The sequence below is a fragment of the Puntigrus tetrazona genome, unplaced genomic scaffold (genome assembly GCF_018831695.1).
Source record: "Puntigrus tetrazona isolate hp1 unplaced genomic scaffold, ASM1883169v1 S000000608, whole genome shotgun sequence".
Lineage (NCBI taxonomy): Eukaryota > Metazoa > Chordata > Actinopteri > Cypriniformes > Cyprinidae > Puntigrus > Puntigrus tetrazona.
In genome coordinates, this window is record NW_025048238.1 from 109434 (window position 1) to 169660 (window position 60227).

At 38.8% G+C, this 60227-nt stretch overlaps 3 protein-coding genes across 5 annotated transcripts; 1 reads left to right on the plus strand and 2 right to left on the minus strand.

Moving 5' to 3' along the window:
- Positions 1-14288: 14288 nt before the first annotated feature.
- Positions 14289-39544, minus strand: LOC122334662 (cyclin-dependent kinase 19-like). The gene is given in 15 exon segments (XM_043232675.1): positions 14289-14906; positions 15238-15453; positions 18194-18272; positions 19196-19262; positions 19265-19292; positions 19618-19690; positions 20164-20233; positions 21802-21945; positions 22022-22068; positions 22070-22154; positions 23012-23066; positions 26821-26961; positions 28153-28263; positions 35852-35927; positions 38844-39544. Coding segments are annotated over 15 exon segments (1434 nt in total). The 5' UTR covers positions 38972-39544; the 3' UTR covers positions 14289-14792.
- Positions 39545-39647: 103 nt separating this feature from the next.
- amd1 (adenosylmethionine decarboxylase 1) lies at positions 39648-50213 on the plus strand. Of its 2 annotated transcripts, XM_043232674.1 has the most exons (10): positions 39648-39756; positions 39840-39966; positions 43302-43388; positions 45367-45493; positions 45717-45819; positions 46134-46176; positions 46303-46447; positions 46597-46689; positions 46774-46929; positions 47876-50213. In XM_043232674.1, exons 2-10 carry the CDS (start codon positions 39857-39859, stop codon positions 48014-48016), a joined length of 1005 nt encoding a protein of 334 aa, XP_043088609.1. In that variant the 5' UTR covers positions 39648-39756; positions 39840-39856; the 3' UTR covers positions 48017-50213. The 2 variants fall into 2 exon arrangements, with proteins under 2 accessions (XP_043088609.1, XP_043088608.1); XM_043232673.1 differs by having other exon boundaries at positions 39661-39966.
- A 1894-nt stretch (positions 50214-52107) lies between these two features.
- Positions 52108-58214, minus strand: ppil4 (peptidylprolyl isomerase (cyclophilin)-like 4). Of its 2 annotated transcripts, none has more exons than XM_043232672.1 (13): positions 58087-58214; positions 57714-57781; positions 57478-57542; positions 57284-57401; positions 57057-57199; positions 56581-56677; positions 56119-56235; positions 55917-56041; positions 54586-54652; positions 53961-54072; positions 53684-53780; positions 53366-53480; positions 52108-52542 (listed from the first exon to the last, which is right to left on the minus strand). In XM_043232672.1, exons 1-13 carry the CDS (start codon positions 58154-58156, stop codon positions 52363-52365), a joined length of 1374 nt encoding a protein of 457 aa, XP_043088607.1. In that variant the 5' UTR covers positions 58157-58214; the 3' UTR covers positions 52108-52362. The 2 variants fall into 2 exon arrangements, with proteins under 2 accessions (XP_043088607.1, XP_043088606.1); XM_043232671.1 differs by having other exon boundaries at positions 52108-52586.
- Between the last annotated feature and the right edge of the window lie 2013 nt (positions 58215-60227).

Sequence of the window (60227 nt, forward strand, 5' to 3'; positions counted from 1 at the left end):
AGGTTGAGGAGAGACAAACCACAAGATCTGCTGTTTGCCGTTTTCTGTTCCAGCTGCATGTCAGCTGGGCAGGTTATACCGACACTTATTCGCAGGTTTAGCCAACTTTACAATGTCAAGATAGCGGTCCGCTTTGGCGCTGGGGAATACACTTCAGAGCCGCATCTTCACTTACACGCGAATAAATGTGTTCCTCATAGACCTTGCCGGGTTCCCTGGACAAGCCATCAATGTCCCATTTCAAACAAAGACACAGTGGATCCTGAAAAGCACACAGAAACAGAAGATGGACTGTAAGTCTTTGGATTGTCAACACAGAGTTGAAGTTAAAAGTTGATGTAATTTCCCAACAACAAAATGAGGGCTAGAAAATGTTGGGAGGCTAGTAAATTCTAAGAAAAGTCTATAGCATCAATAAAGAGAAAATAAGACAGAGCAGAAATGACATGTTGCCAAGCTGTAATGAACACCTTGGGCAAATCGACATTGGATCAGGAGACACTGTGTCCGTGCCTTCTTTCTGACTTGATCGACGGTGACACTGAACCGGACCCGAACCAGACACTGGAGAGAGCAGAACTGCATCATGGGCCTCAACTGGGAGCATCTTCTTCCTCCTCAGAGAGGTGACTGGGAGGTCTGTAGAGATCTGGTCCTGCTCTTCTCGCAGAACGAGCTGGGATTGTTCTAGATGCGTGCTCTGCTTTTAGGAGGCTGACTCTGTCCTGGTCACAGGGGAAGAGCTGCTTCACAGCCCATACATGCTCTCCGCCGGAAGAGTGCACGGACCGCTTTTCTTCCTTCCTTTCTTAGCTTTTTCTGAAACACATGAAGAGCAAAACCATTAGAAACATCCCTTGACCACAGATTACTGCAGAACTACTAATTAAAACAGGAAACAGCACAACAAACGTCAGCTGTCAAATTATTAAGTCTTATTGTTCACCGGTAATATTTAATACACATTATTACACACTGTTTTATAAATGTACTACAGCACGAGATGGTAGATAATTGGCACCCTTGCACAAGTTGTATAAAGTCAACAGAAAATGGTGTCAATAGAATCCATTGCTATTTGCTCTAGTGTAAAACTGAATCAATAGCTAAGAAAATATGCTACACTGCAAAAATAACCCCTATTGCATTACACTGCGGAAACAGATGCTGCCACTCAATTATTGACAGACAGAAATGTCAATAAGTAAAGTGAACAATGGCTCACTCTGACTGGATTCAGAGCAGATGAATCTGAACAGGCAAGCTCTCGATGATCCTGAGGAAATGCACATACAGCGGCAGCTCCAGATCGGCATTACCTGCCTCGGCAGACACAGCAGCTCAGGAACAGCAGTGATCCACGGCAGCTGACTGACCTGGGACAGGCGCTCCCCATGATCGTGCAAGCTCCAGATGAGTCCGCCTGAGCTGAGAGACTCTCCACTGGTCCGGCCCGCTGAAGAACCGCTCGGCCTACAGCTTCTTTGCACAGCTTCCTGAAGACGACTCTCTCGCTTTTCCTTCTTCCCTTTGATAGCTGTGCCTGGAATGGCTGAAGAGAAACAGAAAAATATTAGAAACAAACATTCTCTAACCATTACAGATCAGAAACAGATTACTTTACATTGACAGTGAACTGATTCAAGCTGAAAATAGTACAGCTCTGGGTCGAGACATAGAAAATCTGCAGTTATGTGTAAAGGCCGTGGTTTACCTCTTATCGTGATTTTTAGTTGTGTTCAGAGTCTACTAACAGCGACCTTTTAAGTGTTTAACTGCTTCAAGAACTAGTAAGAAATGTCATGTAGCTTTCCACCTGCTAAACTATTTTATGAATAAATTTGCATTGCTAACAAAAAGTTTTCTGTTCAGTTTGCTCTGTTTACCCCATTGTTTTAATATTTATTGGCTCTATGAATTCTGGGGTTGCTATTAAACTGTTATAGATAGCCCATAGTGTATGACAAAATATTCTCTGAGCTGTTTGGTCTTCTGAGCAGCGAGCATAAGTTCATATTTTGAAAGCAAAGTCAAAAACTGAAAGCCATGACTGAGTCAGACCGAGAAAGTAAAATGTCACACTACTTACTGCTGGTATGTCCATTCAGCTAATAAAAACATCGTAATCGTTTAAATCGGCTCACTTTTGAAACTCATGTTTCAAGCCTGTATGCCTTTAGCAGAGGCTTGCCTCAGTTGTAGATGCATCAGGAACAGTGTGAATATTCTTGCGCGACTGTCTGTAACCGAATCTGAATATTTAAGCGGAGTGGAACTGGGGCCGCGCTCTAACCGCCATCAACCAGACACGCCGCTCGTCGCTAGAAGCGTAGCCGGGTCTTCTATACGCTACGCAGACGCCACACAGCTTTCTTTCCATGGCTTTTTTTTTTTTTTTTTTCAGAAGTCACGTGTTGCTTTTTTTTTTTTTTAGCTCGCTTTCCACTCTCTGCCTTATATGGGAAGCCCCGCTTCCTCGCCACTGAATAAAAAAAAAAAGAAAAAGTTATTGGCATTTTTTATCTCACACCACTTTTTTCTCAGAAATACGTAGATATAAAACAGAATTGGCCTTTTTCTCTTTTTTTTTATTTGCGACACTTTCTTTCTGGCAAAGCACTACGAGATGTGACTCTACAGGACACGGTGATCCTTACTTTATCACAAACAGCTTATCATAAAACAGAGCACACCACAATTACACTCTCTCTTAAAAAAATTAAACCATTATGTAAAGGTACAAATGTATTTTGGTATGGGCTTTTTAATGTTATGCACAAGATTAGATGTTTCCAGGAGGCAAATTAAAAATCTGATGTGTCTAGAAAATACTGAAATGTGTAAAACATGACATGATTGATGTTTGAAGGAACAAAACCCATTTAACACAAAGCAGATAGAATTGTTTAATTAAAAGGAAATGGGAAATACAGGGTTTTTTAGGGAATAAGTGATCATTCTGATATTTCAATCAATCATTTTTATTTTTATATAGCGCTTTAACAACACAGGTTGCATCAAACACAGTAAGCAGTATAGCAGAAGAATACAATGACAGGGATGTATAATGACGAGGAACACTTTCTGCTAATGCAGAGACTTGCCCTGTAATCAATTCGACGATAATCCCCTAGAAGTTAAGTGTCCCCAACAAAGCAAGCCAGAGGAACCATAAACCCCATCCATACAGTAGAATGGAGAAAACCTTGGGAAAAACTAGATCTCCTAGCTGGGGCCCGCTTTCCTCTGAACGGACGCCAGCACTTAACTCCCAGTTCAATTAAACGCAGCTGTGTCAGATAGCGTAAATGACTTAGCGTGAGGAGTGAGTGTGTGTGTGTGTGTGTGTGTGTGTGTGTGTGTGTGTGTGTGTGTGTGTGTGTGTGTGTGTGTGTGTGTGTGTGTGTGTGTGTGAGTGCATCAGGATCTGGTGATCTATCCACAGAGCGATCTAGGTGTTCTGGTCTCTGATGAACATAATTCCTGTGCTGACCATCTAGTCTGATACAAACTGTGAACAGATTAAGAAAGAAACAGGACTAATATTAGCGTAGATGCCATTCAAGCTGGGGAACACATCTGTTAGAGGGGTGAAATGCAAAGGCGAGGGAAGAAGGGGGAGAAGGGGAGAAGAGAAAAAGGCGCGAAAAAGAGGAAAATTAGAGGAAAGTGCCTAACTTTGTGCGCGCTAAAGCAATGGTTTTGTATGTTTGTTTGCACAAATTGCTTTAAAAAAACGTTTTCCTGTTGTTTATCTATTTGTGAGGAGAACGTTGATCACGAGGTACCTGGTTCAATCCTCATTGCTGCCAGGAATAAAAGTCACATTTAATGTGCTACAAATTTTCTGAAATTGCCAATAAACCTTTTTATTAATTTTTTATGTTGCACTGGTCGCATTAATAAAGCTCCTCTTCAAAGGTTTTTCACTTTAATTTAAATTATACTTCTACTGCAGCTATTTTCTAAATAAAAGAAAAGTAAAGAACCGTTACTTGAAACAATCCTAAACTTTCTGAATTTTTAAAAATGTCTATAACCTTTGAATGAAAATGTAGAAAAGTAAAACATGGAAAAGAGAGTTATGTAATCAGATCCTTCCATTATTTTTCAATTAGTCATAGCCAATTATTCATTGCAAAAACAACAGAAAGAACAGAACATGAACAAACCTTAAAATATCCATGACACTTGTGCATTCTTGGCACAAATAAAAGAACAAAAACAAAACTATACACATAAATAAAATGTCTTGTGCATTCTTTCAACATAAATAAAACTAAATATAAATAAAAAACAAAATAAAATAAAAAAGTTACCATGCCTCTCGGGAAAAAAATTTTACAAATGTAACAAGACTTTTATGTTCATTATTTTTTTTATTATACAGTTTAATTGGAGTCTATTATGTACTTTGTGTGTGTGTGTGTGTGTGTGTGTGTGTGTGTGTCCGTGTGTTTGTGTTCACCTGGTATTTATCACGTTATTGTGTCGTCACAAGGATAGGAATACCAGTCAATTTTGTAATCATATCAAACAAATCCAAGATTTGTTTCATTTACAGGTTTTGATTCACCTCCGCATACAATGTAATGAGATACTGGTGACTTTACCTTCTGGTAGAGGTCATGCCACGTCCGCTGCCGTGGTGCTGGTCTGTTGCCTCCAGAAGGCCATGCACCAGAGCTTGCAAAAGCCCTCAACCTGGTCAACGACGGACGAAAACGTAATGAATTATCAGTTCAAAAACATAGCAAAAAAACATTTAATCCTTACTTTGTCGAATTATGCAATTTTCTTCTGTCGAATTGAAATCTGTCAATTTTCCTCAGGACTGCGTAAAGTCAGCTAAAACTAAGCAGTTTTTATTCTCACTTGGTTCAGCAACGCGATTGGCTCACGTCCATTCTCGCAACACAGAGCGATTGGCTCCCAACAATGGACAGCGAGCGCTCTGATTGGCTCCCGTCCATTCTCTAAGCGTGACGCGGTTGGCCGTTCGTCCATTCTCAAAATGGAAAGCGAGCTCGGCGATTGGACCGTTACTTGTTAGTTATAAAGTATAAAACGTATAAAAAAAGTGAAAATAGTATAAAAAAAAGTGAAAATATTTTGTGAAGGCTCATGCAATCACATTTTTTGAATAAGCAGTATCCATCAAATCATCCACAATCAAAACACTTCCTTATTGGAGTGCAATACATTTTTATCCAATAAAGATATTGGAATACCTTCAATAAATTTAATAACATACAACAACAACAATTCATCATACAAGAGACAGCAACTGTATAAAAAACAATATTATAAATATTTACATTAACTTGTTTGCATGACACAATAGATTCTTCCGTTTTACCACTGTTTGACAGTCCTGAGATTACTACAGACATTGGAAATTGTAAACGAAAGTCAAATTTTTTTCCTTCTCCAATATATCCATTGTCTGATCTGGAAATATGTTTAAAATCCATATGGTAATTTGGTGTAGTCAGGAAGTAGCACATGCTTGTCATAGACCACTTTAAACCTTTTCAAAACTGTTTTATGTAATGTGAATTTCTTTTTGCTCCCGATAATGCTCTCAGTACGTGTGAGCAAGTGTTCTGTGTCATGTGATGCTGCATAACCATCCACCAAGCAGATCTTTCCAGCATGACAATCGCATACGCAACGTGTAGTCTGAAACCTTTAGCATTAAGAGTTACGGCTGAAAACTTGATGCTTCTTGCTTGAAATTGAAAAAAACGTTTTAACGTACCCATTGAATAAGGTGTCTGATGTTTGGGGAAAATGCCATACTTCCACTATTCTGACGACCAAATAACCTATTTTGATGACCTTGGAAACCTTGACAGGGGTCTAAACACCTGAAAGGCACCTTTCTTCATCTGTATGGTGACATTTGCTAAAAGCATTTAAATTCATTTCTTTCCTCATTAATGTACACACAGCACCCCCTATTGACAGAAAAACACAGAATTGTTGACATTTCTGCAGATTTATCTAAAAAGAAAAGCTCAAATATCACATTTCCCTAAGTATTCAGACCCTTTGCTGTGACACTCATATATTTTACTCAGGTGCTGTCCATTTCTTTTAATCATCCTTGAGATGGTTCTACACCTTCATTTGAGTCCAGCTGTGTTTGATTATAATGATTGGACTTGATTAGGAAAGCCACACATCTGTCTATAAAAGACCTTATAGCTCATAGTGCATGTCAGAGCAAATGAGAATCATGAGGTCAAAGGAACTGCCTGAAGAGCTGAGAGACAGAATTGTGGCAAGGCATAGATCTCAATCCTTAAATAGAAGATGTTTGGGACCACCAGAATTCTTCCTAGAGCTGGCCGTCTGGCCAAACTGAGCTATTGGGGGAGAAGAGCCTTGGTGAGAGAGGTAAAAAAAGAACCCAAAGATCACTGTGGCTGAGCTCCAGAGATGCAGTCGGGAGATGGGAGAAAGTTGTAGAAAGTCAACCATCACTGCAGCCCTCCACCAGGGACACCACTGACAGAACTGGAGAAGATCTGCAAGGAGGAATGGTAGAGGATCCCCAAATCCAAGTGTGAAAAACTTGTCGCATCTTTCCCAAAAAGACTCATTGCTGTATTAGATCAAAAGGATGCTTCTACTAAGTACTGAGCAAATGTCAACAATTCTGTTTTTGTCAATATGGGGTGCTGTGTGTACATTAATGAGGGGAAAAAATGAACTTAAATGATTTTAGCTAATGGCTGCAATATAACAGAGTGAAACATTTAAGTGGGTCTGAATATGTTTTTTTTTTTTTTTTTTTTTTTTACTTTTGTTGTGAGGTAAGTTGCTTAACTTTCTACATACACCACCCTGTCTGTTTCATGCTACAGACACAGCTGTAAAATTGAATCACACGTCAAATCTATATGTAGCAACACTGTAATTATTATCAGGTGTTAGCACAGCGTTAATATCTGTGGGAAGACTCGCATCTTGTAGCGAGACATTTAGTCTCATTCAGAATATCTTGCAAAAAGATATTACAGGCAGCCTAATCATCAGTTGCAATTTCACGAAATCATTATTAAGAGACCCTCACAGCTCCAATAATATTGCCAATATCCATACACACCTGCTTAAAAAAATTACTTGCTCCGGGATACCAATTGACTCAAGACTCTGAAAGTCTTGAAATTCACTGTAAAGTTCTTTGTGACAAATCTCTCCAAAATTCGGCAGAGTGATGTAAGGCCTTGGTGTGTTGTTGTTGGCACGCAATGAGTTTTCTTAAAATCGATATAACATCAGTTTTTGATGTGGTGAGAATTTCCTCCACCTCCCTGTAAGATAACTGTGGTACCTCCAAGTCACAAATACCCTGAAACCATTGGTTAATTTTCTTTCTTCCACGTTTTGCTTGCATAATCGTTTAATTGATAACCTCCTGCCTCTTGTTTGGGAGATAATCCAGGATTTGTAGTTTGGGCACTGGTTGTGATTGTTGCATAAACCTCTACCGCCCACAGATTGGCTGACTCTGACGCCGAACTTTGCAATTTCTGTGACGCACCTCCCTTCTGACCTCAATCTCGACCACAACATCCATCTGTCAAATTTTTGTAAACACTGTAAGGAGCATAAAACTTTTAACATATTAAGAAAAAAGGTTTTATACACAGTGTTATTATAAATATTATTATCATTATTTGTTAAATCTATTAATAATATAAAATAGGTCTTACAGAGCTCTTGAAGATCTTTTTCCAATCCAGCATCAAACTTCAGATTCTCAAAAGTGTTTAGAAATAAGCAAAGATATGAAAAAAATATTCATATTACACCATATTTATGTAAGTGCGTGCAAGTAATGTAAAATGATGGCTCGCTCGCAAAAGCACTTCAGTGCAAAGTGGAGTTTTATTTACAGAAGGCTTTTCCACAGTAAAAAAAAAAAAACCAAAGTACAAACAAAACAACTAAAAGGAAAAATAAACCAGAAAATAATCCAACCGTGAGATAGATATATATATATATAGTGACGAGCATCCCGAGAGCATCCCCACACAAGGCACACCAGAACTCGAGGATTGATTCCATGAGAGAAGGAACTAACGTTGTCTCTTCTATACTTCCCCAGATAGCAGTGTGTGACATGAATGGCCTCCACGAAGCACCCCACGGACCCACCGCACCAGAGGGAAAAGCACTGCAGAGCACTGAATTCACCATTCACCCTTAAAAACTTCACTTTTTGTAAATAAAACCACCCTCTAGGGCTTTTATTTTGAGATCTCCTTGTGTGATTCTTCACCGCGTGACTATATACACACAGACACACACACAAAACAAACAACAGTAACACCTATTCATACGTGGACAATGGTTTATGCAGCTTCCGTTTGCGAGGCGCAGCGTGATGTCATAATTAGTCGCTACTAATGTAACTCTGGCATTGTAGTCCTTCATAGACTGGATCCAGGTTGGGGTTAGGTACCAGCCCACCATTCATAGGAAAGACCTCACTTCCTTCTTGGTCTTTGGTTGTGGGCTCCTTCGGATTGCCTCCACCATGTCTATCTGTGGTCTAAGTTGCCCGTTGCCCAGGTGATACCCCAGGTAATTTGCCTCTTGCCTTGCCCACTCATATTTGGAAACATTTAATGTCAGTCCTGCTTCCTCTATCCTCTTTAGGGTTTGTTGGAGATGTTGAAGATGCTCAGCCCAATATTTGCTGGATAACTCGGTTGGTAAAGCACAACATTTTAATCTGTGGGTCCAGGGTTCAAGTCCTGAAAGGCAGGCATATTGTTGTCAAACCAGTCCATCTCTGCCAATGCCGTAGATTGACTGTCTTAGCACTTCCTAACATGAGGTTGAAACATTCTGAGCAAATCTGCTATTTGAAGACTAAAGGTAAGCGTTATCAGATTAAAAATCCATGCCAATGTTTAACCTATGCACTGCAGTGGAGTACTTGTTGGCCCAGTCCAATAGAGGTGATGAGTTCATTGCACACCCCAATGACATGCCTGAAGTCCCCCCAGAGGAGCCTGAAGATATTAATGAAATTGACAAACTCCGCAGAGAAAAAGTCTTAATATAATTAGAATACAAAAATATAATTTAAGTTAATAATTGAATTAAGTGACCAAATAAATGATGATTGAGCGTTAGTGATGAACACCTGATGTTAACAAAACCATTAATCATTGAAGAAAAAAAGCCAATTCAGCCACAGATGAAATCCACAGAAAAAAAATGAGGCATTAAATCTCTGAAAATCTCCAGCTTCACTCATTATAATACTAGAGGATACAATGATAGGGATGTATAATGACGAGATCGAACGATTTGTTAATAAATGCAGAGATAATCGCTAGAAATTAAGTGACCCCCAACAATGACCTACAATCATCAGGTTGTAGTGAGTTTGACATTTTATCCCCCAAATTCTGTATTTAATCCTGTTGCTTTCAAACTCTTACACTCATTCAACATACAATTATTAATCGTTTTCCTTTTAAAAAGTCTGGAATTTTTGTTTTTAAATGTATCTAATATTCATTGGCAGATTAGCAATGTTGCTTAGAGGTGCAGTTGTTGCACACCAGAGGGCTCTGTCACACACATAGAAGAGAACTTTTCTAAAAACAAAACAGTTTTTTATTTTATATTATTTTATTTAAATAAATTGCAATTTAAGATTAAGAATTATGACTGAAAGTGCTGGTGTGCGGCACAGGTTAATGGCAATAGAACGTGTATAAACGTGTTACGGAAATTATTATAGTGTGAACCTGTCATGCACAGGGGACATCATATAATTAGGAAACTATTTCCATAACGTTTAATAAATAAATAGAAAACCTGAATGAAACTAAATGGATTTTATTACAGTATAGCAAATAAAATAATTATATACATGTCCCCATATAATATAAAGGATGTTATTTGTACAATTAAATAATAAAGAAATCTCAAACCTTTTTTGTGTGGTTGTTTTCTTATTTTTTAACCTAGTCAAAATAACCCAACTGGAGTTTGATTATCATTATATTGCACAAAGAAGACTTGAATAGTTCTTGCACACTTGCACTGTTTCATCAGAGGACAAATCTGCAGCCATAGAGGTCTTTATCATATAAACGCGTGTGTTTATTCTCTTGATTATTTGTTTTAGAAATGCCATATGTGTAGTGCACACATACACATAAAACCATCTAAACCAAATGTCAATAAAATATTCATACCGCTAAATAATTCAGTGATAACAGTGCAAAAACACGGCAATCATTTTAAACATCGTATAAACTCACGTATAAACATTCACCAAAGCCTTTTTCAGAAACCAGGAAGAATCAATAGGACAATATTATATGCATGGCTTCTTCAAGGCTATTCTTCATAGATTAGTATTTAAAGCATCAAGCTGATTGCTGTCGAATCACAAAAACGTTATACCGAAATTAACTGGGTTAAAGTTTCAGATAAAAAAAAAAGTTTACAAAGATTGGGACGTACACACTTTTGTTCTAAAATAGAATTACAGATAGAAGCAGCTTGTAAATCTCTAATCTGATGTGTTCTCGTCTACCGGATCTTGACCCGCAAATGAGTCGGTTCAGAGAGCAGACATAATATAACCCACATAAACATAGCAATCATTTCGAAAATGTATAAAAAAGGCAATTTGCCATACTTGATGCGGACTGTGAAAATGGATTCTTAAGCAAAAACAATCACTGTTTTAACCTACAAATATCATTACACATCCAAACAGACCCATATATCTGCGAAACATGTTGATTTCCTCCGGTTTCTAGTGCTTATATAGCCATTCAAAAGTGACAAAGTCCTACTCATGGCTATAAGCAGGAACATATCGAGTAATTAACACCGCTGCAGCCCTGCTGCTAACAGTAACACATACTTACATCAGCGTATTTATGCAGTACAAAGAGTGCAGAATGAATAATAACTATTCAAAGAATTGAAAGGTTATTTACCGATAATGCAAAGTTTATATTCAGTTATATGACAAACTGAAGCTAAGTATGTATTTTAAACACCATTACAAAGTGACATAAGCATTATTTAAGAGTAACAATCTTAAACGGTCTTTCTTATATACATATAATCTGTTAAACACACAAACGCAATTTCATTTTACAGTCTATCGTAATAAAAAAACAACACAAAAACACGAATGACTTCAGTGTTTCCATAATACAATTGGCTAAAAAAAAAAAAAAAAAAAAAATGTATGTTTTTTGTTTGCATTAAAGATAAAAAGAAGGTACCCCAGGCACGGCCTCTTGGCTGATTTTGGTGGAGTTTTGGGCACTCTTTAGACGCTAGCTAATACCAGGAAATGAGATTAGGCTGGTTTAAACAGGTTTTTATAGCAGGGCATGTGCAAAAGCTCCTGTCCTGTGCATGTAGCGTGTAATCAGGTCGACCAGATGCCTTGATTTACTGGGACATTCCCAGTCTCATTGTAAGTGCCCCTTACCACGTATTCTCAATGTGTTATTGTTTGTGGTTAATGATGGCAATGCTATCCGATTAATTAAACCGACGTTTTGTCACTTTAAATGTCAATTTATGTGTAGGTACATTCAACCTCATTCTAGTAAATCTTAACAGTACAGCAAGCATAAGCAGGATAAAATATTTGTTTTGCCCAATAAATAAATACATTCTGAAAAGCATTGTATAAGTGCTACAAATGACTCATTTGATGAATTTAAGTAGGAGAACAGTCCCATTCTCTAGTCTAGAACACAGAAATGATATTGCAATCAGTCGTGAGTCTCATGAGGGCCAGTAGCATTTTCCGCCAAGCGTTTGAATGTAGGATGAAGATCAAAAAAAAAGGCCCAACTGTACTTTCTGCCTGTTACATGTTCTTTTACGGTTTTGATGTCGCACTAAATAACTGGCTTTAGAACTAGGGGTCGGGTTTGTTGCTTAAGTCCCATTATATCATGCCAAAATTATGACCAGTGTACAATTTCAAGACATGGAAATCCTCATGACCTTCATGCAAGTCTTGTGATGCCAATGTTTCTCACTGAAAGAAAGGAGATATGAAGTGTGTTAAACCACAATCTACAGAAACAATGTTTGCTGTTATTTATTTTGTTATTTGCATTCTCAGTTTATTCTGCTGAAAACTTGGGAAAACGTAAAACAGGAGAGGTTGAAACATTACCGAATTAAAGATATGACACCAAACATGATATGCACCATCTACATTGTACAATGGTTCCTCTTATTTTGACGAAACGATATTACGAAACCGACGTTTTTCCATCATGGTCTGCTGGTAATGCTTCACAAAAATCCACCCCCTGCGTATCCTAGACGTATAAATATCAGAAAATTTAAGAAACCTGTACAGCAGTGTCCAAAACTCTGAGAACACTATCAAAAAACGATCTTTTTTTTGAAAAATCTATTCTAATAAAAATCAAATAAAATAAACAACTTGTCATCGTATATCATATAATTAGCATAACAATTTACATTAAAAAGTAAAAATAGAAAAACAAAGTACACAGATTTCTTCTGCGACGCAGCATACAAGCTGCCCATTTCATGTCATCAAAGACATCTCAAAGAAAGCCCCCCAAAAAAGAAAAAAATAATAAATAATCGGACTTTCGTATAATGGAACTAACATCGGTAACATGAAAAATCTGGTTACATTTCATCAAGCGAATCAGAAATATTTAAACTTTATGTCACAACCTAATTTTTTTTTAATCATAAATCTTTGTTTATATAGTATCTAGGCTTTAAAAACATTTTCAACCGATTGGTGCACCCACAACAGGGGGTGGAAAAATAGCGAAATAACACTTGCTTTTTGCTTTTACCAGAAATACAAAGCACATTACATAAAAACAAGCACTCTTAGGATGGGACTGAAGAGAAATCCGAGAAGTATGACGGCAGTAACTGACCATTAGCTACACTTATTCTGTGAACATTTTGGTTAAACTCAACTTTCAGTCTCAGTTCACGCTGGGTGACTGCGATCCACTCTCGGGGTCTTTCGATCTAACTCACTTCCACGAAGCTTACAGCGAGAGCTTTTCAAAGATTCGGTTTAAATCGTTTCCTTTGAATCCCGTTTGAGCTCTAATATTCCACCAAGGCGTTCAGCTTAATTGCGCAACGCAAAGTTTCAGCGTTTCTAACAGGTGAAGTCCCCGATTTCTGCCTGATGAGATATCCGGTTGTTTGTCAGAGGAGCCGATCACTTGGCCTTGTTTGATTCGGCGCTCTTAAAAAAGAAAAAAAAAGTCCACAAACTGAGCTCAAATAACACAAAGAAATAACTGCACTTCAAAGCAATAACAAACAATAAACAGATTATAAAAGCATATAAAACACAAAGAAGAGACGAGAAATAACAGTCACAGAAGCAGTTCAACTGCTAGCTGCCCCGGATGATCACACACACACACACACACACACACACACACACACACGTGTATCCATGCACGCGCACGCACACACACGGATTTAGAGATTTTAGTCCTGACCAAAATCCTAAAACATGTTCTTCCGCAAAAACAAAAAAAATAAGAAAGAGTAAACCATGTCCATTTTCGTTTATAGCTGATGTTATTTTTATTGGTTGTTATCGTTGTAACTAACGCAAAAAAAAGGGCTGAAAAGTGTATTGTGTGAGTGTATATTTTACAAAAAAAAAATAAATAAAAATCTCTTACACAACAAAAAATAAAGATGTGTGTAATAATGCAGTGCACAATAGCTATGAGAGATGCTCTTTGTTCAGTCTTTAAAATATGCACGTTACACAAATCCAGCCTCTTCTCGACTGTCCGTACATGCAGGCAGCTCCCTTTACCGAGAGACGAGGAGGAGAGAGATAAAAAGGGGATTTTGCTTCCTATGTACAATTGCTTATATACTGTAGATGTCTCTATTTGATTTGTTTCGGGGTCGTCGAACGGGGGAATCTCAGGAAGCCTCGAGATGAGGTAAAAAGTCAAAAAAATAAACGCGATAGCTGCAAAGTTTAGATCGTGTTACGGACTACATATTAGACTGGTGTCCCACTAGTCACTTTTCAGTTGAATGAACATATCAGACAGATACAACATCTCACGCATTCACAGGGTCAAATTATTCCATGTCCTAACAACGCAACCCTCAGATCTACTTCATTTCACGAGTTGATCTGAGATGGTGTCCCAACCAGCCTCAACCACGAAAAGAGAACGGCGAGAACCCAAAATCAAATATGTGGGTCGCACCATGCAGCTGTCACCGAACACTGTAAATGGAGAGATCTGGTAGGTACGATGCCGGCCACTGGGATGGCAGCTTTAACGACCCGTTGCAAAAAGCCTCGTTTTACTTCGCTCTGCAGCTTTGACCCGAATAGCACTGCGAGACTGTTTTGGTTTAACGGTGGTGAAAGAAGAGTAAGCATGCTCAGCAGTCAGCAGACTATTAGGTTGGTGTCGGAGCTGGTGGAAGTTTTAATACAGTATGTTGAAAAACCGAGATGCTGCAAAGCCCAATCGTGGCTCTGGTTCTTCTGAGCAGCTCTGAGCAAAAGAAAGCGATTGTAAAGTTGTGCTTTGGTTGGAGTAGCATTTGCTGAGAATCGCGGGACGGCAGGCGGCTTTGCAAGGGAAGAAACGTGGGTTTGTCGGGACCATGTTACGGGAAAGACCCAGCAACTGATTTGAAGGACAACGCCGACTTGCCTGGCGTTTAGCTTGCGGTTAATATTTCTTTTTTTAAGTGCTTACGTATGTCTTTGAGTCTCAGTATCGATGAGACTGATGAGAGTGCTGAGATGAGGACGAGTATCCCATAGTGCTTTGCGACTGGGTAGAGCCTTGGACATTGCTCTGGTAACCAAGCCGCGAGCTGGAGTGCTGCAATGAAGAAAAAACTATGATTTATTGAAACGATCTAGTGTTTCGCATTGACCGAGTTTTTCTTGTAATGCTGAGCTGAACACAGCTAACTTGTATATTGTTACATAATAAACATTCATTTGGTTTACACGCATCGTCTGTTCAGCTCCGACTGTCAGATTGTGCTACACGCTACGCCAAGATGTGTTAAAAATTATTTATGTTAGTGATTACTGCTGCAAGTTTAGTCAGATTTAGACTTGGCAAGTATTCATCATTTTCCCAGTGTTCATACCCATTATCCAATCCAATCAGCAATGATGAATGAATAATGTCTGGCGCGTTTTACCTGGTAGTCTGTTTGAAGAACACTGGTTCCTGAGGTGCGAGGTTTTTTGTTTGGTGGCCCCTGTTCCTGTCCATGCTGTATGGAGGGGCCCGTGTTGGCCCCTGCGGCGCCCGATGTGCCGTTTGTCTGCGCCGAGCTCTGCTGGGTTGGAGCCTGCTGCGTCTGCGTCTGCGTCTGCCTCTGTGCAGCCGTCTGCTGGTGCTGCTGCGTCTGGTTCTGAAGATCACACAACACATCACGGCGCTTTGAATGCTACCTTTAATTATTAGACATTTAAAGCAGGACAACCATTTTAACATAAATTATTCATTTCAGAACTTCGCAATAAACTTTTGCAAAACCGCATTGAACGAGATTTTTTTCCTCATTTAAAACTGAACCGCGTTCCACTTTTGGCATTCGCTGAAAAATTATTCTGTTCGGAAGATGTTGATGTCACTTGTCTTTTCAATTTACGCTATTTTTTTACTTTTTATTATTTCCATTGCAAACACTATACAGGCTTTGTTGATGGATATTGAATGAATTCATTTGTTGCGATTGCTCGTTTAATTGATTTATATTGACTGGCGCAATATCATATATATATCGTCCACTTCAAAGACACAGTCAGACATCTGTTTTAATCAACCAGTAATTTAAAAGCCCTATTTTTAGCTCTGAAACGTAAGTTGCTGTAAAATATAGCTAGGAATACGTGTTAAAAACAAGCTAAGATATTTGTTGACATGCTGGGCAGCAACAGACTGTCAAAGCTTCGTTATGATGTTCACTTAAATATATATATTGACCAAAAAATTGCTCATGAATAATTTTGTGTTGTGTGTATGAAGGAGGAAACGTTCCAAATGACCAAATTCATCAGGTGAAACTCACTGAAAATAAAAGATGTCATTTTAAGTAAATACGTTCTTAGCTTTTTTTTTTTTTGTACATGCAAACCTTTTGTAAATCGGGGCTTTCGCGTGTCAGAAACCCAATCCACGTCCGTAGGCCTCTGTAATGCACGCGTGCTTCAGATATGTTTGCGAGGTTCATCTCAAATACACTCACAGCCGTCCTGAAATTGTGCTACCCAGAAGAGCAGCAGTTGAATGGGCATTACACGGTGCGGCCGAAGCCAATAAATGTAAAAGTAAATATTAGCTCCCTCCAGCACTGCAGATGTAAGATGGTTATTTTATGCTGTGTGTGTTTGTTTGTTTGCATTTGTTTGCCTTTTGCCTGAATACATTTCATCCTTCAGTGACTGAGTCCATAGCTTAACAACGCTGCTATCTGAGCTCTTGCTCGGCACTCAGCTTCCCTCTTAGTTACACTGGAATGAGCAACATCACAAATGAGCATTAGAGAGTAGAGACTATAAGAAAGCAGTCATTTTAGCAGACGCTTTCATCTAAAGTAGCTTGCAGTACAGGGAAAATCTCCTTTAAGCACCGATGCCTCGCTCAAGGTCACAATGTCCTTTGAGGTTTTCAGACCTACGACATTGCTAAAGCCAGCTCTTCAACTGCGTTGGTTTAGAAGCCCGCAAGGTTAAACGAGTTCGGTGGTTGATAGTCTGAAAAGCAAATATAATCTGCACCATATTTCAATCAAAAAAATTGTAAGGCCAACAAAAGCACGTACAAGGAAAATAACATGGGTCCTATGACAAGTCCCAGAGGGACCCCACAAGTAGACAGTAAATAATCTGTCCTTGAGAGAGAAAACATTTCTTTCCAAAATGTATTTCAGCAACACGTCGTAGGTGTATGAAGGTGGACTTAAACACAGCCCTCCTGCTGAACCGAATCATTTATTTATGGTTGAAAACAGAACTGTAGATGCATTAAAAGTGTCAAATTACATCAACGCCTGCACAGCTCTCGGTCAAATTCTCCCTCAAAACGTGAAAAAAGTCCATGGATTCTTAAGTCAATTTTATATTTCCTGACTTTATACGGAGCAACAGAGTCGACAATGACTGTACAAACATAGTTCAAATGCGACTAATTTCTCTGGACCAACAAAAAGGAGAGGAGAACTAATAAACCTCCACAATGAGGTGGCTATATAAACTTCTGTAAAGTCTAGAGCTGTGGATGAAATAAAAAGGTGGGAACACAACAAAAACGTCTGAAGAGTGGAGAGTTTACATGGACAGAAAACATTAAACATAACAAGTATATGGTCAGATAAACAATTATTAACAAAGCCAGTATTATTAGCACTGAAGCCATAGAAATATAGATCCAAAAAAGTCCAGAAGACCTAAATGACATTTACTGTTCTCAGTTGCATGCAGCGTTTTTAATGATGATGCAAAATTTGCACAACTGTATTAATATTATTAACTTTTATATAGGCAATTTTTTGGAGTCACGATCATTTGTTGCCATTTAATTTTAAATCATTATCATTTAAAATATTATATCCCAGTAAGCAGATGTGACTGTAATATGACCCTAAAAAGCAGGGTCCTCAGTGAACAGCTGGTGTCGCTGTTGGACAGAATTACTTTATAAATACTAGCAAATTTTACACTTTTAAGGTCATATTTTGTAATACTTGCATTGATTGATTTTTGTAACATCTAATTTTATAATAGGTTTTTATTTCTGTAAAAACTTGTCTCATTTGCCCTGACTAACGGCAGGCAACGGCCCTAGGCAGAAGCTGTACAACACAAACATCATGAATCCAGTCGGCCCTGATCTTAAATGATCCTTGCGCTTTTGAGGTTATGTCAATTTTGGCAGATTATTTTACATTAATTTCATTCATGCAAATTAGGGCTGTTTAATTACATGTAATTACCCAAAAATGAAAAAATGACTGCATATTTTATTCATATATATGTATACACACACACACATATATAAAATATAATGTAGTAGTGGTTCTAATGGTTCTTGCAAAGCACATGAAAACACATCTTATCAAAATAAGAAAGTTTTAAATCATCCATTGTTACCTTCTCTGTTTTCTCCTCCGGTTCATCCTCGCTTAGAAACTCTCGTTTGGGGTAGGGAATCTGACATCCAGCAAACACACTAAAAACACACACATGCACACACAGAACACATTAAAGCAGTTTTTAAAAGAACTGCAACCGGGTTACTTAATGGCAGGTGAACAACTGTGGTTCCTGTTTAAGCCGCTGTAAAAGCTGTTTTAATATTTGTGGTATGCTATACTACATAGTGAAATGAAAGCAGACACCCGCTTCTAATTTAAGGGTTTGGCTAGGTTCCAGTGAAAACAAATCGTATCGCAATGGCACAGAATGACACTCTAGAGAATCGAGTACCTCTTTCACCATGAAAATTAATAAAGTGAGTTTTATAAAAATTGATACATTGAGTCTCAAGCTCAGACATGAATGAGACAACCACACAAAATTAACTTCCCATAGCTTTCTTTCTATAGTTGGGTGCGTTTTAGAGAATATTAACTCTTTATGAGGGCTGGGACGATGAATCGTTGCAGAATTTTTTTTCCTGGATCATTTCGAGATTTTCCGAATGCATGGCGATGCCTCTGGAATCGATTCTGAGCTTAGTTTTGAACCGCAGATGGCGCTGCATGCTTTAGAAACAGCCGTGTTCGCTTAATTCCAGGCTTGAGCCTAAAATAATCAGTAATAAAATAAAAAAGGGCTGAAGCGAACTACAAGGGTTTTTACTTTAATCTTGTGTCATAAAAGCATTCTGAGCTAATAACGTGACGCACAAGCACTCTTCTTCGTGAGCATCTGAGTCTGTGGATAAAACTAGAGTAGAGCGCCATGTGCTGCTCAGAATCGATTACAGAGGAATCAGGATGCATCCACGATGATTTATTGTCCCAGCCCTACTCTCTATTAATGCTAACTGTTTTAAACAAGTACATATGACTGGTGTTTGGGTGTCTACATACTTTCGGTCATTGACTTTTCTGCTCTAAGATCACTCAGCATGTGGAAATCGAGTCTTACTCAGACGTAGGTAAGGGGTCCTCCAGGAAATATGGGTCCTGCAGTGCCTGCTCAGAAGTGATTCTTTGGTGGGGTCCATAGTCAGCAATTTCTGGAGCTAGATCAGATTCGATTAATTACTGTAGGAAGGATGAAGCTACAAGATGGCATGGTTTTTGGTCATATTGTATGTATGAACACTAAATTGTGGCAATTTAATAGACTACCTCACCGATACAGAACAAATAGATAGATGCCATTAGCTACTGTAGGAATCAGTTACAAACTCTTATTGAATTATTGCAATATTAGCAAAAGGAATGTCTAAAATCACTAAAGCAAATGATTTACACAAGTAAACACCTTAAAACTAACATTTAAAAAAACACTGGTACTGTGATATAGTTGATTTCCATTTTGATACGAGCGGACAATAAACTCACCAGGAGAAACACTTTGCTGTCTGGTTTGACTTTATGTTTCTCCATGTATTTAATAAGACTGCTGTTGGCATATCTGCAAAAAACATTCAAAGAATGAATATGTACACACTTAATGGTAAATCTCGAGGTACAGCTAGTCTTTGCACAATACATACATTTGAGATCTAAGGGCTCTGAACTGGTTCAAGGAACGCAAAACAAAAAAACGGGAACAAATGATATTTAACACGAAAAAAAAAAAAACTGCTCTGAACAGAAACGTTTATTTGAAATTACGAATGTGAGGTAAACTCATTTACTTTCGGTTATAAGATAAGACACAAGACATTTAAATGATACGAACTAATTATGTGAAACATGTTATTAAAAGACAGATCAGATATATATGCAGAGTTGCTATATAATAAAATAAAATGATTAACCGGTATTGTTTTCTAGAAAACCGTTTTTGGAAGGTAAGAACAGAAACGGTAAAATATCAGTTCTGCTGGGAGTTTTCCCTGCTTTTAAGCCCTGGTTGTTATTCTGGTAAAGAGCTTTACTCACGTGGTTCTTCTGAAATCTTTCTGTAGAGTGGGATATTCTGGCATTTTCCGGATATCTTCCCAGTCTTTATCTAGAAATTACACATAAACATAATAGTGCACAGTGCCAGTTCAAATACTGAGTGATAATAACATAAGGACTCGAACTACTATGTACTTATGAAAATTATGCATTTGATACAATTATTTGCTGCTATAGTGTGCATTTGCTACACTGTACTTACAAATAACGCATCAGCATTTACTACTTGAGTCTTCCATGCACATATACTTAGAGTAATTGCTATAAAGAGGTAAATAACAAGGTACTAACCCTCATTCTAGCCCTAAACTTAACCTCGACTCATACTGTAAGTACACCTAAGAGCCTGTACTGTAAAATAAAATGCAGTTGTCACATCTGTAGTTACTCTCTAATAACCTCAGCAGCAGACAAGAGCTTTTCAGAAGCATCTTGCGTCAAATTTCGGTGTTAAAAAACTATTTTCAGGATTTTACTAAAGACACCAAGTGAAAATTAGTGACGAAAAGATGTAGCACAGCTAATCTTATTGTATATGCATTTGTGGAAGCTTCACTTTCAAATGCAAATTTAAGGGAAGAGAGTATTTAAATAAATCGTGCAAGGTGATTTACTGAAGTTTGAGTCAGTTTACTGGTGTTTGCACCATTATTTCACTCCCAAAAAGCCCATCTTAACTCATACTACACCAGTGGTTTGTAGTAGATTTCACATGCCTGGTTATAATCGGCCCTTTGCTGTTTTGCGCTGCCACACTCAAGCTAATTTAGCCTGTTTAGTAAATCTGGTCCTAAATATCTATGTAACTTGTGCTCCGCTTTTTGCTTTGGCCCTATTCGGTCTAGTTTTCTGTTTAATTACTCATTCAGTTCACCTGTTGTCTGATTATCTCAATAATTTCCCTTTGTTTGGTTCATGCTTATGAACCCTCACTACCCTTTGAGTATTTGTCCCCGCACGCCTATGAAATATCAACGCTTTTGGGTGGGCAATTCACATCGCCTTCTATTTCCAGTATGTTCTGTACAACCGCTTGCAGCAACTGCGGCATCATTTTTTTTCATGCTGGTCAATTATTGTGGTATAATCCATTTCATATGAACCATCACCAATCACCCATTCACTGATTCAACAAATCAATGACAAGTCTTTTATCACTGTGCAAAAGCTTCACATTTAGGTGAAAACCAAATGACTCAAAACAGTAGCACTAATATACGCAAGTAATATATCAAACTTGTAGCTGGGAAGAGGGCCCACACAAGGACAAAAGATCACAGGCTTTATAAAAAGTCAAAAAAAACACATACAATATTTAAACTTAAGCGAAATAAGAAGAGGTAAGTCAAGTACATCGCTAATTTAAATTGCTTGCTCCTAATCTTAAACAAAAAAAGCTATCATAGATAAATCCTGAAATAACTTACTGAGATAAAACCTCAGCAGATTTATTTTTACACCAATACAACAGCCAGGAAATGCCATGAGCAGTCAGTCCAGTTTAGATTCAGGTAAACTGATCCAGTCTAAAACAAGTGAGGTTAATCTAATGAATTCCTGAGAGTAGTATAGCGAGGCAGAGCAAAGGTGGCCATAAGATAAGCTAAGCTCCTTCACCTGCTGGGAAGCCCATGACGCTGAATATGCGATCTAACTGGTCGTGATGGAAAGGATTGCTGGTCTTTATGTCTTCTTGTCGGCAATGGAAGATCGGTTCTGACGTCAATAGCTCTGCAAAGATACAGCCTATTGCCCAAATATCTGAAAAGAAGTCAAAGAATATTGAGTACAGATAACAAAGACTACAGACAGACAGCTTGAAATACACACAACTTACCAATTGCTTTGGTGTAGTGTCTCGCCCCGAGCAGCAGTTCGGTGCCCGTACCAGAACGTGACGACTACTGGGTCCAGATCGGCCAAGGGCTTCAGTGGAGAGTTAAATAGTCGGGCAAAGCCCATATCGCTAAGAAAAACAAACACAGAAACCCATAAATGGCCCACTCCTATCATGTTTGAAGGTCATTTCAAGCCTTGGGTGAGCAATACATTTGGTTTTTCATGACATAGAAGAAGACAATAGTCTGCTAGTCATCTGTAAGTATTTCACTTAATATTATTAAATAACTGGTGGGTTTTAGGGGCCATGAAGTGACAATGTGGCATCATAATTATAATAATAAATGCATTGAAATAACATTGAGAACATTCTAGAGACTATAAGTGTTGCCAAGTCTGCGGTTTTCCTGTTTAACTGGGATACTCTTACACCGCAAAACTCCCTCCTTTTTTTCAACTGAGGATGAAATTTGATTGTAATTTTTCATAGACATTTTTCTCAGCTATATCCGAGTACCAACTGTGCTGGTTTTGTCGTGCAGACCTGGCAACCCTGCGCTTGATTAACAGGAAAGTAGAAATTGTGCTATTTTCGAAACATAATGGAAATTGTTGACCATATTCTGACCCGTGTGTCATAACCCATGAGAGATTAAATAATTAGTTGTGCTGCTTGCATGCTGTGGCTCCAGTACTCAAGTGAGGCAAGATAAGACCGAGAGCCACAGTGTAACCAAACACAATAACAAATTCCACTGGCTGGTAAAAATAGTGGCGACAGGCCTGAGTAGTCACCACCCAGAATAGTGTCTTATGTAAGACAATGGCTTCACATTTGCACAGACTGACCCTACAGCTGCTTAAGCTCTCGAAACACTGACAATATCACCTAAATAGAAAACTAGTAGACCAAAAATGTTTCTACTGAATTACAATCTCATTTTCTTCCTTGATAATTTGCAACATTTTCGGGTATTTTCAGTACCAATTTTGACTCTTCCTCGCTCTGGGCCTTCCCCCATGACCAGGATATTGGCAGGTTTCTGAAAGACAAAGAACACAAATGACCATAAATGATGTGTCCAAACATCCTGAACAGATGGATGTGCAAATTTTTACTACAATCTAAATCAGTACAGTACATCAGTACACGGTGGTTCAGACTTTATTAATCATCACCACATCATCGTTTTTTTTTCTAAAATAAGCTGTTTCTGTTCACCAGGGCTGCATTTGTTTGATCAAAATACGATAAATGGCAATGCTTATTATAGTATGATTCATTTAATGTATAATTAATGTTTAATTATTTATATCTGAAATATTTGTAAAAACTGAAATATTTTATTCTTAAATATATGTTCAAATGCAATCGATAGCTGTGATTAGCATCTGAACCTTTAGCATCATTAGTCTAGATCCTTCAGAAAATATGATTTGTTGCTCATTTATCACTGGTGATCAGTTATTAATAATTGTTCTTATTAATAAATGGTCTAAAAAATGGTTTTGCTCGCTTAATAGATTGTGATTTTTTTTTTTTTTGATAAATTGAAAGTTCAAAAGCACATATTTAGTTTATGGTGTTGATTAATAATGTGTTTCCCGTCGCTTTAGATCAATTTAGTGCATATTTATATAAGAAAAGCGTTAATTTCCATTAATAAACACAAATTTGAATGGTAGTATAACATGGTTTCTAAATAAATATTAGTATTGTTGATTCTCAAATGATTTGTGAAGGTTTATGTGACACTGAAGACCGGAGTAACGATGCAGTGCTGTATATCTGTTCACACCTGTATGAACCATATATCCATGACACTGATTTTGTTTATGGAAATATTCTGTCTCACGGGGAAGCTGTGGCAGTTGCTGAGCTATCGCTCTTCGTATGGCAGACAGCATCTTCATTATAATATTTATGCATCTTATAATATTCATTGCACTGCTGTTGCAGGGTGTTAATATTTCTGAAGGCCATGCTGAAGTGAACCTAAAACCATATAGAAAATCGAACAAAGCATGTGAATGCTTTCGTAAACGCTCATAACAACAAATGGTTTTTCTTTTAGTGTATAAAGCCAGCAAATAGAATTGCAAAAATAGTTTTCCAAACTGCACAAATTAATTAGCCGTCTTGCTTTCTTAAGATTGTGAGTGCTTTATTTTATGTCCACTGGATTCTGTATGTTTATCTAACTTGGTGGCACTAATACAGATAATACATGCTTTACAAAATGAAATGCAGTGGACAGACAGACGTCACGGATCTGAACGTGATTGCGGGTGACTGGCCGTTGCATCAGTAAGTAACGATGTCTTCTAATTATTCCGAGACGCTTGAGTTTCTATGAGCCTTAATGAGGGGATGTTGCTATGGAAACAGCAACCACAAGGCTTCTGTAATTCACTCAACAATACTGCCATCTCGAAATTGCTGCTATCATTCACTAGAATTCACTTCGACCATCGGGAAGTCTTTCTGAAGTAAACCTGCAGGCCTCAATGTCGAAAAAAGCAAAGAAAAAAAATAATACTTAAGTAACTACCATTCATGTTAACGTTGACATGATATCGCTGAATGCAAACACTAGTCGTGCCTGTATAATAATGTAAAAAACGTGCATCTAGCACATGCACGTGGAGGTCAGTGCAACATCGCACAGGCAAAGCTTCAGGAATAATTCCCCCGAAATAAAAATTCTGTTCGATTTTGTAACCCTTATGTAATTTCTAAGCTTTTATGCATTCCATTCTTCTCCTGAACTTATAGACAGTAATAGATTATGATTTTTTTATTATTATTATTATTATTATTATTATTCAAAACCCCACACACATGGTTGAGTCACGTAACAAGTTGGTAGTTTCTACCAAAATAACTTGGCTGCCTCTGTTAGAAGAACAGATGACCAAAAATAACTATTCCATTATTATTTACTCACCTTTATGTAAACCATATATTGCTATATTTTTTTAGAGAAAAACAAACATCATTTTTCAACATCAACTGTAGCTGAAAGTAACATAGTTAATGTCAACCTCTGTTGTATGAAGAAAAAAATACTTTACTAATAAATACTAAGATATGGCTTTATGTTATTATTAAATGAAAAGGTTTCCACTTTTGGTTAGAAGCACATATTCGCCAAGAGTTTTTTCCTCAATAAACTCCTCTTGCTACTATTTATAATTACTCTTGACCGGTATCACTTCTTAATTTGTGGTGAATTCCAAATCTTCAGGAGTTGTATGTAAAAAGTAAATAATTTAAAGCACTTAATTATACTTGAGTTAAAGACACGAGGCTTTTAATTAAGTTGGGTAAAGCGTCTTTCACATAAAAGAACTGTTAAGGACGTCATTGTGTTGGTTTATTAAAAACAATTAGTTTAATCTAAGATCAGTAAATAAATGCTTGACCAGTGAAGTTAAGTAAATAATGATAGAATTATCATTTTTGGGTGAACTCTCACTTAAAACACTTTTACACAGCATTTTTTTTTTCTAAGGACAGTATAAATGAAGAAGAAGAACAGCTGTCCTGCTGTCCATTTCTAATTCATGTTGACTAAGTCAGCTGTTGAGCAGTGTAACAATGTCTATTACTCTTATATACAACTAGGTTAATGACGGAGCATGTCATTGATCGACACACAGCAGGGATCGATGGGATTACATAACAGTGCAGAAAATACAATCCGTGTGTGACACTTTCCACTGGATTCAATCCATATCAGTCCCAGTCTGTGCTGATGCTTTTAACGAACGCTAACACCCTCTTAACACTGCACGAATAATTTGGTTTATTTTTTTGACCGTCAAATAGTACCTTAACATAAATCTATTTGCATGCAAAATGTAGCCAATGATTAAAAAAAGCTAAAACACACCTTCACAAAATACAGACATCTGTGTAGTAAATGATATTGTTAATCAGCTGTAACTAATCAAATATTAAGTTTTCACATTTTTAAATTCATTTTACTTTCTTTAATAAAGTCATTGACATCTCTTTATTTTTCCATTTTAACAATAATGGTTATCCTATTATCAATGTGTTTTGGCTCAGTTTTCTGTACCACACCTGGCAACCTTTTTATTAACAAGAAGGCAAACGCCAGAGAATGATGATTTAATTGCTGAAGAAGGCATTTAAACTCTGCACACAGGACAAGAACAGTCTAAAAAGAAAAGCATAATTTCTTTTTATGTGTATGTTTCCAGATTGACTGCACACTTAATGCGCCACAGTAACGTATGGTTCTTTAAAAAAATTCTTTATTTTTTTTTTTATTTTTAATGTTAAAGGTGCTGTACGTAGGATTTTGACTCTACTGAAGCATAAAAATACTAGAATATATTTGCAGATATTTAAGAAACATGCCAAGTTAACATACTTGTTTATCTAAAAAACAATGCTACAGTCAATTATTCTCCTCTGAAAAGTGCGTTCCGGCCCGGAACGTCGGCTTCTGTTTTGGTACGTGAAACCTTGCCCACCGCCAGTTTACCCAATCATGTTTCGGATCCACAGGTTGCCAGTTGGTTGAAAACACAGCGTATTTCATTTCAAACTGCATGTGCGTCTGAGTAGGAGTCGTCGGGTGAAAAAAAACCTCCAATATTTCGAATCTGGACTGCAATTCCCAATTCAACCACTCTGTGTCAATCCTACATATAGCACCTTTCATTTTTGAAAAAGGAACTTAGCTAATAATTATGAAAATTGTGTACCAGTCACTGTTTCTGTTATACTATATACTTCTGCAGATGGCTTGTGTCTGTACTCACCAGATCTCTGTGCAGGACCCAGTTGGCATGCAGGTAATGAATGCCGTCTAAGATTTGGTAAAGCAGAGACTTCACCATCCCCCTTGGTAGCTGCATGGGTTTTTTGTTGGCCTTTGACGCTCGATGAAATTTTATGATGTGCTACAACATAAGAATTGGTAGAAAGTTGCATAAGAGTTGTGCGTACGCAATAGCTGATTACTATTTCCTGCATTCATTTTTGTTTCTGCTAAGGTGCCTTGATTTGGTAGCAACCGATCTCTCTTGATCACTTTGCATATTTGCTTAACCACGGTTGAGGTGGCAAACATCAGAGCAATCGATTTTCAGAAACGATGAAAACCACGCAGATCAGAGGGATGCCTCTAATGGTTTCAAGGTCAATAAGGGCCAAATTTAGTAAACGGGGCAAATTAGCACGAGAGCACAATCCCAACAGGGCAGATAGGAGTGTAAAGTTCAATGGATGATTTACTGACATTGCACACACATCAAATCCATCGTGAAAATCCATACAGTAAACAGACTGTACTGCGTGATTCATTTAAACACTCTCCTCCCATGCATCTGAAAGGAAACAATAAGAAATGGCGTATGCAGGAAGATCGGCGTTCATCGGTGCTTTTCACATATTAAATCGTAAGGTTTAAGGTAAATCCTGACAGTGGTTCTTTAACACAGACAGTTTTGCACTGGCGAAGCTGTTAGTAAATCTGGCCCCAAGTCTCTTAATATATCAGATAATTTGATGTTTGTTCAGATTGTGAAATGCGATGCACCTCACCACAAAACATAGCATTTATAAATTAATAATTTAAAAACTATAAAATAAATTTGAAAAATTTGAATGATTCAATGAACTCATGTGAAAAGTTTAAAAATGTATATTTTATTATTTATCTATTTATTAGGATCAGAAAAGGACAACAAACTCTGATGATATTCAAAGTCATGTAGCTCAAAGCATAAACTGTGCTATACTTCAAAAGAGATCAGACAACTCCTTTAACTTGACACTGCATCTTAAAAACTAGGCAAGACTCCCGACCTAACGCACTTTTACAAAGACAATCAGCTAAAAAGCAGCACTGTTAAATAGAAGATGACGTTACCTGTGTGAAGAACTTCCACTAAAATGTATCAAGCCCTTGAAAATGTAAGATATAAATATAAATATTGAGTTGTTTTCTCAGCTAATTTATTGATTAAATGCAAGGTCTGTTACCATTTTCAAATGATTTTGAAAATGTTAGGAATTTCTTTTTTTCCCGTAAACACATAACGTAGAAAACAAGTGCGACATTATAATAGCTTGAGTGCATGTGTACTCACCCACAGGTCATGCTCAGCGTAGTCAAACAGGAGCCAGACTTTGCGGTCACTGTGAGAGAGAAATACTTTCTGCAGGGCGATGACATTTGGATGCTTTAACTCTCTCAGCAACTGCAGAAAGACGGAGAGACACCTGTTCCTACACCTGTTCATTTTCCAAATGTCGCATACATGTCAAAACGTTGAAATGACTGCAATGCAGATTAAACTTTCTATCACAAATACTGACCCTGGGGTTAACATCCATCTCGAACAATCAAATCACATTTGGATAGCGTTAATAAATACGTGTATCCACATTATTATTCAATCCAAAGTAAGCCTATGGCATAGACTTTCATTAGGATATATATATATATATATCCATTTTTATTAGAAGAATAAGGTGGATAGACAATGTTTAGCGCTCTGAAGACTGACTCCCTGTAACTGAACTCTGGCTCTCTTCATAAATTTACCAAGAGGGTCAGTTATTCTGACCTCGACTGTACATGTCTACTTAGCCATGCTGTTAATCTGTTGAGTATCTCAAACAAATGACATGGTGTGCACAAGTAATTACAGATTTGGGCTGGCAACTGCATATCTGCAAGTTCAAATCCCATAAGAGGTGATTCGCAAACAACCGCCTTAAAGCAAGGCAGGTAGCTCCAGAGGAATTCCTGCTGTAAGTGTAGGCTGTTTTGCAAAGAAACTGTCTAAATTACTACTTTTAACAAGCAGTTTAACAGATAGTCAGCAGGTTAGATGGTTTGCAATATGTGAAGAATGTCATTCTTTGGAACGAGAGAGTCTTAGGCCCAATCCCGTTTCTACCCCTTGGCCTTTCCTCTTTCCCCGACCCCTCCATTCATGTGAAGGGGTGTCTCGATTCTCTTTTAGTTGGTGGGGTAGGGGTAAGGGAATATTCGAGGGAGAGAAGTTGCCTGTATGCACATCTGTGCATGTTTCTTTGCTGCAAAAACTACAATTTTCCCTTGCAGGAAAATATAATGAAGAGATTTAGTATTTAAACTGTATTTCAGTATTTAAATAAAAGTCGTGGAACAGTATTAACATGTACCTAGATGGGAAAGCTGCGCAAAATGTGTGCGTGTTTGTGTGTAAGCGGTGCATTAATAAAAAAAGCTTGTGGTAACAGAAATCAATTTTTTTAATTATAACCTACAATCACTGACTTCAGTCACATGTGCATCTCAGAAAGAGCGTTGAGTTTCGGCTTCTTGGCTGACCTCTGACTTGATGTATGACGACATATGAAGTCAGTAAAAACGTGCACTCAGGCACGCGCACGTCAGTGATTTAGACAATCATTTTAAAATGAGAAATATTTTTGTTACAAAAACCCATCGATCTGCTTCAGAGGACATGTGATAACCACTCGAAGATGTATAGGTTAGTAAAAATGCAGCTTGTTTTTAATAGTTATTTGCTAGACTAAAATCAGTACTGCAATGTAACTTGTATTTTGTAAGATACAAGCCGTGTTTGATTCTTTGATTGACCTAATGCAACTGACTTTGGTGATTGCATTCACCTGTGTTTAGTTGCTCATTTATTTGGTCTACAGACCTGTGTTTCAGTTCCCTTTTCTCCGGTCTCACCTATGGCTTGCAATGTTTCTGCATTTCTCCTGTGACCCTAAGTTCCAAACAGTTTTGTTTCCATTTACCAATTTGCAGATGGATATCCAATTCAACACTCTCCTTTCCTTGCACCATCTTTGACAGAAGATCAGACCACAGATGCACCAAGCAGTGGTACAATTCCTCCTACTCCTCTTCCCCCAGAAGGGTGACTAGAGGTCATCTGCTTCAAGGAAGCTTCTGTGAGTATTTTAATGGCTTGTTTCCACTGAGTGGTACAGTTCGCTACAGTATGGTACAGTACGTAATTATGTCAGTTTCAATTTTGAAATGTACCAAAATATTGAACCATACCGTACCACTTTTTGGTACCCTACTGTAAGAGTGCCTAGCGCAGCAAAGGGTACCAAAAGGGTGGAGCTATCTGCAGAACCTTGATTGGTCGACTGCAATCTGCACTTTTGCGTGATATAATAAGATGCCCTTTACACGTTCCGCTCTGTCCGTGAGATTACATCAGAGTGTTTCTCAATATGCATTCTTTTGTTCTCGTGGATTTGTAAAACGCCAATCCTCAAAAACTCACTATTTATTACTGTTAAAACATTACTGCTATTGTGTTATAAAGTGTAGTTTTAAGAGTTTTTCGATCCAGTAATTAGTTGTTTAAAACTCAAATCCGCTGTTTATTTATGAAGCTAGCCTATTTTAAAAGTTGCTCTGCTGATTTCGTCACTTTAGACGATTGCAGGGAGCTCAGTGCTATTCTATCTGGGGAGAGCAGCCTAAAGCTTGACTAGTTCTTCCGACTAGCTGTTCCTCAGTCACAGCCAGGACAGCCATTCTGTTCCTGTTTCCCACAGATCCAGCTCCACAGTCACAGCCAAGAGAGCCGTTCACGTTCCTGTTCTCCATGGATCCTGCTCCGCTGTCACGGCCAAGAGAGCCGTTCCCGTTCCAGATTTCCGTGGAACCCGTTCCGCAATTCCACAAAGTTAGGAGCATAGAATTGTCTAAAAATGTCTTTGTATGCCGAAGCACTCAGAGTTCCTTTTACTGGAACTAAGGAGCCAAGCCCAGCTCCTGAAAAACAACCCCACACCATAATCCCCCCCTCCACCAAACAACGCAGTCAGTACCATTCAGTACCGTTCTCCTGGTAACCGCCAAACCCAGACTTGTCCATCAGATTGCTAGATCAGATTTCTTATAATACAGTTAACTGTGGAATAGTCAGGAGCGAGGAAATTTTACGACTGAATTTGCTGCACAGGTGGCAACCCGCAGTTCTACGCTGGAATTCACCGAGCTCCTGAGAGCGACCCGTTCTGCCACAAATGTCTGCAAGCCTAGGTGCTTGATTTTATACACCTGTGGCTATGGAAGTGATTGGAACACCTGATTCCGACTATTTGGATGGGTGAGCGAATACTTTTGGCAAAATAGCATGTGAACAAAAATCATTTAGATTAGCGCTTTAAAGCTCAAATTTTTACACTTCATGCTAAAGATAAAACTAGAAAACATGTTGAAAATGATCAAAACATAATACAAAAATAGGATGCAGTTTGACATTAAGCTATAAAATGGACCTAAAATGATGAAACCAAAGTCCAAATAACAATTACCAATTGATACTAGCCAACTTCAACACCTTTCACCCAGCTCTGGAACAATATGACTACTGTTTTGCCTGTTCAACAATGGGAGGTCAGATATTCAGACATTGAGAAAGAGAGTGTTTGATCCTATTAGTTTGACGGTTACAGCAACATAAGTCCAAACAGGTAGTCAGACAGTACATGATATCACACTACACCAAGAACAGCTAGGGTTTAAACAATTTAAACACAATTCAATGGACAAATTGTCTGCAAGCAGCACAACAACAATGCACAGTGCCGTGACTCATAATGTGGCCTTCTGAGACCTCTACACCCATGACGTCTCAACCTCAACAACAATGTTGTTATGCAGTTGTTTTTAATCTCAGGAAAGACCTGGGCTAATTGTGCTGCTACTGAATCAATTCTATGCTAAGGTTCTTTGAGAAACTTGGCATGCAAAGATGTTGTGAAGCAAATAAACAAGTTTTTGGTACAGTTATTGCTTTTGAGGCTCAAACCTGTCCCACTGTGTTTGATTAATCATTGCAATTATTATTAAAATGCAATGTTGTCTGTGCTACAGACATAAATGATGGCAATCATGTGGATTGCGTAAGAGATGTCTAATATTTTTATTGTATAGAAAAGTAGTAAGTTTAACCAGACAGATCATAAAACGGGTGTAAAAATCCCAGTGGACAACAGAATCACAATAGAATTAAGGTCTACACTGAACATTTAATTAAAAAGCATAATACGTGTTGCAAGAAAAATGCAAATTAGGCTAGAATTTACAATGTAAATTAATTTATGCATTGGATCATACATAGTGATAATAAAAAACATATGCACTTTGGGCACATAAAAAAGAAACTATGCACAGGGACACTGTTACAACGAAGCAAGGCATGTCTAGAATGTCACTGGGTGACATAGCTGATCTGCCCTCACTACAATTAAGACTTAAGGAAAGGAACTGTTCATAGTTAAACAAACAACAACAACAACAACAGAGTTATTTTGTGTGATGCATTTTAAGAAAACGTATTGTTATTTTTTTTTATGTTACAACTTATAATGTGCTTAAAAATGATGCCTTTAAAAAGGAAATTGTTGTATTCATTGTGTTTATTTATCTATGCATTTATTCACTTATTGTACGATTGAACGAAGTGTACTTTTATCAAAATGAGATGAAAATGTTAGGGAGGGACGATTAGGGATTAGATCTGAATAAGATTTTGCTGCGCTGTTCAAAGGTTATATACGTAACTCATTCCAACATGTAATAGCCTACTGATCTATTCTGCAGGGCATAAAAAAAAACTCATTAAACCTTCAAAAATCTCACTATGTGAAAGTAAGAGAACATGCATCAATCAGTACGCTGCATCCGTGGATTCGGTTTTAAAGGCATAGCAGCCTAATTTAGCTACTGATGTTATTTAAACAACAAAAAGAAAAATCACTCACTGCTCTTGACTGAATCACTTAGTAGTCCTAAAGATTAATTAAAATGTATTTCTATAAATAAATAAATATATCTGCTCTAAATAATATGGTAAACAAGTTGATATAAAAAAAAAAAAATGCATAACTAGCCTATATAACTATTGGTATTTCATTGTAAAGAAAGCCATGTTCTTGTTTTTTATGAAAAGTGGTTATATTTAACATAACACCAGAGTTAAATCAGTGGTCATCATGATAAAACCTAAATGACATAATGGGTTTGGGAATGTTAGAAAAATGCTTAACAAATGCTTTAGCTGACTAAATTTACTGTACATTTAGTCGACTAAAATCATATGATATTTCAACAATTCAGACGACTAAACTATGACTAAAACTAAAATGGTATTTTAGTCAAAAGATTACGGCTAAAACGAAGTTAAAATTAACGCTGGTTAAAAGAGATGAGCTTCCTGTATTTTTTAAATGAGTCAGGAAATCAAATGTTCCTGCGAGCAGAGAATCAACCATAGATTTTTTTTTTTTTCTTTAAAACCGCTGTGGCTGTTCTACGCGAGGCCGCTGAACCTGTTTCGAGATTAGTTGGTTCAAACGTGGCCACACCTTACAATTCTTTTCAGAACAAACTGATTAGGACCGAGAGAAAGACAAACAGTGGCGCTGACGTGCCTCGCATTTAACAGTGAAGCTGGCACGCACAATTCAGACAACAGGACAGATGTAAGAGAAAACATCCAGCACTGCCCGTGCATTTGCTGGTAGGCGAGCAAAGCACTTAACTCAGCCTAATGCAAATAAGCACAACTATTTATGGGCCATTTATTAGTGTTGCTTGCAGAGGCACAGAACCTCATCCTTTAATCCATAACAGCCTCTTTGCAAAGCTGCATTACACTGTGACAAAACCACAAAACAATCCACACCGCTTCTTTTTCTTAAGCAATAGTAGTATTTATGCCGCTTCCTTCTGTTTGCAACATAAATGTAACACAGATGCATATAAAAAAACCTTATAATGTGTTATAACATCTCATGTTAGGCTTTGCGTTGTGCCTAGTAACAACCTTCAGCCGTTATTTATTCATTTATTCGTACCTTAATGTGCGCTACGTGTTGAGAATGAGTCAGACGTTGTGGTGTATCGGAAGTTTTGTTTCTTGTCTTTGGACACATCTTAGGACACTAATGTATCATCATGAGCTGCAAGGTTTAATTTGCATTTGTCGGTGCATGTTTTTTTACTCTCAAAGACTGCGTGCCCATCGACTTGCATTATATGACTGACAGACTGCGACGGTTTGAGTTCAACTCTTGAGTTCTACTGAAGAAACAAAGTCACCTACATCTCGCATGCCTTGGGGTAAGCACACAAACATCAAATTTTCATTTTTGGGTGAACTATCCCTTTAAGGGTTTGGCACCACAACATGAGGGTGAATAATTAATGACAGAATTTTCCTTTTTGAAAACGATCACGGAAAAAGATCAGGGAAGATCAAGGGAAATTTGATTCCTTGTTATTCAAGCACGTGTAATGACTACGTTGACTTCCACAGGGCTCTGTGCTCAGACCTAAGCTATTTTTTCAGTTACACCAGAATAGTTAATGCTGCCGTCACATCATTCATCTAATCCTTCATTACCACTGCTCACAACATAGACATCTCTTAACCTGTCTTTTTACTTCCCTCATGTTTATCATCGAAAGGTCTGCAACCAAGCCCTAGATAAAGTCTGCATCGCTACCGAAGATGAGCCATTGTACGTCACGGTTTAGTATTTTACTGTCGATTCTTACAGACCAACAGAAAGGTTGAGCCACAGGCCGCATTCAAACTAGACTGACTCACGAGCCGCATTCAAAGCACGTTCTCCAGGATCCACCATTACTTCACGAGTCTGTGACAGGTTAGGGTCATTCTGGTGCAAAAACATAGTCAAAGAAGATAATAAATAGTAAGAAACATGAGCTGGGCAATAATTGAGTGCAATTAGGATCACACAAAGCTTTTGTGCAAAAATACAACATTTTTAACCTTGTGGTAGTCATATGATAATGAGGACACTTTTGTCATGCGATTGTGGGAGAGTATGGCTGATTTGCGTGACCCAAAAAAAAAAAACGCCTTTAAAATAAGGCAGAACAGCCTGAACTGTTGCAGCTTCTCATCTACCGCAGATATTGAAAACAATGCTTTCCAGTATTATGCCTTCGGTCACGGTCAGATTTATTGGCACCCTTGGTTAATGTGAACAGAGAAGCCTATGAAAATAAATTTGCAATTCGTTTGGTCTATTATTAAAACAAACAAACAAAAAACTGAATCTTAACACAGAAGTAAAACAACTGAAAATAGAGGGGAAAATCCATTATATTTAATGTTATCCTGTAATATAGACTGGCCACAATTGATGATAGATTTTATTCAGTAGTTTTTGTATTTATTGCATGACGTGATTTATTTTCGCCCTCTTTAACTGAATTTTGGGAATGAATGAATGAATGAATGAATCATAAACAAAACTGATTAATTTTCACAGGCGTCCTTGTTCATTTTTACCAAGGCTGAACAATTATTTAATTGTATAAGGAAGTAACGGTATAAAGAAAAACGAAACCACTATCCAGCCAATTTAATTCTTTACTAATTCTTTAAACCAAATCTCTAAACTGCTTTTGTAAACTAACACTGCCTTACAATCAAAAAAAACTAATGGTCCTGAGTTTAATTAAATGCCTTAAAATACGATAAGAACATTTTCCGGTTATTTTAGCAAATACCGAGCAAAGGTGAAAGGCTTTCTTTTAGCTGGTGCTGGTTACACACGGAGCGCTTGGTAAAGTATCTCAAACTTACACACATATACAGTAGTCTAGTATTTAAATATCATGATTATATCTTCAAAACTGTGTTAAAGTTGCATCATTCACTGAAATTAGTGCTGCATACTTTCTGGAGTCCTCTGTTGATGAAGAACTGTAGAATGTTTCGTTGCAAAGTAGTTTAAAAAATGAGCTTTTAAGTAACTCACAGCAATTTCCCTGCAGGCAGACATGGAAATACCAGTGCCTTCTATCTGTTTCAGTGCATACTCCTTCTCGTCCTTCCTGTAAAAACACAAACACAACATTACTAAAGGTGAGGAAAGACATCTAGGCACATTCAGTAACGCTAACTATCTACTGTATTTCAGTAGCTTATATTTAAGCTATAACAGTATAATAATAATAATAACGCTATGTAAAAATGTACACACAATGCAGTTCACTGCACGTTAAACTATATATTAAAATGGCGCACTATTTCAGAACTACAATATGTTTCTTTTTGCCTTTATTTGTAATGCAATATCTATATTTTATCATACATTTAACTTGCAAAGCTAACATTCCTAAAAACAAACAACACTTGTTCGTATGTTTTGTAACCCAACGCAATGAAATGCAAACATTTTCCAGGGAAGTGCTTAAATACCTCTATAATTAGAACCAATTATAGCCATTACTAATATTTTTTCCGTGAATAAGCACCAATATATGACATTATCCGAAGGTGTGGTCGTGTTTACTGTTGCTCTGAGACTTTTCACAAACTAAATCCAATCAGTTAACAAAGAATCCAAATTACCTTGGGGTTTTTTTTTGGTCAATGCAAAATATATTACCCGACAGGTTCACGCTGTTCAGCACGCGGCCAAACAGAAAACCGCTCGGACGTTGGCGTGAGGTCAGACTATAAAGCCTTTGCACCACCTCTTCAGAAGTCATTACAAATATATAAACAGATTATCGAATGAATAACGCTCACCAAAAATAAATGCAATTCCAAAATCTATACTGCTCTAGGAAACGCTGGCCTCATCTAGCCTAATTAACTCTAATTTTCGCCACACCTGTGGTTTACAAATTTGTAATTTAGCTACACATGACCAATTACATCATTATTCAAACCTTAAAAAAACTAAAACGAAACCCCAGCCTTATAAACCTGACATGTGCTTATGAGCTGCGCTGACGATCAGAACAAACAGCCAATCAGACGCATACCAGCATATCTTTCATCCGTTTTTTTTTCTTCGGGATATAATTACGTATGACTATGAAAGAGTGAGCTGTTCTTAAACCACATAATGCCATGTCAAAGGCTGAACCCAGAAGATTAGAGTAAAGAGAAAGGCTTGCTCGTGTCCAGTGTTCAGTTATCTTTGACATATAAGTGTTTTTGGTAATGTTGAAGTTGTTGCGGTTACCTTTGTGCTTAAAGAGTTTGTGGGTGGCTCTACATGAATGAAGACAATAGTGTATGCGGCTGCACTTTAACCCGGCAGTCCACTTTAGACATTGTACTAACTATAACTAACTTTACATATACTTGTAAAGTTTCTGACACATGTAGCTGCGAAGTCATTGCAGTTAATATTGTTCACTGCTTTTATATGCAAACATGTGGATCTGTGCTGGCTACAGAACCTCATGATCCAACAATAAACATCGACTGATCTTCACTCAGAAATATATACTGGACTGTATATACAATCTACCCAACATAACTAAGCTGGTGTATGTTGAATGTAAGCACTTGCCTAAAATATTGAATAAATTCAGGAAGAGTTTTTTGTGAAAAAACAAGAAACCGTAATTCCATCCACTGCCCTGGTCAACTAACAAGTACTACAGAGATTAGCTGATTTTTTATATTAAGATTCCTCCATGAGTGGCTATGCATGCTTTCAACTTCAAAGTTCAACTAGAAAAACAACACACACACACACACACACACACACACACACACACACACTGAGGAATACTTACTGAAACAACAGCACAGATTAAATAGCAGCCCCAGTCAAAACGCATAGTGTGTAGACATGCATATGAGTGAGTGAGTGAGTGAGTGAGTGTGTGTGTGTGTTGTGCTACAGCCCGAGACGCTCACACGCGAGCCTACAGAGAACTAGCGATTTGACAAGTGGACAGACAGATGGAGTAAGCACCGTTTCAATCCAAACTTCCTAGTTCTCAAATCAAGACTTCGCTGAACAGCAGCTCGAGCGAGACCAGAGAGATACAGAGAAGCACCGATAACTCCTGCACAAACACACACATCCAGTGCCAATCTCCTTGCTCTGACCGTCTAAGAAAAGGTCAATCAAACCAGCATCCCACATAAACAACGCAGGACACTGCGATCACGTTCTGAGTTGACGGAGAAGCGAATGCATGTGAAATACTGCTGCTTTCACACGCATGCTAGTCTTTCGCCGACCCTCGAGTTGTCTTTCTTCTGCTCGACACAAAAGATATTTTGAATAAGGTGTGAATGAGCAGCTGGTGGTCCGTCCAGGCTCCTCAAAATATCATCTCAACACAGAAACGCATACAGGGAACAGCTTTTGTGCCTTTTTCGAAATCCTTGTAGCATCAATATCAGAAATTCTGACGAAATAGATATTTTCATATCATCACGTGCTGGTCTGATTGATCCAAATCACTTATTACTTTATATAACACTGTCGTTAACTCCTGTACAACGGCTGAACACATAAGTCCCATGCCATTGTGCATGCCATGTAAACTCTAGGAGTAAGAACTTCTGCACACGTAAACATGCCTTTCTGAACCTCTGAAAGGCTTTCAGGAAAACGAGAACTTCTGCACGGATCAACACGTGAACTCCTGCAGACACCTCGCTGCACAAATGAACGCATGTAAACATGACAAGTGCGTTTCTGAGCACACGGAAGGCTGATCGCCGAAGCATGTAAACTCCTGCCCGTGTGAAAGCATGAACACATGAACAGGTAAACACGTGAACTTCTGCAAACAGCAGTGAAACATACATCACGTTGGTTTGGGGGTGGACCGTTTGAAGTGCGCCCATGAAAACAAAAACAATCGCACAGGGCAGAGATAACAGCACAATTCCCCAGATACATATGAACACCCTGCACACACACACACACACACTGACAGTAGAAGCGCGTAGAGTGAGTGAAACGCGTCCATCAATCGCGTGTGTCTTACCCGTCTTTACGCTTCGCTTTATAAACATGCCCGTATGTGCCGCGACCCACTTTACAACCTTCATATTCAAACAGATCTTCCACTCTCTCCCTCTCGGCGGCGAGCTTCGTTTTGAAGTCGTGGTCCATTTTAACCCATAAATATTTCTTAATTTACAATAAAATAAAATATTAATTATTACATGCATTAATTAAATGATCCGATCGTTTTATTACCCCACCATTTCCTTGTTTGGGATTTTGGTCGGCTCCGCTTAATGGTCACGTGCTCGGTGACGTATGTTATTGTGGCCGATTGCCTTCTGGGAACCGCAGTGCACTCACACCAATCTATCGGTTTGAGTTAACGGCGGTAGGTCGTCTGTAAACTACAACGCGCAAACCGCGCTGCGGACGTCGTTCTTTCGTCGTTCCATTCCCTTTCCAATTTTCCAGGTGGTTGGAACGTTCAAACTTTGCATTGGCTGTCATTACAAGTGAAGTACGATAATAACTTGCGTCCTCGAGCACTGTCACACGATGGTGTAAAATACACGAGCAAACCATCGGCATACTCGTAAATAAAAGGGGACCAATTACCAGTTGCCTATTTACTGGTGCAGCGTTTATTCGCCTATACAAGGGCATTATATACAAGCTGTGCTGTTACGGTCTGAACTCACACCTTTACGCAACCGCCACTTTGATGGACGACCGCTACAGTCAATGGACGCTGAGTCGAGGGCGGCTTCTTGGCCCCGATTGGTCGCGGTACGGGTGACGTCACCGGGTAGGTAATAAAAGCTCCGCGCAGGCTGCCATTCTGCGCTTACACAGTATGGCCGGCGATATTAGCTAGCACTCGCCTACGGTATTCTCTGTAAAAGGGAAGACGGTAAAAAACAAGGCAACTACATCTGGACTGCTCAAGGACTGTAACTAAGCTTAATAAATTATAACAACCAATAAAGGACTAATTAATTTGGATTCCATCCGACGGTTTAATTTCTGTTGTTAGAGTCTGTTTGTCTCACGATGGAAGAGAGCAGTGCACACTTCTTCGAGGGGACCGAAAAGCTATTGGAGGTGTGGTTCTCCCGACAAGATGAAACCAAAGGAAACGGGGATCTGCGCACTATCCCCAGGTGAGTAAGTCCGAGCCGGAGATGGATTTAACGGATCCGGATTTAACGGTAGTCCTTCGCGGCGCCCTAATGCTAAAATCATGCGTAAAACGTGCCTGAATCGTTAATAATGTCCCACTGATAGTTCTGAAGGAATGAGAGGTGATGAGTGACATGTGGCTCTGGCTCTGACACCCGAGGCGTGATCAGCAGTTTTGGCCATTTTTGACACCATCCCCCTTTACGCTCATTCATTTGAGCTGTCAGGACCGGAGCTGAGCCTCAAGCCCCAGTCGGGTTTTTCCCACCTCTGCTGTTTTTTTGTGCGTACTTAAACTATCCCGAGCCGTCATGAACAACGTTAACAACACGTTTAATCAACGTCCAGATGCAGGGTTTGATCTGAGCCTGGCCCTGCCTGCGTCTCTTAACGTCGCTCTCTTCAGTGTTTTTATCTGTCACCGCAGTCTGGCTTGTTTTGCTGTATTTGGATCAGCCCTGAATCAGTTATCGATGAGCCGGAGTGTGAATGAAGGCTGATCGATTTATTAGCCAGTGGCTAACTAACAGCTAGCTGACATGGCGCCATAGCAAACACGCCTCCTCAAACAGCACAGTACTCTATCAATGCCGGAGTGTTTCTGTACATACGAACGCGTACTGGATGCTTTTGAAGCCCCCTTTGCTGACGTAACGTCTCTAGCGGTTTTTATTATTGTTTTCCACAGCGTTACAGACATTTAACTTCAAAAACAGTATTTGAAGATTTGCGATCGCAGTTACGCATCGCCACATGCGACCGATTGCATGCAAGAGCTCTATTTTTGGGAAGGATCATGGCGGTTGATCCTGCGCCGCAGCCTCCATGTGAAAGTCACGCGTCTGCGTCACACGTCGCGAGCTCCGCTCGTGTGCCGTGATTGGTCGAGAGTCGCGCTCGCTCATTGGTTGGTATTATATGTGCGCAGACCTCGACGGCGGCGCGCTTGCGTCTCCTGCGGTCCTTACTGCGAGTTAATGCGGACTGAAAACATTTTACAACATTAATATGCAATAATGGTCGGACATTAAAATGGGCTTGGATTGATGTATAGGCTATATATGGTATACAGAGTTATTGCGAACGGCGTCATTATTTTTTTTAAATAAATAACTAAATGAAGTAAACTAATACGTGTATTGAATTATACTAATATTCTCAAAACACTGGCAAAAATATCGGATACCACTGTTCTCAAAATATTGGTACTTCAAAAAATTAATACTATGCTTAATAATAAATAATTATTAGTAATGTCAGTGCAATTTTCGAAACGGTACATTTAACATGTTTCTATAACTAGTTTATAAAAATATTAAGTGCTTGGGTAGTTAAATGAAATTTAATTTTGAAATGTGGTCAGATGGGATTGCGTGGTCACTCCAGATAATGTTTTCATAATTTAGGGATGATCACAAATTCCTTTCATCTTTTATATTTCACTTCTTGAAATGGCCCGTCTCTTACTCTTCTGGTTTTGTGGACATTAAGGCAGAGGTCAGTCTTTAGTTTTGTTAAATATTTAACATTAATATATTAAATGCAGGGTTTGAGCACTGCATTTACAAAAATCATTTGACGTTTAAGAAGTGTTTTAACATTGCGGCAATAAACATTTTTGAATTATCACAATTTGGGAAACCTGGGCATAACGTAGTGTTTAATGCAATTTATGTTTTTGATAACAACAAATAGAGTGTATTTTCTTACTTTTTTTTTATATCAATATGCTACGTATTTGTATCTAAATCAATGTCATAAACGATATGGGTCAACAGTAATCTAAAAGTAATTTGATTAAATTGTGTAATGTACTGGATTGCATTACTAATTAAAATTAGTATTGCGTCAGTAATGGACCAAGTCATCTACTCGGCTCTGCTTGTTTCCATAAAGTTGTATTTTAAATTCTATTGCTCAATACTCTATAATGTATTAATAACCTCAGTTGCAGTCAGCCGTCCAGCTCATATGGAAAATAGTTGTGAAATATGAATGAGTGAGGGCATCCACTGTATCTATAGTGTCCTGCAGTGAAGCTTCTGAGAAGCGAAAGCTGATCTCTGTGGTTTCTCTGGGTACGGCTGTCAGATTGAAAGATGAGGGCTATTAGTTTACTTCCGGGAAAGCATTAACACACTCAGAGATACTAGAAAGAGAGGATCATTAGAGTCTGAGCACAGCCAAATGAATCCGGCAGGCTTGAGGAAACGCTTTTTTCTAACCGGCGATTCATTCAAAATGAGCTTTTTATGTGTGCTTGATACAGTAAAATATCTTCAGTTTTGTTTATGATTTGACTGTTAGAGCTGGTGTTTTATTATTTTTCTTGTATAGTTTAAATGCATTTTTAAAACGAATCCAAATCCATTTTTTGTTAATATCGTACTAGGGCTGTCAAAATGTTTGGAAACTAAAACTTGTACTTAAATATAATCATATAAAAATTTCAAAGACATCGTTTCAGGTCGGGGGATACAAGCTTTTGGCTTGTCTTTGGAGGGAGCATCGAGCTAAATATTCCTAATACACATTTCTTCAAAGCTATTAAATCGCTCCGCTTTTTGAAATCCCATTTTTCTGATGACCCTGCAAGATGGGACGCACTACCTGTAGTTAAAGAAACGCTAATGCGTCATGAATTATGAATGGTTATTGAGAGGAAACCTAAAGCTGTGTTTTACTAGAGACTCGTGTTACTTTCTTCTTTGGCGTAATCTGGAAACAGTTTGGTTTTGTCAAGCATGTGACCACCGAGTCACTTTTATGAGAAGACTTGCATAGTCGTGAAGATCGAGTCATTTTGCCCAAGATATTTAGTCCATGTGTGAAACACGGGAGACTAAGATTAAAGGGTTTTTGCATAAATTCAAATGGTTTAAATTCAAGCAAATTCGTGTTTTTGGGGGTTTTTTGTTCTTTTGGAGTACTTGCGGTGGCAAATGTTTGTACAATGACACGAAGCCGCTTAAAGAATCGGTGTAACAGGCAGAATTGTGTAAATGTATTGCAAAATAAATGCCCCTTTTTTGCCATCCACTGACAAAACGGGCCCCTGAGCTTGTGCCAAATGTGTGAAATCTGAGATCTCTACGACGTGAGTTCAACGGAGCCAGCAGCTGTGAGAGCCGCCATTACTGCAGAGCAAATGACCTCAAAGACGCAACACCAAGTCCAAACGGTCTCTAGAACGAATCAATGGCGGTCTGATTTCGCCCAGTTGGAAATGTTCGCCAGCCTTTGTAAAGTGTTATATCTCAAAGACCCAGATTCGTGTAGAATCTTAATGTTTCTCTCTCTCTCTTTGCCTTTTCAGATTTGAGTGGGACAAACTTCTGGAGAATGTGCATTGTTTGATTATAAGTGTGACAAAGACCGACAAGCAGGAAGCTTATATACTCAGGTGAGCTATTGATTCGTCCCCTGAGCGCAGAGGACGGGATTGTGATGACGCTGTAATCCTGCGGCTGGCCTTCAGACGCCTCAAAATCAGCAGCACGTTTAGAGTTCATTCACGCCGCCTCGGGTTATTTGTAGCTACGTTACGGCACAAACTGATTTAAAGATAACCTGAATGTTGCGCAATTCGGACACGCGGCTTAAACAAGTAAGACAAGTTACGGATGTCATGTTGATTTTAAAACCTAAGTGTAGGCGTGGAAGCTCAAATGAAACATTACACTTTATTTTAAGGTGTCCTTGTTGCATTGTGCACGCTTAATATTAGGGTTTGGCTTAGAGATACTAGCATGAAGTTATGCAGAGTTCGTATTTGTAACGTGTATAACAAGGGCACCTTAAAATGAAGCGCTAAACATTTTACCGGCTCGTGGCTGGATGGCAAAGCCTCGGCTGTGTCTGTGAGTCCTGAATGTTTATCACGGTGCTGATGCATTATTAACGGGCTGATACTGTTTCCACACTGACCTTACACTCCGATAAGCACACAGTAGCGCTTCAGCTTAGAGATACTCACAAGCTGATAAGACCGATAGGAAAGGCATCTGTGTGACTTTCACAGTCACGGGCTACATGATTCAGCTCGGAGGACTTGTAAACACATCCTGCTAAGGATGACGCTAAGCCATTTATTCGGTCTGTGAGACGATGTCAAACGGGGAACTCGGGTCAAAGCTATTCATAGCTGTCTGGAGGGAAAAGGTTGGATGGATTTTTACTACTTTATTGACAGCTCCGCCGAGGTTGCTGAGAGTTCAAAACGAATTCAAACGAGGAAGATCATTTTTAGTTATCCTTATACTGTGGAATAATGCAATAAAGTCATCATAATAAAACAAAATCAATGTTGACTCATTTTATGTTAGCAAAAAGTATTGCGGATGAGTCATCATTTGAAGGATTAATCTCTCTCTTCTCTCTCTCTCTCTCTCTGTCTCTCTCTCTCTCTCTCTCTCTGTCTCTCTCTGTCTCTCTCTCTCTCTCTCTCTCTCTGTCTCTCTCTGTCTCTCTCTCTCTCTGTCTCTCTCTCTCTCTCTCTCTCTCTCTCTCTCTCTCTCTCTCTCTCTGTCTCTCTCTCTCTGTCTCTCTCTCTCTCTCTCTCTCTCTCTCTCTCTCTCTCTCTCTGTCTCTCTCTCTCTCTCTCTCTCTCTCTCTCTCTCTCTCTCTCTCTCTCTCTCTCTCTCTCTCTCTCTCTCTCTCTCTCTCTCTCTCTCTCTCTCTCTCTCTGTCTCTCTCTCTCTCTCTCTCTCTCTCTCTCTCTCTCTCTCTCTCTCTCTCTCTCTCTCTCTCTCTCTCTCTCTCTCTCTCTCTCTCTCTCTCTCTCTCTCTGTCTCTCTCTCTCTCTCTCTCTCTCTCTCTCTCTCTCTCTCTGTCTCTCTCTCTGTCTCTCTCTCTCTCTCTCTCTCTCTCTCTCTCTCTCTCTCTCTCTCTCTCTCTCTCTCTCTCTGTCTCTCTCTCTCTCTCTCTCTCTCTCTCTCTCTCTCTCTCTCTCTCTCTCTCTCTCTCTCTCTGTCTCTCTCTCTCTGTCTCTCTCTCTCTCTCTCTCTCTCTCTCTCTCTCTCTGTCTCTCTCTCTCTCTGTCTCTCTCTCTCTCTGTCTCTCTCTCTCTCTCTCTCTCTCTCTCTCTCTCTCTCTCTCTCTCTCTCTGTCTCTCTCTCTCTCTCTCTCTCTCTCTCTCTCTCTCTCTGTCTCTCTCTCTCTCTGTCTCTCTCTCTCTCTGTCTCTCTCTCTCTCTCTCTCTCTCTCTCTCTCTCTCTCTCTCTCTCTCTCTCTCTCTCTCTCTCTCTCTCTCTCTCTCTCTCTCTCTGTCTCTCTCTCTCTCTCTCTCTCTCTCTCTCTCTGTCTCTCTCTCTCTCTCTCTGTCTCTCTCTCTCTCTGTCTCTCTCTCTCTCTCTCTCTCTCTCTCTCTCTCTGTCCCCTAGTGAGAGTAGCATGTTTGTCTCCAAGAGACGTTTCATTTTGAAGACATGCGGAACCACCCTCTTACTGCAGGCACTGGTGCCACTGCTGGAACTGGCTCGTGAGTACTGCGGCTTTGATGCCATCGAGGTACGACACACACACACACACACACACACTTTGTTTAGGTAAGAATTCATGGCACGTCATCATATCCGCAGTAAAGTGAGACGTGATAACATTAAACTCGTCAGGTTTATGAGTTCACGTGCGCTTCAGATGAGTCGGTTTACACGTGATGTCATCGTTTAATCGTTTAGTACAAAGTCTGTTTATGGAATTGTGACTTGACCTCATCTCGTTTTCTTTTTAGAATTTCTTCTATTCTCGTAAAAATTTTATGAAGCCCACCCATCAAGAGTTCCCTCACCGCAACTTCCAGGAGGAAGTAGAGTTCCTCAGCCAGATTTTTCCAAGTACGCTTTTGCACCTTCAAAAAAAACAAGATGCGACAAATGATGTAAACAGTATGAAATAGTGTAATACATCAGTATAGTGCGTGTGCACTGTGTATATTTATGAGGCATGTTATATAAATGATGTATTGAATATATAAACGTATTATGGTTTTCTTAAGTGTGTGCATGCACGTGTGTGTCTTTGTATGTAAATATGCACAGTGCACATTATGTGAACGAAGACTTTTATTTTGGGTGCGATTAAACATCATCAATCATTTGTCAGCACTGCACGCGTAATATCTGATTAAAAGGTGTTTTTTCGTGCGCAGATGGAGCAGCATACTGTATGGGACGTCTGAACTCAGACTGCTGGTGAGCGGTTTTTCTTTGTCTAGTCTTCCCGCAAAATCGTCATTAGGAAACCCTACATGCTTTAGAACTCCTCAGTAAGGCCAGATTTTAACCTTGTGCGGTGCTCATCTCCGTTCCGTCCTGAAGGTATTTGTTTACGCTGGAGCTGCCGGAATTCTGGGAGAACAAGCAGGCGGACCAGACACTAGAAGTTCTGATGAGTGACCTCGACCCAGCTGTGATGGACCAGTTCTACATGAAAGACGGTGTTTCTGCTAATGATGTCACTCGTGTACGGTTCATCCTCTATGCTTCACTGTAGAGCTTTTGTTCCTGTATGCCGGTCCATTTATCAGTAACAGAATGTTAGTACTTTATGGATGCGCAGCACAGTCGTTTAATAAATGTTTGTCTTTAAGGTTATCTCTGGTGTGTTCACAGATGAGTGGAATTCGTGACCTGATTCCAGGTTCAGTGATTGATGCCACAATGTTCAACCCTTGTGGATACTCCATGAATGGAATGAAAACGGATGTAAGGAGTCATTTAAGGTTGCTTGTTTTGGGAGGTTGTGGGAAAGTTGTTCTGCATGTGACTGTGATTTGGTCGTCTTTCTAGGGAACTTACTGGACGATTCACATCACCCCCGAACCAGAGTTCTCCTATGTCAGCTTTGAAACCAACCTCTCCCAGACGTCTTATGACGAGCTTATCCGCAGAGTCGTGGATGTCTTCAAACCAGGGAAATTTGTGACAACGCTTTTTGTCAATCAGGTAAATTGCATCTAGTCAACAAAAACAGGTACTTCCACGACCTTTTCCCAATTTCCTACAAAAGTGTTATTATAAAAGTAAATACAAATTTAACAGGGGCGCCTTAATTTTTTCACGGTGTCATTTGTTAACATGAATGTATTGACGTAAACGAACAGTGCATTTAATACACTTTTTATTAATCTTTGCAAATGAAAATGGAGTAATTTATTTTTTATTAATGTTGGCTCATAGTGCATTAATTTAACAAACACAACCTGTGATCTTAACAATGCCTCAGTAAATGCTGAAATTAGCATTCAATAAGATTAATAAATGCTGTAAAAGTATTGTTCAGTCTTCATAACACTTTACAATAAGGTTCATTAGTTACCACAGTTACTTCACAGTTCCCGTGTTTAACAATGACAGGATATGAATACAACTAAACAGCTTTATTCAAAAGGAACAAGTCGTTCTGTACACCCTACATCATGCTATTTCTACATCATTGCATGTGCGCAGTCATTTCTATACAATCAAGCATTTAGATGTGCTCTCAATCGTATTAGAAAAGGAACAATCCGGCCGAAATGGAGTTCAGTCGGACCGAAGCGTTTACAATTAAGGCTTTCAGTCCAAATGGGTTGTCAATCCAATTAAAACTAATTCCAAACCAATTATTTAGTTGCACGTAAACGTAGCCACGGTGATTGGCAGTAATCAAACCGCTAACACTATACAGAGAACAACTCCTACTGTTAACTAGTTGCTTATTAGTGTGCCTGTTATTAACATAATGGCTGCTTCTTAATGGACATATCCTGTGTGACCATATTCTACATCCCTAATCTTATCCAGTACTAACAACTATTAAGGCAAAGGTCACAGTTAATAGCGAGAACTGGACCTTAAAATCAAGTTCGATTACCAAACTCATCCTTCTCATTCCTCTGGTTCCCGACAGAGCTCCAAATGTCGCAGCGTTTTCTCTTCGGCTCAGAAGCTGGAGGGTTACCGCCTCCTGGACCGCCAGTTGGCCCACTTCAACGACTACAATTTCGTCTTCACCAGTTACTCCAAGAATCGCCAGCAGAAGCAGAGCTGAACCTCCGAAATGAAGAAGCGCAAAAAGAAATCTGTCCTCCGCAGGGGTCGACTCGGCGGCGGGCGTAGTCTTGTAGCGCAGAGGCGGTGTTTGTGCGTGGAGTCTTCTGGCTGTAGATCTTCCCTGAGTTTAACATTTATGCATTCTTGTACCTATGACGTAGATATCGTGCATGAAAGCTCTTCTCGTGTCTCTGTAGATATTCTAGCCCATTCTTGCTGTGATCTTGAAGTGCATGTAGAGTTCTTGAACGTGGCGGTGGTGTGTGTGAGGCATGTCACACCATCCCGGTACATGCAACGCTCCCTTCCCTTCCTGCAAGTGTCCCCTCGCATCCCCCACAGACAGGGTTTCCGACCTCACTAGGCAAGGACCCTGACGTGCTCAGATCCGTCTCGTCTCCCGACCCACTCCAAAAGCGTTTTCTTTTCATTTCTTTCGATTTAACTCGTGGTTATTAAAATCGCTCGGCTGCTCTCGGCAGCGTGAAGAAGTCCTGAAGTCCTCGTTCGTCTTATTTCTCGCACCCTGCTGGCAGCTAGCGTTCTTCGGTGTACTAGAGAAGCTGAGTAACTCAACCGTCGCCTTCGGTGTCGACGGCCTGCTCTTCTTTTAGGGACTGTTTTGGACAACGGTGCTTGTTAATAATGCGCTAGTTAGGTGGCTAGCATTAAGCTGAACTTTGTGCAGGGTTTGTTTTTCTGTTTGAAAAGTGATTCCCGTCATCGAAAATAGTGAATGTTACTTAACTGTTGCCTTAAGTGTCAACAACATGTACTCTGCAATATATAACCATTACGGCAGCCATTGTCTTCCTCTCCTTAAAAACAAATGGCATGAATGTATTAAAAATAATAAAATAAAAAAACCCAGAAAAACTGTAGTTAGCTGAAAGGTGACGGTATGCTCTGTAAACAGAAGAATGGATTGTTCTGAATAATGTAGACGAAGCCATGTGTGGGAGAAAGAGGGAACGGTGTTCTTTGCCTTCCGTCCGTCGTTTGTGTCATTGTTGAAGGACCCTGGGGCTGTCCAGCGCTGAGCCTGCTCAATGCACGCCTTTGAATTGAAACGGTTGGACAGACACTTTGCTTTAGTGTGCCGATCGCACAGCAAAGCATTTTTCTTTTTCTAAACAAAATGAGTTCTCTCTGTTTTTCTCTACAGAAGCCGGTGAGCACTACACAATAGACGTGCGCTGATCTGAGCATGTCAGGGCTGACCCGGATCATTCCACACCCCGCGCCTGCATAAAGTGCAGTTTTATTAACCCCCGGCCAAGCAGACTTTATTTGTTTTTTTTTTTTTTTTACGCAGATTTGCGCACCTCTCCAGATCACGCTCTCTTTGTGCATCGAGACAAAAAAAAAAAAAAAGATATTGCATGCGACAAGCGCGCAGCGGGGTGTTTACCGTGCAGCGTCTCCGCTTCAGCCCTTTGTAACGCGTTTCGTTTCTGTTCGTACGACCAAGCGCCCGTTGCTCGTGAGTGTGTTGAGCGGTGGATGTGTGTTTTTCCCCACCCTCCCCGTTCTGACGGAGCTGCTGTAGTTGTGAGGAGGACCGTGTTTTTGTTACGTCTCCTTTTATAGTGGTTTGTGAAATCTTTTTCACTAGAAGGTCCTGCCGCTGAGAGAGGGAGCTGAAAATGGCAGAGCGATATGTTAACGGATGTGTTGCCGCTTGATGTTTACAGTAATAATTCAGAAGAAAAAAATCCAAAAACAGCAATGAGTTTTTAATTAACGGATACTATAGGTGACAGACGTGGACCACTGCTAGGAGAGATAACATGAGCGTGATCTCCTATCACGGCTGGTATCCTTCCAGGGAGGGGGTGCTGTCTTCTGGTCTTTCTATGTGGGATTTATACAGTATACGTGAGTGGAGCGGCGAGACGTTGATGTTGCGGACCAAGTATATACATATATACTACTTTTTCGTTTTCTGGCCCTGTTCTGAGGTGGGGAGTGACCTTTTCAGATGATTTGGACCTATTTTTTTTTACTAGTACTGCCCAGCCTGTGTTGGTTGGTAAGGAAACTATAGAAAGGGTTCTGTTGAGGGATTTTCACAGGAAGTTGGGAAGGGGAAACTTTGCTGTTCCAATTCTCTTGCTATTTCCTTGGTTGGTCAAGATGTGCTAAATATATCTGTACTAAGAGCTTGATGCTTTCAATAAAATTCATAACCATCAGCTGCGTCCTTGTGATTTATTTATGCATTTGGTTCTGTTAATTGCCCAGAATGCACTGCAGTATGATTTTTGGCTAGGGTAAGTGAATTTAAAATGAAAATGTCATGTTTTTTAGTGTAAGGTTTTACGATAAATTAAGACTTCAGTTTTCATGTTACCTTGTTTTTATTTTTTATAATGTAGTAAAAATTGTTTATTTTTGTTATTCTATAAAAAAAAAAGAAAACGAGTAGCTCAAGCTAGTGTTGGACTTTTTTTGCTTTAAATTAAAAATATTAGTGTTTATATTAAAAAAAAAAAAAAAGTCAGTCAGAGGTGGTTTTGCATGTAAACATCATTGCACTGAAGCTTCCGCAAACTCAGGAACCGAAGTGTGACGAGCAAACTTTTTGGTTCGTTAACAATTAATTTTGATTACACGATCTTAATGTAATCTTAACTTCAAGTTTTTTAAACATATATCAAAGAAGTTTCTATGGGTATTAGGCCTGTTTTCACAGAAAGCGTTTTTGCCTTTTACCAAGATATTTAAGATATTTTTATTTGAGACCGCTCAAGAACGCATACAAGTCTCTGACTAGCTTAAACCTTGTCTGTGAAATCAGGTGTGTTTTGTCATAATTCACCCTTAATTTCATAAAGGCCTTTAAAGTCTCAAATCGGAACATTGTAAATAATTAAAAAACTGCATCTTGCTGAAAAAGTTATTTTACATCCAAAATAAACGCGTCTTGACGGAAGAATCTTCAAACACTTGCACTAGGAAAAAAAACGGAGGATGATTCGAAGATGTAGTAAAAATAAAAATGTTCCAGTATTTGAGAGCGGAGCTATTGAAGAGGTTTTTGTTGCAAAAATGGTGTAGATGGCATTTTGAGAGGTTTAAATGAGTGACTTCAGATAATGTTGGCTGTGCTCGCTGATTTTACGCTTTCAGAAAATAACAACGCTCTTACATTTAAGGGATGCTTTCTTCAAATTATAAAGCAGCGTCGGCTGATGGTGTATTATTTGTGTCTTGATAATTGTAGTTTTCATGTGGTGGATGAATAGCTGACTGCTAGATAAAATGGGCCAGTGAAGTGGGAAACCTTTAACCATAACTAATTCTACGCGTATTCATTGATTATTCTATAATCTGCATTTATTATTGCCACTTTAAAAAGAGAAATTGAAGTCAGTGATGGAAAGAGCAAAGAGATATGAAGCTGAACAGGACTTAAAAAAGAAATGTGGATGCAGAGTATATACAACTTTAAACATGTAATGAAATTTGCCCGTTTTCTTAAAAACATGGTTACAAAGTTTTTTTTTATAAAATTACATTTTAATTGTTCCTCTTCTGTTTGTCTATTGTTGTGTGTTATAGTTGCATGTATCGTTATTTTAGTGACATTCATTTTTAGTGAAATTTCAGACATGGACTCAAATTTAAACGTGGTTAATATTTCTGCATCGTTTGTTAATGCGCTGTTAAATTTTATATGCAGGATCATCTGCAGCCCACTTTTACTGAAAATACATTTGTCTAATATTTAAATATTTATAGGTCTGTTACACCTTCCAATTAACAGTATATGAACTGAATTAAAATGCAAATATTACAGCTGAGCTGATTACAAATACAGCTGGACCTTAACGCAAACAAAAGGTGATTGATAGAAAGACGTTTCCTAAATTAAATATGGATTACTTTCCACGCATTTACCCAAATAAACATTCATGAGCTAATCCTCCACAGCATCGTCTGTAAAGAGACAGGAAGCTCATCGTTGAAGTTCAGTTATAAATGCTGAAATAGTTCTGTCGAAACCTCTTAAAGACACGTGTCTACTTGTAACAACTCGTAACTGCCTAAGCAAACCACAGATGATTTTAAAAAATGGAAAACGTATTCGATGAAAAAAGAATTTCTTTATTTTTCCTTTGACTTGCTGAATGCACCGAAGTGCCAGAGTAAAGCTCTGAAAACCACAAAAACGAACAGAGGTTTTAGTTTTAGAGAAGTGAAAGAGCTGCTGTCAGTCCATTACATCTACACCTTAACAACTTCATCAGTAAAACGACAGATTTTTCCTTTAATGTACAAAAATAAAGTTGTGTTCTTTTTTTCATAGTTCATGGCTGCAATCAGGAGGTTCTCAGGAGGTCAGCTGTAATGCTTGGATCTCTTCGGGCTTCGACTGCGATCTCGTCGGTGGCGTTCTCGCTCTCTGCCTCGGTGTTTGTCCTTGTCCCAGCCTCTCTCACGCTCCTTGTATCTCTCTCGGTCTCTTGAACGTGAACGCTGCCTGCCTTTGTCCTTTTCCCTCCGACTCTCGTCGCGATCCTAAAAAGGTTCACGACCAAGTTGAGATGCATGTTCTGATGGTGCTAAATGCAAATAAATCACAAGCAACTAACTTTATTATCTACCAAAGTAAATAAGCAAAAATATGAAAAAAACATTGCATCTTCTGTTGTTGGCATCAAATCTTGTGGGCCCAACCAATGTCACAGCTATTTGCCAAACTGCAGGATATGCCCTCATTCTCTAAAGAGCGGAGAACCATAAATAAAGGCAAAATTGCAATGAGGATTGATCTGGTTTGTGTGGCTGCCTTGTAAACAGCTGTGTACCGTTTTTTAAGAACGGCAATGTATATGAAATAGAAAGATGTGTTATGTCCCCTTGACCTGTCCACTAGAGATAAGTGAACGTCTTCATCTCAAGGTTTCTTAGAATCACCGCACGATACGGCGAAGCAGTAACTTTCCACTGCTTTGGTTGAAGTCCGACTGATTATCGAGGAAGACGTAACAAAAGATTATTCAATAAACAGTACGTTTATTTTATCCTCACTATCTCCTGCGGCCTGTTCTTTTATTTCCTCTCTGACTGATAAAAGAGGTGACGGTGTCATACAAGAAAGGAAACATTATAGAGGCCGAGTCTAATAATCCTGGACCAGTAAGATTTTTGTGGTTCTCAAATCATTAGAAAATTCAATAAGATCCTATTGATTTCCTTCATTTCTCTGGAGGGCAGATGTGGATGACTGGGTGCCCCAGGGACTCGTAGACCCATAACATTCACTTCTTGAACTTAAATCTGGCTCCTGAAGCAAAAGCAGTTGAGAGCCACTGATCTATTAAAACGCTCAGCACTGTACCTTCGATTTTTTGTCCTTGGGCTTGTCATCCGAATGACGCTTCCTGTCTCTTTTCTCTCTGTCGTCCTTCCTTCTCTCATCCTCATCTTGATCTAAGAGGAGCTCATAACGGGAGCTTAAGAAGACAGTCAAGAAATTCTGACTTGTGAGAAGACTTGTTTTATTTAATATCCAGTTTCAAAGAGGGACCACATTCACGTTACTTCAGAGGAAAGTACATTACATTAAACTCCCTTAAAATCTAAAGTGCAAATCCTATGAAGTGAAATGCAATGGTTCAGGTATGATTTCACTGTAAAGCGATTGTTAGAAGGATACTCCTGCTTGGTCCTGACATTGTCTTTCAAAGCCAGTTTGGATCTGCTGTCCAGATCCTTCTCGTAGGCCTTAAAATCATCTTTAGTGTATTTCCCACCTGGAAACGAAGCGAACTGACAATAAAACCACTCTATATCCAATATATTCATTACTGTACACATTACCTTTAGTTGGATTAAAAGCTTAGTCATTTATTTTGATTCACCAACGTTAACGTTTATCATGGAGATAATCTGGGCAGTACAGTTAAATTCAGTAGAAACGGATCATGCCTTACCTTTGCCCTTCCACTTGATCTTAGACACCGACTGGCTGAAGTCCACGTGAATGCGACGGTCATCTATCAGGACGTTGTCCATTTTGAAGTATGCTTTTTCACAGTCCTCCACCTTCTCAAACAACACACAAACGCGTTCATTATTACAACGCAAGACACCTCCACATTGATTCGGGGCCTTAATCACAGTGCCTGGTTTTATCTTTTAAACTAGTGACCATGTTCAGAGCTTTTTTTCTCAATTTTGAATAGAGAACAAAATAAGCAACGTGATTTCTGCCAGAACTCATCCTGTTATAATCGATGACACAGTATTGCTTGCTTAACAAACATCTTGTTCACACCGTGCTTTCGCTGTGTCCGTTATGATGAAAGCACTCGTGGGATTGCAGAAATCAAATTGCGTTGTGCGCCGAGTGACTGCTCACCATCGTTCGATGCGACAAGAGTAACACTTGGCCCTCATTTCATATGCAAATATCAAAGCATATACAAATTTGATGCATTTTAATTTGGACGTATAACCGTCTACTTTGAAAACATTGCAAATGCATTTTAGCAGCTTGCTTAGCAACTTCATCTTTTCCCAAAGACGGCATATATTTACAGGACAGACATTACAAACCTTTTCAAACTCGATAAACGCGTAGCACAGAGATTCTCCCGTTTTCCAGTCTCTGATGATCTCACAACTGCAAATGAACATTAAGACGTTAGACTAAAGACATACAAGACTACTGCAGAAACAATATTCAAACAGCAGGACGTTCTTCTATGGTCTTTATATTTCGTTTGATTCAGCTAGCTGCGTCCCATCTCAGAAGTAAAGGATTTTTTATACAGCGCAGTCAAGAAGTTGTTGAAAAGCACAGCAGATATTATTTTCATTTCAAATGGTACATCTGAAACGGAAAGTCACGACGAACACAGTGCATTGTGGGATACAGGAATCCAAACATTTCAGCAAGGTCATGCCACACATACAGCCTAGTGCTAAAACTACCAGCTGAATGGGTCAGTCTCAAAGTACATGCATTAAACACATTCAATTATTATTAAGTAGATGGCATAAATATTTTAGTTTATATGTAATGACATTTTGCACATATATGAGATGAGAAAAGGGTTTCCACACTTTAACTTCTCAAATTCAAAGACTTCACCAGGGAGTCTACAGATAGGACTTTTTGAAGACCTTTTAAATACCACCAATATAAAGTTTAATACGAAACCTCTGATGCAAATCGTACATTATTTTACATACGTAAAATATTTAATTTGTAAAAACTATTTAATATTTGATCTGTGTTCTATCAGCCGTCACATTTGTCTTTTTACCTTTATTTAGTTTTATAAAGGGAATCTTATTAAATGTATGCATCATATTTTATGTCAAATTCTCAGAATTGATCAATAGATTCAATTCAAGGCTTTTATCAGACAAATTAATTTACATTGCACAATTACAACTGCATTAATGTTACGAGATGAATGTTTTAAATGCAATTTTGAACATTCAAAGTTCAAATTATTCAGTAAAAACTGATTTTTGTTTGGAACTCTTTTATATTTATATTATTTAATTTAGAACAAAACCTAAGTAACCCAATTAACTTACGTAATTACTTGTTTACTGAACTAAATCAATGATTTGCAATCATTAGAGGAATATTCAGAAATGTCCTCCCTTGCTATGTTTTAAGTGTAAAATAAATTTCTTCTGTGTGTTTCCTTGCTCATTTCATACACTCATTTGAAGTGACGTTGTATTAAAGATATGATTAATATTTAAGACCCATCGAATCTGAATTTAAGGCTTTTTAGGGCCTTTTATTAGGAAAAAAAAAGCAAAGAATGTTGTTGTTTGGGTACAAACGGCCCTAATCATTCCCCACAGTGTTTGACCACAGCATTATACATTAACAAATACAGCAGTGACATTTTCTATCATCTCACCATTTAATGAGGCCAAAACGTGAGAAGATGATCTCGAGATCTTCATCTGTGGTCACGGGGTTCAGTTTACACACAAACAGCACGTTCTCTGGAGGTTTGATATCCGCATCCGGCAGATCACCCACCTTTCAACACAAACACTCACGTCATGACAAAGAGGTCTGGAGTGAGTGACGTCTACATGTTTGTGTGATGAATGTACCATCTCCAGTAAAATGGCTTGCGTCTTTGCTTCCTTGTCTTTTATGAGTTCGTCCAGCTGCTCTGCATCCTTTCCCTCGTCATCATTTATCACCTCATCTGCTCCAATACGACCGCTCTAAAATAATGTACAAGCATGGATTACTTAAGAAGGAAGAACAGAGAATGATTTAAAAAAAAAACCAAGAACCATTATTTCTTAACATGTCCTGCTTTTTTCTTTATTAACTAGTACCCCTTAACTACCTTTACAGTCTGAAATTTGTCCAGTTTTTTTTTCTCTATGTTAAAAATAAATACAGTGTTGTGTCACTGCCTCCACAACCTTCGTCTATCATAAAAAGCTGGATCAAGCTATCATCCATAAGCATTTGAATAGGAGAGGACTCAAACATTTCAGGCGGTGTTACACTGATTCTTTAACATGGTGAGGTTGATTTCCGCGCTGAATGAAGACACTCACGTCCAGCTGCTCTTTCGTGGGTTCAGGCGATCTGTCAGGAACCGGGAGCCCTGCAGGATCATCAAACGGATCATCCAGAATCACTGTGTGATTGATCCTGAAACCACAACACAGCTTCGTCTTTAACCCTTTATGACACCGGCCTACGAACGTGAACCACCAAGACCTCAAAATGAGGAGGCAAAATGAAATATGCAAATATAGTATATGTATATGAGTGATCGAGAACTTTCTAATGTACAAATTTGCATCCTCGCGTCGTTAAAAATGAAGGCAGGAAGCAAGGAAAAGGAACGAAGATACACAAATGAGAACCGAGAAGCAGTTTTAGCATCCGAAACCATTAATCAATTACTTTCTGTACACAGGAAGAAAACACAGCTTGATCTGATCAGGTGTACTCTTATTAGTTATTAAATACTGAATCTGCATACTAGTTATATCACACACAAACAAAAATAACAGCTTTGTCCCACCTGATGTCCTGGTAGGGGATGAAGTCGTTGTCTACAAAGGTCTCATTGATTTTAGCAAGCACGTCCATCCCCTCCGTGACCTCTCCAAACACAGTGTGAACGCCATCCAGATAATCCAGATTCTCTCCCGTGGTAAACAGAAACTGTGCGCCCAACAGAACGAATCACACTCAAAGCCCATAAACAGTTCGGACACCGACGCCGTATTAAACGTGTGCGCAACTAACCTGAGATCCATGCTGGTCGCTGCCGTTGTTCACCATAGACACCGTTCCTTTCTTTCTATGCTTGATCCTAGGCATCTTCTCAGATTCAAAAAAGCGTGCCTGATCGCCGTACAGTTTACTACAACACGCAAACATCATCATCACACAATGCATACACGTGTATTCAGTTAGCACAAAAAAAACTGAATTCCCACCAGAAAACAGACTCTCCGCCTCGGCCCGTGCCGGTGGGGTCACCCGTCTGAATGATGAAATCTCTCTAGAGTGATGGGGACAGTTTACTGGCAACCCTCAATTTGCAGCCATATGTTCAATAACATTGTCAATTTCTGAATTAAAAACTTTTTAAACATAAAATACGAGTACTTTAGCAAATATAGTAAGCAGTTGCACACACGGTATTGAAGATTGTAATGCACACAGATGTTACCTGAACATTGTGAATCAGAGAGTAGTTGTAATATTTGATTTTGCACAGTTTCAGGAAGTTCAGCGAAGCTGCGAATGAAAAGAAGCGTTGTTGTTATCATTCAGTGCCGTGCCTTATGTAGAAATTAAACTCTGTTGTTGGTTTATACTCTTAAAATTCAATGAACCACTAAATAACAAAACGGTTGAAAGACTTAAATTCTGGTTATACCAGCACAACTATGAGAAATTTACCAAAACAAAAAGTCCCTACATTGTACTCATTTTTTTAGATTTATCACACATTACTTTGTTGACTGCATTAAAAGATCCCGCGTGTAACAGAGCGAATATGTTCAAACCCTTCGTCTGTCACGGATCTTATTACTAATCACCTTTCGGTCTCTCTTCTGTGTATAAATCGATCACGATATCCCCTAACGTTGTTTCCAACAACACCGCCATGGCGCTCCAGCGTCATCAACATGCGCCGGACAGACGCTGACATGCGCGTTGAGCAGAGCAGAGTCGCACAACTCTGGTACAGAATGTTCGCCCTTATGTGAGATTAGAATACGTACGTCCCAACGCACGGTATACTGTACTATCTCAGGTCGTTTTTTTGAAGTGTGGATCTGTGCCCATGCTTCCCACAATCCATTGCATATTATTTGTTCAGCTACAAACAAGAATAAAACGCGTTAGAAAAAACTACAAACGTGCGCGACCGGCGGTTAGGTAAAGAGGTTTTCAAAGGGGGTTGAGTTAATAATAATCAACCAACGCACGGTATACTGTACTATCTCAGGTCGTTTTTGTGTGTGTGTGTGTCTGTGCTCATTCTATACTTGAAAATGCGTATTTTACAATCCATTGCGCTTTAATGGGCTGCTTTTAAAATGTATTTTATTTCCATTTCGGACTCAAGTGAAACAAATACTTTTAAAACGCGTTATAAAAACTACAAACAATGTTGAGTTATGCACACTAATTATTCACCATTTATTCATTAATTCAGTTCATTCATTCATTCATTCATATTAATTCATTCAGCAATGTTTTCTTAGCTCCAAGCCCAATTAAACACAATTATGCACCATTTATGCATTAATGCGAGTGAAACATTCATATTAAAGTGTAAAAAATAAAAAAGCTCCAAGCCCAATGAAACACACTTGAACAAGCTATGTTTGATTAAGGTTGTCCTTTGAAAAGAAATAGTTTGTCTTTATTTAAAGGTAATTTTAAAAATCCAAATAAGCTTAACAGCTCTGTTTTATGCTTGCTCAATGAACCAAAAAAACTATAAAACTATTGCACCACACTGACAATAAGCTCACTGTTATAATAACTTAGGGACACAAGTAAAGGTTTGTGTTGCGTTTATGGGCCTTTATTGCCTGAAACAGGACCATGTACAGCTAAGGGGCCAGCATGGAACATTTTTCTTGTTATCATGAAAATATTTTTTTCCCTCTTGTATTATACAAAAGGCCACATTTTAGGGCAACACCCAAGTCTTTTGCGATAATATTTAGGATAGATTGTATTTAAAAATGCCTTTGTACTAATATGTTCATATATAATATATATATTCATATATCACTTTACTATACATTGCTTTAAAGGTATTCTCTTAGGCCTTAAACCAGGACTAGGCCTTAATTTAATTACAGTTTAAGTAGCTCCTACACAAAAAAAAAAGACTTTGAAGAACACATTACAGGTGTGCATCCTGACAGAACAATGCCACTGATGTCTTTTAGGTTATGTAAGAGCAAAATATTTTCAGCTGAGACATCTCAAACATGCATTTTAGTCTGGAATGTGCCTCAAGACTCTGTGAAACCGGAGGCTAATGTTTGAAATACCTTTTGATCACTATAATCACATCGCAATCTTCTCATTCTTTAGCTAAAACACCCCCATCAGTACACTCAGCAGATGTTTCAAGGGAGCCTAAAGCCTTATAAGGAAACTATTATAATGGTTTTATTTTGTTTAGCACTTTGTACCAACTCGTTTTTTTAAGATGCACGATCGCATAAGAATGCATACTGAGGAATGACCAGCGTGTCGTTTTCATAACAGATGGTCTTGAACGCTTTGCTCGGGTCCAGGGACAGTGGCAGCATACCAGCAGATTAGGTTGCATCGCCCTCTGCTGGTTGAAATTATCACCGTACGATCGCTCTGGGAAGCTCTTGGTCAGACATACATACATGCAAACACACACATATGTGTGTGTGTGTGTGTGTGTGTGTGTGTGTGTGTGTGTAGTCCCACAGTGTCTGACACAAGTCCCATAACACACTTGTACTGAAAGAGTGAAGAGAGAACTCAGTTTGACTGCAATAGACGGATATTATTAGATCAACCGAGAGAAATGGCAGATAAAAAAAAAAAAAAAGAGGGGAAAATATCAAATTAAAAAATGAGGATTACGACTGGGCAAGGGTGGACCTGCATTAACACTGGAGCAGCTTTCTAGCTATGGAAAGAACTCAAGCTAAATATTTCAAAATAAATAATTTTT

Bases quoted from the DNA above. Each gene is read 5' to 3' on its own strand.
- amd1 (XM_043232674.1), top strand. From the start codon at position 39,857: ATGGAAGAGAGCAGTGCACACTTCTTCGAGGGGACCGAAAAGCTATTG. The intron at 46,177-46,302 runs GTGAGCGGTTTT...TCCGTCCTGAAG, and splicing joins CGTCTGAACTCAGACTGCTG to GTATTTGTTTACGCTGGAGC. The intron at 46,930-47,875 runs GTAAATTGCATC...GGTTCCCGACAG, and splicing joins CAACGCTTTTTGTCAATCAG to AGCTCCAAATGTCGCAGCGT.
- ppil4 (XM_043232671.1), bottom strand. From the start codon at position 58,156: ATGGCGGTGTTGTTGGAAACAACGTTAGGGGATATCGTGATCGATTTA. The intron at 57,200-57,283 runs GTTAGTTGCGCA...TTGGGCGCACAG, and splicing joins GCGACCAGCATGGATCTCAG to TTTCTGTTTACCACGGGAGA. The intron at 53,481-53,683 runs GTATCCTTCTAA...TGTCTTCTTAAG, and splicing joins AATGTCAGGACCAAGCAGGA to CTCCCGTTATGAGCTCCTCT.